Consider the following 72,089-nt stretch of genomic DNA (forward strand, 5'->3'; position numbering starts at 1 on the left):
CTCTATATTGTTCATTTAGGAAATGATGTTTAGGATATGTCTCCTAGCAAAGGCAAACCAGACAAATAGAATTATACCAAACTAAACATTTCTGCATAACAAAGGAAATAATCAAAAGTGTGAACAGAAAGCTTATAGAATGCAGGGTTTGTTTCCAAACTTATATATGAACGGGGATTAACGTTCAAAATTCTTATGGATATCAAATGAGTAAATATTAAGTAAGCAAATATTCCAATAAAAGTTTAAAAAAAACATTGGAATTGTCAATGGAAAACATGAAAACATACTCAAGTCTTGTAGAGAGAGAAAAGAGAGATACTGGTCAAAGGGAATACAATTTTACTTCTCTCATCCAAAAATAACCAGTCTCAAACCTGCTTAGCCTCTGAGGTCAGGTGAGATTGGTCACATTCAGGGTGGTATGGCTGTAGACTACAATTGTACTTCTAAGATGAACAAATTTTGTGGTGAATGTAGCAATTTTGAATTGTTTACCTAAAGTTTATTGAAAGATTTTAAGTGTTTTCATTCCCCCATAATAATAAAATCTTGAGGTGAAGCATATAATAAATAACTTAATTTTGCCATTGCACAATGCATATATATCACATATATTAATACTATGTGTTAAACACTATAAACATTATATTGTATGCCATGAATTCATATCAGATTTTACTGGTCAATAAAATAAGAATTTCTAAAAGCAAAAAGAATAAAAAGAAGTAATCTGTATTTTCTATCATTGTGATTCTCAGTACTTTTAGCAAAGTTCAGTAAATTCAATCATAGTGTAGATCCCTTTTTTGAGATGTTTGACCACAATTGAAAATGTATTAAGGTATTGTATTGACATATGCTATATAAGATAAACATATACAAGATATATGTGTATACTCATGTATGTATATGTACATGATATATTAAATAATCAAAACATTAACATATATCTTAAAATTTAGATTACTAAACATACATGAATACCAGCATATAGATAAATGTATAAGAATTTATTTTTTGAGAGTACTTCTATTTGAAAAAAGGAAAGGGAGAAAAGAAATAGAATATATCATTTATATTGTATATGAGGATCTGTTATCTGCCATTTATAGTTCCTATATATTCTCCAAATGCCTCTTGTTAAAATTTTAAATGCGTATAACTATGTTTATTCCCATAGGGCTTTTGGAGAAACTGATGTTCCTTCAGGTTATTGTTATGGTTTTGCTATATAATGTCCCCAAATTCTTTTGTGGTGAAGAGTTTCTCACTAATGAAGTGACATTCACAGATGAAGTTTTGAAAGGTGGCAGTTTGAGAAGGCTCTCACTTCTTTGGTAGGTTCATCCATTGATGAATTTATAATCTGATAGGATTCTTGAGAGATGATGCCAATTTAGGAGGTAGAATCTGGTGCACAGTGGTGGGTCATGGGGGCTTGTGCTCTGGGGCTATATCATGTTAGAGATTCTCTCTTTCTCTGTCACTGAGTGAACCATGATTTTCTGCTTCACCACAAACCTAAGAAAGACAGAGCTAAAACACCTTGAGCTAAAATCTCTGAAACTGTGAACTGAGTTGATTTTCTCAAGTATTTTGTAACAACAATGAGATGCTAATTAACACAGTCATATAAGGGGTAAATGTGGTAGGAAATTAGTCATTCTACTTTCTAAGAGAATAGTTTCTACCACAAGACCTCTAGAACACAGAGAAGAGAGTTAACCAATGATCATTTTACTGCCTCTGAGCTTCATACTCACCCCTCAACGTATATATATATATTTTTGGTACTGGGGATTGAACTCAGGTCCTTGCACCTGCGAGGCAGGCAGCGAAACCACTGAGCTAAATTCCTGGCACCCCTCAATATTTTTGCTGTCTGAGAAGAGATGAATTTTGTATACATTTCTCCTTAATTGTGCTCATGACCTCAAGCTTTCTCAGGAGAGGATGTGCACAGACATTGAAAGTAGCACTGCTTCTGCTGGAGTTTTGCCTGTGGTGCTAGAGTAAAGTTGAGGGTGTTGACATAGTGGGGTGCAAGGACATCTCCTGGGGTCTAAATCATTATTGGGTCCGGAAAGTGACAGAAGCTCATTGATTTTGAAGATTCACTCTGGCACTAATTTTTATTTATCCCTTCTATCAAGAAAGGATCACCATGAAGATCTCTCATGCAAGATCTCTGGGTAGCCTGCTGCTCATGTAGCAGCATAGTCTGTCTCCCCAGAGTCCAATAGTCTCTCTGCGCCCATCCTTCGTGGACACTCACTGTGTCCACACCTCCAGCTGATGACCACTTCATCACCACTTATGCTCCAGGTTTGATTTTGTTCTGCAGAACAAAGTTTATTTATTTGTCAATGTCTATCTTTATCAGCGTTAATGAATTATAATCCATACAGAGAATTAAGCACATTTAATGTATGAAGTTCCTTGAGTGTACACAATGCATCACCCACAAAGGCATAAATATGTTCATCATGTCCAAAAAATTCCTCATCTTCTGACTTTTTTCTAGTAATAGAAACAATTTGATAGCTACCTTTGATTTTTTTTCACCAGCTTTTAAGTGCAGAAACAGTATTCTTTTCTATTGCACAAATATTTCCAATCCATTCATTCTGTGGGTACAGTACTTCTTTTAAGATCTTCCTTTTTTGAGTATTTCCCACAGCCCTATGGTACTATATTCAGTTCCATCATCTAAGACTATATAATTCTACTTTTCTTAGTCTAAAATTTTTCTTATATTAATCTTTCCCTGATTGACGTACAATGTAGCTCATGTTCCCCGACTGGACCAAGAAAATTTCAAAGCTCTTTACTTTCAGGAATCATTTGTGTATATGTGATAATTCAGTTAGTGGTAGCATATAAAAATCACTAGTATGTCATTTGAGAACTGAAGATCCCAAGTTAAAGAAAAATGAAGAACAAGACCCATAAAATTCAAGAAAGAGTTGGGAATATAAGAGAGGTCAAATGGGGTAGAAACCCATTTTTCATAGAAACAATTTCAGAAGGTGATCTGAAGTTAAAAGTAAGGTTGAATAAAAAATGCCAACAATCAACTACCACTGATGTTATCAATTTAGGGTAGATTGAATAAAGTTTAAGAAAAATTTATTAAAAATTGTTTTGGAACAGCAAAGTAGGATTAAGATAAAAAAGTACTTTGGAATGAATAAATCAACCTAATTAACACATATTTCACTTCACATATTCATAATTTATCATGCTAAAATCATAATAAAACTCATTTTGTAATGTTGAAATGTAAAGGTAATGAATTAGCATTTAAAGAATTATAAAACATATAAAATATTTGGATTACATTACTATATTCATTATCATTGGATTACTATTAATTAATAATGCAATGTATTGGATTATTGTATTACATTATTATTAATTATATTCACCATTATGTGCAATAGAGAAATAAATATTGTTCCTTCTAATTGAAATGTTGACCCTGTGATGAAAACAATTCTCCCATTTCATATCAGAACTAACTATTGATTAATTATACTACTGGGTAGCATTCATATAAGGCACAAACAGGAGACTGGTCTGGGGGCGCTCACAAATGACGTGTTTAGGAATTGATATTATATAGACTTCGGCAAGAAAGAACTCATGAAACCAACAAATTTTTTGCCCTCTAAGTTGAGTCCTTTGGAAAAATTATTCCCTAAAACAACCCATGATAAATCTCCTTACATTACTATCAGGAATTTGATAAAAACTCCAACACCAAAGGACTTGTTTGGCCAGGGACGGGTTGGACAGCTATTGTTTCAAAGAGAATGAGAAAGTTTAATGAAGTGATTATAGTGTATCAGAACATTCAGTTGTATAATTAAAAAAAAATAATTCAATGTGATTTTGATGTAAAAATAAAGGAAAGGGAAAAAAGAAACCAAGATGTTTCTACAGTTCCTACTGTCATTGACCCTGCTGCTGTTAATGATAATAATATTAACTCTTTATAGCATTGTTTAGCAGGACCTTAAAGAAACAGAATAACAAGTAAACACATAATTTGGTAATGTGTTATGTTGTGGTCATCAGATGACATGATGGAGAATGAAATTATTGTTGCTTAAACTTCAATTCTTAGAAATACACATGTGTTTCCTTGAAGGCTTGGAAAATTCCTAGGACATCAGTAAGTAAATTATATAGTATTTCTAACAAAATGAACATGCACAGAATGATCTCATTTTAGGCACATGGTTGTAAAATGAGAGATGAGAGCCCATGTGAGCTATGGCCCATCTACTCTTGTAAGTATATAAAGGGCCTGGAAGGCTAGAGGACATTCATGCTTGAGAAGCATCCTCCTGTCCTTTGACTGAAACCTCACCTCCTGACACCATGTGTTGCAACTACTACGGAAACTCCTACTGGGGCTGTGGCTATGGCCCTGGTTGTGGCTCTGGCTGTGGATACAGCTCTGGCTGCGGTTATGGCTGTGGATACCGCTCAGGATGTGGCTATGGCCCTGACTGTGGCTCTGCCTGTGGATACCGCTCAGGATGTGGCTCTTGCTCTGGCTGTGGTTCTGGCTGTGGTTATGGCTCTGGCAGTGGCTATGGCTGTGGATACAAGTCTGGCTGCTGTAGCTACCGACCCTTTTGCTACAGAAGATGCTACTCCTCTTGCTGCTAATTACACGACAACGCAGGCTTTGTCCTTAAAGTACCACTGTGAGAGCAAGTTCAGGTGAAATCTCCCCCACCCAGTAACGTCAAAGCACAGAAAAGACTCCTGTCTGATGTGCGACTGAGTAAACATCAAACTGTTTCCACGTCCTGCAAGCTGAGTCAGTCTATCACATTACTGAAGATATATCTTATTTATAAGTTGTCTTTGCTGTAACTATCGCCAGAAGCATAGCAAGACTATGTAATTGGCATATACTAAAATGTAAGCTAATAAGTTTCTTAATAAATTATTTACTAAGAAGTCTGGTCTGTGGTGAATCATTGTTACCATTAATTTGGGGGTTTTGGTCTCATGGGTATTCTTTTTTTTTTTTTTTTGGTACCAGGGATCAAACTCAGGACCTTGTGCTTGCGAGGCAGGCGGCAGCACCACTGAGCTAAATCCCCTGCTCTCATGGGTATTCTTTTGATCACAATTTGGAATAAGTACATTTTTTAGTGTTTCAATCCATATCTTAACGGTTTTTATATATTTTATAATGCTTTAAATGCTAATTCATTACTTTTACATTTCAACATAAAAGCAACTGCTGTGCTCAGGGTCTCATGTCTTGTGTGAATAAAACAAAGTGATAGAGAGATCAAAAAGAAAGATTATCTATCCCTAAAATTAATGAATTAAGGCAGCAGTGATTGACTTGATTGTGGTTTAGAACTTCCGAATGAAGACATAAAGACATTCATTTAGAGCTAGCACTTTTTGTACTATCTGAGAAAGAAATCTGGAAGTGTGTATATGAGGCTATGTACACTTCTCAGAGAAATCATAAAGGATTATTATCTGTTATTCTTCCTGTTCCACAGTCTTACTGTTTACATTTCACACTTATGGTTTCACAGTGGTTGCAGAGAAAGACCAATGTCATTCTAATATGCCAGGCATGAAATCAGAAGGAGAACAAATGACGAAGACAATGACATCTTACCAAGAACCTTTGTCCTTATGTCTGGACAGAACTTTCCTTCCTACTGTTTAGTACTCATTGGCCATTAGATATGAAGGGACCATTCTTAGCTAAATGTAGCTAAAGAGAAAAAACCTATGGACAGGGCTTGTTTTTTCCCAGCCAGCAGTGCTTATCATATTACCTAGGTCTATGGTAACAGTGCCAAAGGATAAAACCCAAGGGATCAAAAAATCAAGTATGGTGACAAATATTTGACAATAATTCTAATTGGATCAGGTGTACTGTTGACGTTTTTACTTACTTTTCTTGCTCAAGGATGTAAGTTTCAGTTTAATATGAAGAGTTAGTGAAAAATACTGTGAATGTTTAAATAGAAATGATTTATTGCAGTAAACAACATATTGTCATTAAATCCTCTCCAAATCCTCTTTGTTGTTTGAACATACTTGTCCGATCATTCTTGAAGTGTTCCAGAAGTCTTCTTTCCTGAGCGTCTTTAGTTGGGTTGTCCTGGCTCCCTGAATGCCTGGAACTCATTCAAAATGTTAACCTGTTTGGGTCCTTTGTGGCTTTAGAGAAGCCAGGAATCACAACACTTCAAATTAGTGATTAAGATGGATGAAGATACATATTAATGTTTTCATTAGGGAAGTGCTTTGAATATTTGATCAAGGGGGATGTTCAAAAAATATGATGAAAATTTAAATTAAAAATTTATTACAAAAAAGATGCTGCCATTAATCCTGCCAAAACACTTCCTTTGGCCTCTTACACAATTATCATTTTTGACAATGTGTCTTTACTACATAGATTTTTATAAACTTAATCATTCCATGTATCTTTAATCATCCTTCATATTTTACAAAATTTCTATTTGTTTATACTGAGCTTTTTTGTTTTTAAATTTTTTCAATGTTTATTGATGTATTCTCTTATTTTTCTTTATTGTTTTTATTTTCAATTTCATTTATCAGTCACAATTATTTTATAATTCATGCTATTTTGTATGCTACCATCGCATTTCTTCCAAGTAGTGTCTCAGAAAGATGGTTATTTTATAGGTTCAGTACTCCTACTAGAAAAATCTGAAATCTGGAATCCTCCATCTGAAATTGTTTTGATTGCTTACAATTACAAAACTTTAAATTATAAAAATTTATTTCATGGATAAATATGTTGAAAAATATTTAAAATACCTTCATTTTGTTGTTTTTTTTTGGTACCAGGGATCGAACTTGGGTCCTTGCGCTTGCTCAGCAGGCAGCGAAACCACTGAGCTAAATCCCTGGCCCAATACCTTCATTTTATATATAATACATGTGTATGGATCATAGATAAATTTCATGTTTAGACCATCCCATCTCTATAATATGTCATTACTGATTTTCAAATAATGTCATAGTAACAAAATAAGCAATTTGTAATTCTGGTCTCAGAATATCAGAGATATTCAAACTTTTTAGTATATTTGAAACTATTTAAATAATAATTTATATTTTAAATTTTTTTCTGTCAGCATGATTTGTATTAAATGACCCATTAGTACTATTACTCATAAATTTAATCATTACTTCCAATGATCATGGTACAGGCATGAATGAGGAGGAAGGCCCAACCATGAAGAGAATCAGGTCTTATTACTCTGTCATTTCTAATGTCACAGGACTTTTTTCTTTTCTTTTCTTTTTTTTTGAAGCAGGGTCTTGGTATGTAGTTCAGGCTGGCCTTGAATTCACTATGTAGCCTAGGGTGGGCTCAAACTCATGATGATATTCCTGCATCAGCCTCGCAAGTGCTTGAATTACATATTTGGATGGTTAATCCTTCTTGCTGTTTCGTATTTTGGTGCTCCTTTTTCATTTTCCACCATAGTAAGCTAGTTTCCCCAGCACCAGCTACTAAGCAGCCCATCCCTTATAATTTCCTATTGTTCATTTTTTATATAGTTCCTCCATGTTATTTTATATTTATATTTGTTCATCTCGATGTCATATATATATGAATTTTGGTGTATGTAAAGACCCAATAGATATAACAAGAACATTACAAGTACCTTTGCTGGATACATAACTTCTCAAAAAATGCAGTTTGTTTGCCAGGATATATAATACATTTACCTTCCAAGCATATATTCATGTATTTACAAATACTTTGATAATATGAAATATCTTTCCAGTCACAGCATTGTGATTCTAGAAATAAATAATGGGATAATTTTCAGAGTCTTTTAAAATATGTTTAAATTAAACAATTTGGAAGACATATACCAAATTTAACAAAAAATATATTCTAGTTATGGGTACAAATAATCCAGAAAATGGAAACCCAAACTTTGCAAAAGAAAGACAACAGCAAAGATCAGAGTAGGTAAGTGAAATACAGGCTAGAAAGTAAAAGAAAGAAATCAATGAAAATAATGTGTTCTTCGGATAAAAATTAACAAAATTGACAGACTTTTATTGAAGTTAAGTTAGAGTGAACTCTGATAATATTAGACTGGAAGGAAGACATTACAAAAGATACCACAGAATAGCAGAGGGTCAGGAAAGGCAACTACCCACAATTATATAATAACAACTTGGTTATCTTAGAAGAAATGGGTAAAGTTTTAGATATATGCACCTTACTAAAACTAAATTACAGTCAACATAAATATGAATAGAGCAATAACAAATAAGATGAATAAAAGCTAAAAGTCTTCCATGAAGAAAAGTCCAAAAACTGACATATTCATGGATAAATTCTACAAAATATTAAAAGAAAAATTAACACAAACCCTTCTCATATTCTTCCAGAAAATTAAAAAAGGAACATTTCCACATTCTTTTTATGAAGTACTACTCTGATATCAAAGCAAGGCTGAACATTACAAGACAAGAAAATAACAGATCAACTTCCCTGGTGAACATAGTGCAAAACCCCACAACAAAATACTAGTAAAGAAATCCACAGCTTGTTGAAAGATACACTTCCCATGACCACATGGGATTCCATCCTTGAGGTGCAAGGATGGTTCACCACACTCAAAACAGTAAGCATGGTATACCATACTAACAGAGTGACAGTCAAAAGCAACAATCATCTCAATAGGTACAAAAAAGTCAGTTAAAATCCAGTGTCCTTTATGATTAAAAACTCTCACACAATATGGGGGAGGATACCTGAACAGGGTAAAGACCAAACATAACTGAGTGCTGAAAAGTTGAAATCTTCTCCCTTAAGGTAGGAACAAAATAAGGATAATCATTCCTTCCACTTCTATTTCACATTGTAATCTAAACTCTAGCTAGTGCAATTATACATTAAAAGGACATAAAAGTCATCCAAGTAAGAAAAGAAGAAAATTTATTTCTATTTTCAGATGGCATAATCTTATATGTGGAAAACTTTAAGCAATTCACTAAGAAGAGACATCTTAGAGATAACAAATGAATACAAAAAAATGCAGAATAAGAACAAAGGGCATAAAGTTATTTGCATTTCTATTGCATTTGCATTTCTATACTTAACACGGAGCTATTTGAAGAGAAAGAAGTGAAGAAAATAACCTCATTCCTAAAGTGCACCAAGATCTACAAAAGATTTAGGAAAAAATTTAATCAAGCACATGAAGATCTGTATAATAAAAACTATAAAACACTGGTGAATGGAAGTGAGGAAGGCACAAATAAAAAGAAAGATATACTGTGTTTGTAGTATGGAAGAATGAATATTGTTAAATTATTTGAAGTGCCTGAAGTGATTTACAGATTCAGGGCAATTCTTATAAAAATTCTAACATCATTCCTCACAGAATAGGAAAAACATACCTAAATTCATTTGAATTAGAGCCTGAATAGCCAAAGAAATATTTAAAAAAACAATAATTCCAGAGGGTCACACTAACTGTTTTCAAAATGTATCACATGGCTATCTTAATCAAAACGGTATTGTATTGACAAAAAGACCAGTTGAAGAGAATAGAAGGTCCAGAAATGAATCTCAGCCTTTAAAGTTAATGGAGTTGACAAAGATGGCAGAAAAGCACATGACAAAAATGGTCTCTTCAATAAAGAGTGCTGGGAAAATTACATATGCATACGCAGAAAATTCTAGTTAGTCCCTCTGCTCACACCATATGCAGAAGTCACTTCAAAATGGATTATTCATGAATGTAAAACATGAAACTATAAAGTTGCTAGTAGAAAACACAGGACTAATAGTTCATGATATTGTTCCAGCAAAGATTTTTAGGCTATGTCCCTAAAAGCACATGAAACAAAAATAAAAATTTTAATATTCAGGTATGTTTTCAAAATAGGTATTGGTAAAATTTCAATGGTCTTCGTGGTCACTAAGCTTCAACATAGGTTATGAAGACAAACTTTATATCATAATAATTGATCATGCATTTTTATAAAAACATCATCTTAAAACTTCAGAAAATTTTAGTAAGTTTATCATTTTGTAGTTCATTTTTTTGAGGTACTCTAACCATTTCTAAAAGTATATTAAGGATGATATATATATACAAGCTATACATGTATAGTCATATATTATACCATAGCAGCATTAAAGTACATCCTAAAACTAGTAAATCAGTATAAGTACATATAGAAAGTAGAAACTTTGTTATTTTTAGGATGCTTATATATAAATAAATTAACTGGGAAATTTGTAGGCAACATTGTCTCCATTATACATAAAGATCTGTACTCTTCCCTTTATATTTTTATGTAAATTCCATAGACTTGTTGACAAAGTTTAATTATATGTAGTTCCTTTTTTTCTCACTGGGCAGTTATGGAAAATGAAGGTCACACAGATTGAGGACATTTTTCCTGGTTATATAATTTGTAAATATCTTGGCCAGCAAATCAGTCAGTCTTCCACGGAAACCTTCTCCTGCAGAGCTTTTGGAATTTGGAAGAGACTTCATCAGCTATCAAGTTATTGTCTCTCAGCTTCAAACTCAGCCTTCAATGTCTGCCTTCTGAAAAGAACTGAGACACCTTTGTACATATCTTCTTAGATGTGCACATAAAGTTAAGCTTTCCAGGTAAAGGATCTACTTAGATGCTGCAGGAAGTCCTGTTTTCAGGCTGAGGCAGCAGAAGGAAGGACAGGATATTGACAGGGTGGTTGCGAGGGGTATGGTGAAGTCTACATCACCATCTGGCCATAACAGTGCTAGAAGTGCAATGACATTGGCGATCTGGTGTGACTCTATTATTGGTCCTTTCCACACAGAAACTACCACCTTGAAGAGTTGTCATGTGCGAGACTCTACAGTTAGACTCCTATTTACACAGACACTCTGAAGCTATCTAAGTTTGTCTTTCCCACCCTCCCTTAATTCGGTCTGTGACCAGCACCAAGGCCATGTGCATGTCCGCACCTACTGGTTATCACTTAATCGCCACCTATGGTGTACAGGGTTGATCTTGTTTTTCTCCTGGGTGTATGACAAAGTTTGTTTCTTTATGAGCTTAACTGAAATATTGGCATTAGCAATTATTAAAAATTACACATATTTAATTAATAATTTTGTGTGCATATATCCATGAATCCATCACCATAATCATGATATCAGCATATTTATCACCTCCAAATGTTTCTTCATCTTCTAAGATATTTCCTGCAATAAGAAACTTGAAGTGATAGCTAGACACTTCTGCAATTTTTAAGTACACCATGTAGTGTTGTTAACTATAGTAAAATTATTTCCCAACCTAGTCATATAGTAAGTATGGTATTTCTTCTAGGATCTTGCTTTCTTGAGCATTGTCATAGCCCAAGAGTGCCATATTAAGTTTTCTCATCTATTCCAATTTTTGTTTTTCATTGCCTAACTGTTTTTATATGGATCTTTCTCTGATTGTCTCACTGTGTGGTTGATTTGAAACAGATTCAAAGAACATTACATTTAGGAATCATTCATGTATATATGATAGTTAAATTAATGGTAGTACCTAGGATTTACTAGTGTGTAAGGTGAGATGTAAAAGATATATAGTAATGAAAATCTAAATAAAACCGAAAAGTTAGGGAAATTCAAGAAAAACTTGTGTATGAAAATGAGATCTTGCACTAGCAACCCATTTATCATAAAAACAGTGGGAAAAAGTGATGGGAAGTTAAAAATAAAATACAATGAAAAATCCTAATGAGTTTGCAACTACTGGTAAATTCAAAATTATTAGGATACACTGAATGTAGTTTAAGTAAATATCTTTATTGATATATTGTTTTGGGGCACACAGGTGTCACTACAGTCAATAAAATAATGCTGAACACTAATTGGCATGTACATCACCTTAGAGACTCATCATTTTTGTGCTAAAAATACTTAAAACCACTCACTGTGTAAAGATGAAATGTATCATACATTACTTATTATAAACATTCTGTGTAACTTGACACTAAAGTTTTTCCTTCTAATAGATGTATTGAGCCTGCAAACCAATTCTTCCCCTTTTCCATCAACTGTCCTAATCTTGAAGTATCAAATGTTGATTAATTAAACTTTAGTGAGAAGTGATGATATACCCTGTAAATCTGAGAGAATTCTGAATAATCTCCCAAACCCAGCTCAATTTTTAAAGATTGGCCTTAATTGGACTTCTACAACAAAGGGCTGATTCAACCAACAAGTTTTCACCTCTCCAAACTGAACCTCTCATAAAATTTTGTCCCTTAAGCTATCAAAGATAAGTCTCCCTACATAAATGATCAATCAAGAGTTTAACATAAATTTTTGAGTCAAAGAATGAAGATTTCATAAGTTTCTTGCAAAAGGATGGGTTATAGATTCTGTACTTTATAAAGAGAAGAAAATTTCAGAGGGAGATATAGCAGGTTGAAATACTCAATTCTTTGTTCAAATTCCAGGAAAAATAATTTCAAGTGTCTTGATGATGAAATAAAAATATGAGGGAAGAAAAGAAAGAAACCAAGATGTTCCTGATGTTACTGATATTAATAAACTCCAATTAATAGCATTATTTAACAGATGATTGGCAAGAAACAACAACAAAATGACAAGGAAATGCATATTTGTAGGTCATAAATTTTGATAGTGTGTTGTGTTAATTCATGGTCATGAAAGAAAATTATGAAAGATAAAATTATGGAAGCACAAGCTCAGGTGTTTAGAAAATGTACCATTATTTCCTTGAAGGCTTCTGAAAATGGCCAGTCAATAGTAAACAAATCATGAATTCCTAATGTAATGACTGTGCAAAGAATGACTTCATTTAGGCACATGGTTATAAAATGAGAGAAGAGAGCCCATGTGAGCTATGACCCATCCGTCCCTGTAAGTATATAAAGTCCTAGAAGACTAGATGACATTCACACTTGAGAAATACTTTTCTATCCCTGAACTGAAACCTCACCTCCTGACAGCATGTGTTGCAACTACTATGGAAACTCCTGCCGGAGCTGTGGATACAGCTCTGGCTGTGGCTATGGCTCTGGCTGTGGTTATGGCTGTGGATACCGTTCAGGATGTGGCTATGGCAGTGGTTCTGGTTGTGGCTATGGCTGTGGCTATGGGTCTGGCTGTGGCTATGGCTGTGGATACCACTCAGGATGTGGCTCTGGCTTTGGCTCTGGCTGTGGATACAAGTCTGGCTGCTGTAGCTTCCGACCCATTTACTACAGAAGATGCTACTCCTCTTGCTGCTAAGGATCATGAGATGAAATTTTTGCCCTGAAACCCTCAAAATCAAATTAAATAGAACTCCCCTCCATTTAAACCAAAGTAAATATTGATTATTGACCGCTGGACACCTGAATTAACATAAACTTCTGTCTCCGTTGTTGTAACCTGATTAACTCTACTGCATCACCAAGGACAGATGTTACTGTTGAATGTGACTCTGGGTGTGAATATTATTCCTGCTATGGCTCTGGATACACCTATAGTTGTTGTTGCTATTGAGCCTTTTGGTATAAGATATGCTGCTCTTCTTCTTGTTAGTCACCACAATATTTTATGTTTTCCCTTTAAATTACTACCCAAGAGCAAGTTCAATTGAAATCTCACTTATATTAACTTCAGATCAAAGGAAAGTTTTGTGATTATCTGCTGTGCAGCTGAATTAACATGAAAACTTCATTTTGAAATAGATTTAGACTGAGAAGATTCATCACTTCACTGGACAGATGTTATTTGTTGAATATTCAAAAATAAGTACTTGCAACCATTTCTTTGTGCTGTAGTTATTTTCAGCAGCACAGAAAGATGCCAATTATTATATATTGAAAGGAAACAAAAATAGTGTTTTAAAATAAAAGAATGTATTTACTTAGAAATCTGGTCTGCTTTATATCAGTATCATCATTGAGTTTTGGATTTTTAGTCTCCTGGAAATTTTGTTCACTATAACTCAGGATAAGTACTTTTTTTCAAATTGGATTTAACTATTACCCCATTAAAATATTTCCTAATTTCCCTTAAGTGTTAATTTCTTACTTTTATATTCAATAAAATAACAAATATATTCTAAATTTAATTTTCTGTATGAATGAAGGATAAAAATAGGGACAATCAATGGATCGGTACTCTAGTTATGAAACTAATATCTTACTAAAGTAGTGACTGGCTTGATCCTGGTTTAAAATCATGGTCCCCTCAAGGAAAAGTATTAACTTAAAGCTAACTTTCTTTTTGAAATATGTGAAACAAGAAATCTTGGGTTTAATAAAACTACAACACTTCAAAAGCATGTCACAAAAATTTGAGATCTTCTTGTTTCTCAGTCCTGCTGTGTGATACTTTTACAGTCATGGTTGAAGGTTGAATTGTAGTGGCAGAGAATTACCAATACCATTCTTGCACTCCAAACTATAAAAAAGGAGAAGAGCAAGTGATAAAGACAATTAAGTAGTACAAAGGGATTTGTCATTGTATTTGTAGAGAATCCTTTCCCTGTTGCTTAGGACTTTTTGATCGTTTTTGTAAAATGTGGCCCCTTCTAGCTGAAGGAATCTCAAAAGAAGAGTTGTGCATAGAGGTTGTGTTAGTCAGCTAGAGATGTGTGGCGACATCCCGTAGGTGTCTCCTGTCAGGTGCAAAGTAGAAAGCCTGAGAAATCAAAAACTTAAGAATGTAGATATGTGTCTTATAGAAATTGTTACTAGTGTTGATGTACAACTAATGCCTTCACTTAAATTTTGCCTTAAAAGTAGCTTATTGACCACAATATTCTCACATATTGGCATTATATTATCATTTGTTCACAAAGTGATCTTTTGTATTTTTATTGCTTAACATGTTCATTGATTTAATATCTCATATTTCTGTTTTATTCTCATATTGTTCCCACCTGTGACTCATAGATGTCATATAATTTATATTATTTTATACTCAATCATATCTCATTTCATATACTAAAGTCCCAAGAGGGATGGCCATTTTGCAGTTTATGAGCTTCTAATCAGAAAATTTGAAATTGGGAATCTTCCAGGTTTAAAAGTTTTGATTTTGTCAATTGGGATGTTATTTTTAATGTAAAACTATGCTATTTATTTCATGTAAAAAAGTATTAAAAATAATGTGTGAAATTATCTTTGGATTTTGTTTATTAGATATGATTGGAACATACATGAATTTCATATTTAGGAAAATATCTAATCTTCAAGAAAATAATTATACTTAAGCATATTTGAAAATATGAAAAATGACAATGAGATTTTGATCCAAAGTTTTAGGATAAAGATGATCAACCAGTGTTTTTTTTTTTTGTACTGGAGATTGAACTTGGGACCTTGTGCTTGTGAGGCAAGCAGAGGAATCATTGAGCTAAATCCCCGGCCCAAACTGTGTCACATATTTAAAGTCCATAAAATATTATTACAGTTCAAAACACACAAGAATGTAATTGCATTATAATATAAGGATAATTTCATCAAGGAAATATACTATTTATAGTATAAACCTGCAAATAGTAATACCTAATACATTTGGAGCCAATATGAACAAACAGAAAGAGACCAATATCTGTAGTGCAGTTATTGTAGAGGACACCCTTACATCACTGTCAAGAATAGAAATATAAAAATAAGAACCAAGATACATCATGTAAAGCTACAAATTCCCAATGATGAATGTAAACGTATTGTATACCTAAAATGTACCGATAAAGGAATTTAAGAATAAATAAAAGAAAAAAGAAGAGTAGAAATATAACCTGAACAGAAAACAAAGAAATAATCATTAGAAATGAAGTGTACAATGGAGAAAATGAAACTTACATTATAAACAGAACATTGTGACCACAGCAGCACCACACATTTTCTTCATCAGAGAACCCAGAGTATTATCTGGGATAGAGTATGCATTAGATATCACAATATGTTGGAACATATTTAAGAGCATTATGAAAATATCAAGTATCTTTTTGATCATAATGATATGGAAAAAATAAAGGGAGATTTCATAAATCTTTCCCAAGCAAACAACATGATCCTTAACAAACAGTAAGTAACTGAAGAAATTTAAAGATAGACTGAAACATTACATACCAAAAACCAAAGCAAAAAGTCAAAAGCCAAAGCAGTTTGAAGAAAGAATTTTCCCAAAATAATTACCTTCTTTGCAAAAGAAGACAGATTTTAAATAAACAAGTTTATACCACATAGACCTATACAAACATGGAAGTCTAAACCCAAAGAATATAGAAGAAAGAAAATAATAGACATCAGAGTAGAAATGAATGAAGTAGAGAAAAAAAGTAATAGAGAAAACATCAATGAGAACAATTTTTGGGATTTTTAATCTTTAGTTTCACTAAAAGTAAGACTCAAAAAATAAAATCAGGTGTGATAAAGCAGGTATCGTAGGTGTTAGTATAGAAGTACAAAAATTTAACATATGCAACTAAGTACCATTCTATTTCCCAAACACTAGATAACTGGTACAAATGGATAGATTCCTAGATAATTACAATGTAATAAAACTAATTCATGAAGAAATAACATAAACATCATAATAAATATGGAAATTCAATTAGTAATAACTTTCTCCCATCAAAAGAAAGCCCAGGAAAGGATGGATTCATAGCTAAATTCTACAAAACACTTAAAGAAAAACCAGTATTTCTTTTTGAGCTCTTCTGTAGAATTGAAAAATACTTCCACATTCATTTTTTGAAGCCAGTATTGCTCTGTCAGCAAGCAAGGCAGAACATCACAAGAAAATAAATAACTGGCCAAAATCTTTAATGAGCAGTGGTGAGGAAATTCTCAACAATACACCAGCAAGCTGAAATCCATACCTCTTTCCCAGGGTCCTTTCCTATGATCAAATGGAATTTATTGCTAAGACTAAAGGATGATTCAATGAATGTAAATCAATACATATGATATATCACATTAACAGAAGGAAGGCCAAAAAAAATGACACTCTTAGTAGATGCAGAAAAATTATTTGACAAAATTCAACATTTTTATGATAACTTTCACCTGTTTAGCTGTAGAAGGAATGGTACCTTGGTAAATATAGATCATACAGACCAAGCCCACAGTTGAGCATATATTCAATGGGGACAATCTGAAGGCTTTTCCTATAAAAATACATGCTCTCACCACTTCTATTTAGTCTAGTTCTGTAAGTTCTAGCCATGGTAATGGGGCCAGAAAAAGAAATAGAAGGTATCTAAGTTAGAAAGGAAGAGTTAAATTGTTTCTTTAGTAGATGACATAGCCATATATAGAATGTGCTGAAGATTCCACCAAAAATATTCCATAACTAAACTGAGACACTGGTGTGGAACAGACTGTAAACTGTTGGTGGAAAAACAGAAGAAACACAGAGTTCTCAGTATAATCAAAAACATGACATCATGGCCAACTATATATATAGGAGGATAAGAGAAGATCAGAGGAGATCCACTGTGAAGCACGGATACTCAGAAACAGTAGGCAAACAAAGCCAGATATTAAGAATCAACCTGAAGGAGAAATCCACCAGACAGAGTCCAATAACATGGTGTTTAGAAAGGGAAGCAGAGATGGGTCTGGACCACAGTTCCCCTTACACTCTAATTCTGGTGAACACACCATCTAAGGTGTGTAATTGTACCATGAAAAGGAAAATAAGAATTAATCATTTCATTAATCTAAATAATCACAGGCAAATCAGGATTAATCTCACCAAATTTTTCATAAAAGTTTCAAATGCAGGCTTACTATCAGCATATTAATGGGTTTCAACCTTCTAGCAACTTCCTGCAACCTCCAATTACACTTTATACTCTCTGTATTCCTTCTTCTCACACAAGTATTCTCTCAAACTTCTCTACACCAGCCCTCCATTCCAGTTTTAAAAATAATATTGACAAAGTTTGATCTCTTCTTATTCTTTTATTTGCTATCTCTTTTTTCTTTGTCTTCTTTTTGATGTACTGTCTTCCTCTTCCTTTCCACTTCCCTCATCTTCCAGATCCCATTCTTTTCATCAGTAGTAATATATCACAGTTATTGAAAAAATGGTGAATGGTTGTTTCAGTGTGCACAATTGATACGTGGCTGGCTCTGTAGATGCTGATATAACTGGTAGGGATTCTCTCCTGGTAACATGACCCTGTTATGTTGAGTAGGTTGAAGATGTGTATGAACATGAAAACATAATCAAAGTCAGGGTCACAGTGTTGAGAAGCATACACTAACTGAAGAGATCTCCATATTAGTGACAGAGTTTTTCCACTCTCATTGTTCCTCAGCATACACAAAAACATAGAAATGTGAGAAAACAAGGCAACAAGGTGCCTTCAAAAATTCTTTACCCCTGAAAAGCTGATCCAATGGGCACTGATGGGGAGAAAGTAAAAAACCAAATGACTGAAATGTATGAGAAAATAAAAGGAGAAACAATAGTAATGAAAAGATCGGTGAGACATTCAGGAGGTCAGAGATTCTTTAACCAAACAGATAAGGAACATAACTGCTAAAATGATTAGTGAGTTTAAAAAAGATATAAACAAAAATTTGGGTGAAATAATGAAGATGATGGGAACATGAATAACTAAATTAGTGAAGGGTTAGATAATATGTAATGATGTCAAACAAATCCAAGATATAAAAAATTCTATTGAAAGTATTCTGGCAGCAGAAATAGCCAGTGAGAGGAGAAGATCAAGTTGATACAGAGACTAAATCCTAAGAGATATCTTTAAAAAAAGACCATGAAATTGAATCCAACAGGTCCCAGATGATTCAAAGGAAACTGATCTAAAAATTATAGTAGTTAAAGAAAATCAGAAGACAGCACAAAAGTTACAAAAAATTATTTACTGAAATCATAGCAGAAAATTTCCATGTATAGTGAACTAATTCAACTTCCATGTACATGAAGCACATAGAACTTCAAATAGCTATGATGAGAAAAGAACTTCTCTAGGACATATCATAGTTAAAATCTCAGAATTTCAACACAAGAACAGAATTTTAAAAGCTGTTAGAAAAAAGCAACAAAAATTTTATAAGGACAAATCCATCAGAATTATAGCAAATTTCTCAACATATACTTTAAAGTCTAGGAGAACTTGGAGTGAAGTTTTTTAAAGCTTAAATTAACAGCTTTCAACCCAAATTAATTTATTCTGCAAAACTTTCTTTCAAAATTGATGGAGGAATAAGAGCTTTCCAGGACAAAGAGCACCTTAAGAAATTCATGACCACCAAACTCACACTACAAAAAATACTCAAAGAAAGCTTAGACAGAGACAATGTGGCCAACAACACCAAAGAGTTTAAATAAATGAATACTTTGAACAGGGGGTGCAGTTAAACAAAAAATAAATGAATCAGCAAGAGAAAAATCACGCAATGACAGAATCTGTCAATACCTTTCAGTAATAGCTCTCAATGTAAATGATCTTAACTTTCCAGTCAAAAGACACAGATTGGCAGATGAGATTCCACAAGAAAACACGCTTTATTATGATACAGAAGACACACACCTAATCCTTAAGGAATAAGAGAGACTAAAAATTCAAAGGATCCATAATCAAATATAATATAATTCATAATCCAAAATATCCAAAGACCATACATCAAAACCTTTCAAGTGTGGACCAAAATAAACCAATTGTCATTTAAGTTGATATTCTCAGGTACTTTATAACAACAACAGAAAGCTGATTAACACAGTCATGTAATTAGCAAATGTTTTAGACAGGAAATTAGTCCCTCTTTTTTTTTTCCAGGAAAGCTCTTTTCACTACATAGCCTCTAGAACATTGAAGGGAGATTTATGCGGTTATCAGTTTCCAGCCTCTTGGCTTCAAACCTGTTCCTCTGCATCTTCACTCCGAGAAGAAATGAGACTTCGTTTTGCATTTCTTCATAAATGAGTGCATGACCTTAACTTTTCTTGGAGGGGGTGTGCATGGACATCAAGGCAGTCCTGTTTCTCCTGAGTTTTTGCCTGAAGTGCTGGAAGGAAGGTAAATGATTGGCACAAGGGTTGCTAGGTCTTCTTAGGCCTCTGTCGCTTCTTGGTCCAGAAATTACTGGAAGCTCAATGATATTAGAGCTTCAGTTGCACTAATTCGTATTTGCCCCTCTACACAGGAACAAGTAATTTTAAGACTTTTCATCCATGGGTATCCGTAGGTACCTACTATCCACACAGAAACACAGATACTCTCTTCAGCCTGTCCTGTCCATCCTCCTGAGAGCTCCTCTGTGACCCATCCTTCCCAACCCTCCACATGTCCACATTACCAGCTGATGATCAATTAGTCACCACTTATGCTCCAGGGAACTAACAAGGATATTGTAATTGTTATTGAATGAGGTATAAGTGTATATTAAAATACTGTTTTGGAATATGCAGGGGACCACAATACTGATTTTGCCCAAAGCTGGCTGCAAGCAGTGCAGGCTGTAAAAAGTTAATTCCTCAATTGTTTTGTTTTGAGAAGTGAGTCCAGCCAGAGCCTATGTGCAAAGGTCAGAGTAACTTGCACCCAAATTTCGTTTCCATAACTAAAACCTCAAGTAGGACAATGTTGTAATTACAACCATATATTTTGTCTATTCTGTTTCTGATTTGAGAATGCTTTGTCTTGTCCTTTACGAGTCTTGCCTCCATTAGTTTCCATAGAAACTGCAGGATTGTTTGTCCTCACACATTCCCGCCCTTGCACATGGCTCACCTTTACTTCAACTGATTACTAATAAAAATCAGTGGCTTGGATGGTCCAGCATCTTTGCCAATTAAGCAGCATTGGCTACCCTAACTCCACTATTTCTTTGTCTCTTAGTTTGGTCTTACAGTTTTTTTTTTCCTTAGGCCTGTGCTGTAGCACTGCGCAGAAGATCAGAACCTACTGCAGAGGTCTCTGATAGTAAAAGATAAGTGGGAATAAATTTTAAAAATTCAGTGGAATAAACCTAAATGACATGTATACCATATCACAGATTCATCTTTTTTGCGCTAAATCAGTTAAAATACATCTTTTGTACTGTTGATTATGCAATGCATTATTTTTCATTATAATTGCCATGATGTGCAGTAGACCACTAAATATTGTTCCTTCTAATTGAAAGGTTGATGCTGGGTCCAAATCAATTTTCCCATTACCATCAACCACACCAATCTGGAAGCATTAACTATTGAGGAATGAAATTTTGTAGATAGCATTCATACTGAGCACAATCATGACAGTAGCCAGGAAGGTCTCACAAATGACTTTTATTTAGGAATAATCTTTGGTGGACTTCAACAAGAAAGACATCATGAAACCTACATATTTTCTCCTTTCTAATTTGAAACATTTAGAATTATTTTGCCAAAATCATACAGGATACTTCCCCTCGCATTAATGGTTATGAAACCTATCACAAAAACTCAAGAGCCAACGAACCTGCCTGGAAAAAATACAGGATGGACAAGTTTTCCTTCAAAGAGGAGGAGAGGGCCAGGGATTTAGCTCAGTGGTTTCACTCCCTGCCTCATCAGTGCAAGGTCCCGAGTTCCAGTTCGATCCCCTGTACCAAAAAAAAAGAAAAAAGAAAGTAAAGTGAGGAAAGAAAAGAAACTAATTAACCAGATTCTACTGCTCCTGTTGTTAATGCTACTACAAATAATAGTATTGACTCTAAATGGTATTATTTAGTAAATATTTTCTAGGACGTTAAAGGAACAGAATAACAGAAATATTTTGGTGATGTGTTATGTCGTGGTCAAGTAATGACAAAATGAGAATGAAATTATTGTTGTGCAAACTTCAATCATTAGAAAATATGTATTTATTTTCTTGAAGGCTCTGCAAGCTAGAAAAGTTTAAGCAAATTAAGAATTCCTCACAAAATGATTATATTCAGAATGATGTCACCATAGGCACATGGCTGTAAAATGACAGAACAGAGCCTGTGTGAGAGATGCCTTAGCCATCCTTGTAGTATATAAAGGACCCAGAAGACAAGGTGAAATTCACACTTCAGAGATATCTCACTTCCCTTCAACTGAAACTTCACCTCCTGACACCATGTGTTGCAGCTACTACAGAAACTCCTGCGGGGACTGTGGCTACGGCTCTGGCTGTGGCTCTAGCTGTGGACACTGCTCTGGCTCTGGCTACAGCTGTGGATACTGCTCTGGCTGCTGTAGCTACCGACCCTTCTGGTACAGAAGGTGCTCCTCTTGCTGCTAATCACTGTGACAAGTCAGGCTTTGCCCTTGAAATGACCACTCCAAGGACAAGTTCAATTTGAAAGCCCTCCTATCCATTAACTTCAGATCAAAGGAAGGTTGATTATTGTCTTCTGAACACCTGATAGAAAAACGCTACTGCTGTATGCACTTGATAAAGATGGAATAGTTCTATGACATTACTGAAAACAGATCTAATTTTGTCAAATATTTAAATGTAAATTATATATATATATATATATATATATATAAATCCCTTTGCTGTAGCTATCTTCAAAAACATGGCAGGGCTATATAATTGGCATATATTATAATGTAATGAAATAGAAGTGTCCTAATAAATAATTTATATGCTATAAAGTTTGGTCTCTTTTGTATTACTGCTAGCATTAAGTTTTGGATTTTGATGGCCTGGATAATCTTTTGATCACAGTTTGAAATACATATATTTTTATTGAGTCCAAATATGAACTCTTTTTAGGTATTTTCTAATTTGTTTTTGTTAGTTATCTTTATATTCCAACACAAAAGTCATTGCCACATTTACATTCGCATGTCTTGTGTAAATAAAAGAATGGGATAGGGATAATAATAAGACAATCTACCCAAAAAATTAATGGATTAGTGCAGAAATGATTGGCTTGATTGTAGATTAAAACCTTATAGTGAAGACAACTGTATTAATTTAAAGCTAACATAGTTTGAAATATGTGAGAAAGAAATGTATATGTAAGGTTATGAAAATGTCTCAAAGACAGCAGAAAGGACTGGAATTCTTTACTCTTCCTGTTCCATAGTCTTGCACGTGACTTTGAACCCATGCCCTGCCAATGGTCGCAGAGAATGACCAACATCAGTCTAATACTCCAGGCATGAAATGGAACCTGAAGAAATGATGACAACAATGAAATCTTACTAAGAACCTTTGTCTTTATAAGTAGAAAGAGTATTTCTTCCCTATTGCTTAGCACTCTTTGGCTATTATCTTGTGAGGGGGCAACTCTAAGCTGAAGGTGGCATAAAAGATAAAAGGTTGTGAACAAGGTTTGTTTGTTTCCAGCCAATAGTGTGTGCCAATATCCTGTAGATCTTAGGTAAGAGGACACAAGGATGAACTGCAGGAAGCAAAAACTCAAGTATGTGGACATATCTTACAGTACTTCTATTTAGTAAGGCACATAATTGAGTCTTCACTTATATTTTTCTCTCGTTTATTGGGTTTAGTTTAATATATTCTCATTTTTTCTTTTATTTCGTTCACACAGGGCTTTTTACATTTGTGTTTAACATGTTTATTGATGTCTTCTCTGGTTTTTCTTTTTTATTTCTATTTTCATTTCTGTTGTCACTCATAGCCATTTTATCATTTATATTATGAATATAATATATTTCATGTATTTTGCTTTTATAAGGAACTATTTCATTTCATTCCAGTACAGTCTCACGAGGGATGGTTATTTTATAAGTTCAGTATGCCTAGTAGAAAATCTGAAACCTATAATCCTTCATGTAAAACATTTTTGATTGCTTATAATTGGAAAATTTTACATTATGAAACTTTAATTTATGCAGAGAAGTCTTAAAAACAATGTTTAAAATTGCCATGCAGTTATATGTAGTAGGTCTATGTGAATCCTAAATGAATTTCATGTTTAAACATGGGTGTCTCTGAGATATCTCATTATGCACAGGTAAATATTGCAAAATCCATAAAATCGGCAACATATAACTCTGGCCTGTAGCATAGAATATGAGGGATATTCAAATGTAATTGTATATTTGAGGCTATGCAAATAATGCTGATCTTTAATTTTTTTCTCTCAGCATGATATGTACTAAAAGGACCATCTGTGCTATTACATGTGCACTTAGGTTATTGTTGCTAATGATCTTCTCGTGGGCATAAACAGAGAAGAGGGATTCATGATGAAGGCAGTCACCTCTTATTTTATCATTATCATGTCTCACTGCTGCATGTCCCTGTGGCACATACATAAAAATTTGTCCTTTTGTTACCTGAGTGATTCACGTATGTGTTTTGAAGCTCTACTTCAAAACAATGAAGTAAGATTTCATTGTAATGAAAAAAGTACTCTTGTGGCTTTAAGTGTTTTTCCCTATGTTATCATCCAGAAGTTTCAAAGTTTCTGTTTTTATATCTAGTACTTTGCTTCACTTTGATTTTATTTTAGTACAGGGTGAGAGGTGAGGAATCCTTTAGAATCAATGATGTGAAGACAACTTACAGAGTGGAAGAACATTTTTGATAGAATATGTCTCCAAAAGCACATGCAACAAAAGTAAAAGCAGACAAATTATACCAAACTAAAAAGTTATCAATAGCATAGGAAATAATCAGCATGCTGAATAGAAAAACTTATACAATAACAGATGATTTTTAAATCACACCCCCAATTTCAGGCTAGTATCCAAAATACACATGGAATTCAAAACATTCAATATTAAGAAAATGAATAACCCAGTTGAAAATAGACAATGGACCAGAATAAACATTTTTAAAAAAGGGACCTACAGATACATGAAAAAACACTCAACATATTTTATTATCAGGGTAAAACATATAAAAAGAACAATGAGTATCACTCTACACATTTTAGAATGGTTGTTATGAAAGAGAAAAATATATAATTTCTAGGAAGAAAATTTTTTAAAGGTATCCTTCTACACAATGTGTTAATTAGTATAGCCATGATAGAGAACAGTATGTGTGTTCCACAAAAAGGTAAAAATAGCACTAAAATATGATTCAGTGGTCCTATTTCCTGTGTTCACAATCAAATGGTGTATAATCATTAGGTTGAAGATTCGCTGGCAGCCCCTGCATGTTAATTTCATCATTGTTCACAATGTCCTTCAGTGGATGAATGAATAAAGAAAATGTGAGATATATACAGAATAAAATACTATTAAGCCTTACAAAGAAGGAAATCTTGTCATGTGTGATAATAGAGATGAATCTGGGAGAGTTTATGTTCAGTAAAACAAACTAGATACAGAAAACAGATATGGCAAGATCTTGCTTACATTTGGAATCTGTGACATGGAACCCACAGAGACAGGGTAGAGTAGTTGTTATTGGGGCAGTAGGAGAAATGGGAGGTTTTGGTCAAAGATTACAAACCTTCAGTTATAAGATGACTAAGTTCTGGAGAGCTAAGGATTAGTGTGGTGAATGTAATATCAATCCTGAATCACTGACTTGAAATTTACTCTTAGAGTAGATTTTAATGTGTTCTTCTCAGTAAAAAAATTATAAATGTGTGAGATAATGCATGCATTAAATTGCTTAATTTAGCCATTCTGCAAATCCCATATATAATATAACATCATATTGCATAAAATAAATACAGTATATAGCATTTTAAATGACCAATTAAAATATGTTTGTAGAAGTAGAGAGTAAAAAGCATTAACCTATATTTGTATCTCAGAGTGTCCTCTCAGAGTAAGAACTTCTGAATGTGGAAATCACCTTTAAAATGACAGATTACTCATTTCCACTGAAATGTTCAGTACAGTATTCATTTTACTCTAACATGACTGTCTGAAAATGCAAAAATGTATTCTCTTTCCATTTAATACAGAGGCCAGTTTTCAGCATAGATAGGTACGTTGCCTTATTAAGTACTGATAGTTTCAATGGATTTCCATAGTTACCGCGTTTCAAATTATGCTATGAAATCAAGTCCTTTGACATATTCCTTGATTCTGCAGTTTTACACTTTATGGTAAAAAATGCTTCAGCCAAATGCGGAGAACAATTATTACATTTCTGAGGGAGTTAGCTCATCTTTGAAACTTTGTTGTGAAAAGTGTCGATACTTATGCCGTATGTGTCAGCCTGTGTGTGCCCTCATATATTAGCCGCATACACACGCACATGTTGCACCTCAATCCATAGCAACAGTAAAGTGACTCTTACAATTTTAGTAAATAAATAGATCAGAATAAGTATGTAGAGAAATTTGACAAGTAGTTTTCTGGTAGGAAGCTTATACGTGAATGCGTGAGAGGGAAAAAAGAATTTTCTTTCCAAGAGCCACTAGAAGTTTTCAAGGCATGTAATTACAGTCATTTCCTCTTGAGCATTTACAGAAACCGAGGATCACCCTATTAAGGACATTTACCATAGGTATATAAAATGTAAAGTACATATTTCAGGCAGAATATTAGTCACTGTGTTTGCCAAAGAAGGCTATTTTATTACTGATTTTCTGAAACTTGGAAGGGAGACCACAAGTTGGCAACTTACTGCCTGTCAGTTTCAAACTCGTTCTTGTATGTTTGACCTGTAATGAGATTCCTTTGGATATTTCTCCTTACATGTGAGCATGACGCTAATCTTTCTCAGTAGAAGATACAGGTGGGTTTTCCTGAAGGTACATAGATCTTCCTGAGGGTTTTTATTTTTCAGTGCTAGACGGGGGGAGAGTGCTGACAGAGTGGGTTTTAGGACATCTAGGGAAGCGTACTTCAGCCTGGGGTCCGGAAAGTGGCGGATGCTTCATTCTGACAATAATAATTATTTGTTCTCCCAAAGACAGAAGCTGGCTTCCTGAATACTTCTCACATGTGGCTCTCTGTGGGGCTCCTTCCCACTCAGATGGCCAGATGCCTCCTATACCTGCTCACCTGCCTTTCAGTAGTCTTCTGGGGCACTTCTCAGCCTCTCTGAATGCCCTCATCACTGGCTGGGGATCACATAATTACCACCTGTCTCCTGATTATTGTTCCTGCTTTCCCTGTGACTGCAGAACAAAGTGTTTTTTAAATAGCTTCCATGAAATATAATTACTAGAGAGAAGACTGCCCACATTTTATGTACATAATTTCTTGAGTTTAAACATATGCTTATGCCTAGGAAGCCAACTCCACAATCGCGGTTATAGACACATCCATCACCTTTCAACATTTCCTCATATTTTATTTGTTTTTCTCCTAGGGGTAGAAATGCTACAATTTTCCCAAATTTTAAAGTGCACAATACACTCTTGTTTACTATAGCAAAATAATTTTCCAAAGCATTTATTAGGTGAGTATATTTGAAAGATTTTTTTCTGTGAAGATTCTTCCAAAGCCCTAGAACAGCATGCAGAGTTTTCTGATAAATTATTGTTATTTTTGACTATAGCTTAATATTTTTTACATTATATTTTCCCCAATTGACCTATTGTATGGTTTATGTCTCCTGTCTGGGCCCAAATCTTTGCAGATATCTTTAATTTTAGGAGTAATTTGTGTACTTTTATGTTGTGCTTGAGTCCATGGTAGAATTCAAGGTTTATTAGTGTGTAAATTGAGAAGTGCAGATGAGGGATAAGGTATCCATATAATGAAAGAAATGAAAAGGGAAAAATAAAGAAAGAAAATTTAAAGTAAAAGAGATGAGAAACCTATTTATATGAAAACAATAGGGTGAATTTATATGAAGATAAAGGAAAGGAGAAATAATATGTGTCATAGAAGAGTTAAACATTATTTATGCCATGATGGCTAGTTAGCCAAAAAAAAGTAGGATAAATGAAGATTCTTATAAAATTATTGATATTTTGGAGAACACACATTAGACTTAATTGAAGAAAATATTGTTTAAGGTGGAAGGAATCATTATTGAAGGATTACATTTTTGTGAGAAATGTGGATATATAGCACAAATAAAGTAGACTAAAGAAAACAAGAAACAGACTTACATTTATGTATTGAACTCTAACAAAGGAGTTGTTGATCCAAGACATCTACAGCACTCTAATTGGAACTTAGCAAGTTTGTCCTTTATAGTAAAATAATAAATATGCTTATAGAACTGATCCATAAGGAGTTTAATAAATTTATTTTCTTCCAAAGAAGAAAGAGAAAAGTCATAACCTATATGGAAAATGAAGGATTGGAATAGCTTTCCTTCAGATAGAAGTGTAATGTTTTCAGAAGTGGATAAAACATGTTTAAATACTCATGAAGAGTATTTAGAAAGATCATGGTGGAAACAAGAAATTACAAGGGAAGGAAAAAAGACATCAAGATAAAGAATAAGGACAAAGACAGGAGGAGGAAGAGGATGAGGAAGGGGGTGACTAGAAACAAATAGAATGACCTATATAACAGACAATTTCCAAAACCTCAAAGAACAGAATAACAAACGATCACATATTTTTAGGTCAAATATTTTCATGATGTGTTATGTCAAGTACATAAAATACAGCTATGAAAGATAAAATTATGGGGCATAAGCATAGATGTATGGCAAATGTACCTTTGTTTCCTTTCAAAGCTCATGAAAATTTCTAAGAAGACAATAAGTAAATTATGAAATGTTAACAAAATAAGTGTACACAGAATGACCTCATTTTAGGTGCATGGTTATGAAGCAAACAGAGTCCATGTGAGCTATGACCCATCAATCCCTGTTCAGTACATAAAGGGCCAGGAAGAAAAGATGACATTCACACTTGAGAAACATCCTCCTACCCCTCAACTGAAACCTCACCTCTAGACAACGTGTGTTGCAGCTATGGAAACTCCTTCAGGGGCTGTGGATATGGCTCTGGCTGTGGATATGGCTCTGGCTGTGGATACGGCTCTGGCTGTGGAAATAGCTTGGCATATGGTTCTGGCAGTGGATATGGCTCCCGCTATGGCTGTGGATACAAGTCTGGCTGCTGTAGCTACCGACCCTTCTGTTACAGAAGATGCTACTCCTCTTGCTGCTAATCACCATGACAAGTCGGGCTTTGCCCTTGAGGTGACCACTCCCTGATGAAGTCCATTTGAAACCTCTTCAATCATTAACTTTAGACCAAAATGAAGATCAATGATGTCTCCTGAGCACCTGATTTGTAATTAGAGAAACCTTGTCCATCACATCACTGATGTTATTTTGTTCATTTTTCAAATTCCTATATATTTCCTCTGACTCTGCCCATTGGTTATCTGCAGAAGCAGAGTAGGATTATATAACTGGAGTATACTGAAATGTAACAAAATAGCAGTTTCTTAATAAAAAAATTCTTAATAATAGTATTCTGTTCTTTATATCAGAGTTGTCATTGATTTTAGGGATGCAATCTCCATAAATCTGACCACAGAATACAAGAATACAAATAAGGTATTTTATTGCTTTAATCAATGAACAGTTTCTACTATTTTCTATCTATCTATCTATCTATCTATCTATCTATCTATCTATCTATCTATCTTTCTATCTATCTATCTATCATCTTTCTGATTTATCATTGAAAATAAACACAACTATAACACCCCAAATGTCATATCTTCACAAGTAAAGGATTGAAATACAAATATCAAAGAGAAATAGACACTAGTTGGGAGATTCTGCCAGCAGTTTAGGAGTTTGGACTTGATCTTGGCCTTCTGTCTTAGCAAAGAATATGCAGAAAAATTAATTTAAAATGAATAATGTTTGACATATGTAAAATAAGAAATTGTTCAATCTTAGTCCATTTTCTGTGATTGTAACATAATGCCACAGACTGAGCCATTCATATATCATAGTTCCATACATAAATCATAGGTTTTTTTACTCATAATTCGGAGACTGGGGTGTCCAAAAGAAGGCGTCATGTTATAGAGGGTTAGGGGACAGTAAACACAGGAAATTGCTGAGGAGTCCATTTATCAAGAAGTCACTCCCATGATAACTGACTCTTTTGTTACATAACAGTTAAGCTGGATTGTCTTGAGAACTAAGGATCAGTGAAACACTCTCCTGGGTGTGTCTGGCTGAGCCCAGGAGGCAGGACCTTGGGCACTCTTTGTGGTCCTTGGCCCTTCCTCTCTGGTGCTGTTCCCTGCTGTGGTTCCCTGTCACCATGAAGTGAAGCACTTTGCACCACCACACTTTTGCACCATGATGTTTCTGCCCATGGACTGATACTTCTGAAACCATAATCCAAGTTAAACTTGCCATCCTAATTGTGGATGTTGAGTATTTTGTACCAGCAATGGGAAAGCTGACCAAAACAGAAACTACACCATTATAACAGCATTAATCTATTCACCAAGACAGAGATCTCATGACCTAACACCTTGTAAAGGTATTGTTATAATGGCAATTAAATTTCAGCAAGAGTTTTAGAGGAGGCATTCAAACCACAGCATGGGGTAAGCAGATAAAGCTATTTCAAGCTGCTCAAGGAAATCAGATACAAACATGACTTCTCTCTTGCTGTTTCCTACTGTTTCTTTTTTACTTTTCCACTCATAGTTTCCAACTAGTTTGCTAACAATGATCAACATCATATTTATGCTCCAGGCAGAAAGAAAGAGGAGAGACAAATGATAAAGAGCATATATCCTTTTGGTTTGGGAAGTGAAGCTTTTCATAGAAGAGTTTTGACTACTCCTCTGTGAATATTACATGGGGCCACTTAGTGGGAACTAAAGAAAAAAGGTCTGTGGACAAAAAGTGTGCTTGTCAACAAATTGTGTGTGCCACAGACTTTGGTATCAGGGGGAAAAACCAAAGCCTGAAGAAGCAAAACAGTAAGTGAAACTGTAAAGATGTACGACTTACAGTAATTTTAGCTAGGGAGGTGCACAAATGATGTCTTCAAAATACGGTTTTTTCTGGTTCAAAGGATTGAGTTTAATACATTTCCCTGTTTATATCAGCTGATCATTTGTATACATAAACTCTGTTATAGTTTTTGTATAACATATCAATTAATTATTCTTTTCCTTTTTGTATTTTCTTTTCTACGTAATATTCACCGCCATGTTGTAATTTATGTTATTTTGCACGCACCCATCTCATTTTAAAACTTTTTATTTTTTTGTTAGTACCCATCAAATTTCATCTGGCAAAAATCTCAAGGTAGTTGGTCATTCTATTATATATTTTAAATATATATAATATTATTTTATGTATTTTAGAAACTGTCGCTCAGCATGATCTGTGTGAGCAGGTCCATCTGTACTACTCTGTGCACATTGAGATTATTAATTCTAAATTGCTGCATGGTACGGCACACAGGAAGCACATATCCTTTTGATCTTGCCCTGTCATTTTTGTCTACAGTGTAGCATAAATAATTGAAGAAAAATATTAAACGTATAGTTTGTCATTCATAATTTTAAAATCTATCTTATTTGTATGGCAAAGATATTCTACTTTTCTTTTACTAATTTTAAGGTCTAATGCTTCACATTGAAATCATGAATCCTCCTGGACTTCAACCTTAAATGTGCGGCTACAGTTTCATTTCTCAGTACGTTGATCAAGTTTCCCCAGCACCACCTACACCATCCTTTGTCACTGACTGGTGGTGCTATCTTCAATCACATTATATTATTTCAACATATGCATGAGTTCGTCTCTGAACTGTCTATCAAGTTCTTTTGAAGTTTATCTGTCTTATTAGATTTATTCCACTTTATTTCCACTGAAGTGAACAAGAGCCAATGAATGCAATTTGAAGAGAAACAGAGTTTACAACATGAACATTTCTTCCTAATAATTAGAAGAATATGAAAACAGAAGTGGCTCTTTGCAGCTGTCTCTACTGTGGCACTGTTTGAGGTCAGATGTCCTCATAGAAAAGGTTAAATAAATCTGTGTACCAAGAATATGGATTTAATAAATTTAACCACACAGTTTACTTGGATATTTGGTGATTATATACAAAAAGAATAATGGAAGGTGCATCTAGGTAACCTGAATAAGGAAATATGGGCTGGAAAGCTGGTAACAATGAGTCTCAATTTTACTGTAGACTCAGAAGGAAGAATATTTTGTTTGAGATGAGACTTGATTCATCTTAACTGCAGATAGGGTCAATATTTCTAGATTTCTGGAAATCTGTGTGGAAGATGAACTTTAGAGCAAGTTAAAGGAAGATGGATCAGTTAAGTAAATAGTGTGCCCAACTCATGGATGTGGTCATAGATTAATAAAATAATAAATAGGGTCTATTTCACTTCTTGAAGGGACACTGGGAACTACTTGCTGTGAGAAGCTGAGAGATTATGATGTGTGATGTGGTGTCATTGTCAGCTGTCTTCAGAAACAGGAATCTTAACTACACAAGGACAAGTGAAGTGATCATTTGCTGGAGAAACACTAGACCTTTGACTTACAAACTCAATTCACTTGTGAGGGCTGGTTGTAACTCAAGTTGGTAAATTGAAAGCTCATGCTCCTCTACACAGCTTTCAATGTCTCTCTCCTATATACAGGCAGCTCTCAGTGTCATTACAGAGACACTGGCCCAGGATTTCTCAATCAATCCCACACAGGAAAGCATGTTGTAATGCTCCTTCCAGAACTCTTAAAGGGTTAAATCTGTGTCTGAGACAATCTGGAAGCTAAAGGGGCAAGCATGCAGATCATAACTCAAGACTTTGTTCATAAGTTAAAACTAAAATTCCAGGTATAACCCAAGTTGTTCATATGTCAGGCTAGTTGTAGCTCGAGGATTTGCTGTATGTACAGAATGGTATAGCACTTTGCTGCTTGATAGCTTTGTTACTTTGGTTTAACAATCACTCCTAAAACTCAGCTTCCTTACATATCAAAGATGCATGAAGCATCTCCCAATATTGTGGGGAGGTTTGTATTAGTGATATTTTCAAAGGCAATTTGCCTAAAACATTGTAAAAACTTGTCTGTATGATGAATACCTTTACTTTTTTTTTGGCCAATTTTTAAAAATTAATTTTATTGGTTTATTTTAGGTATACAATATAATGAGATTCATCTTTGGAAATTTGCACCTTTACATAAACTCTCTTGGTTCTTATTTTTTTTCCCCTTCCCCTGCCCTCCCTTCAACCCCTCCATCCCTCCCTATTTACAAAGACTTTATTTCCATTTTTTCATTTTCTCATATTAATTCCATTCTCTTCTTTGCTTTCCCCTATCCCTCCCACTTCCCCTTCCCCTTTGCCCCTTTTCTTCCTGTTTCACATTATCAATTTTTAGTCCTTATTTACACTTTCAGTTTCTCACACTAGAGCAACTATTTGGTATTTACACATGTGTGTCTCATTTATTTCACTTAAGAGTATTGCCTCAATGTGCATCATTTAGTTATAGATGTCTCTAATTTCTCATTTTTTATGGCTGACTAGTACTCTATTTTATAAAAAAAACCCCACATTTTCTTTATCCAGTCTCTAGTTGATAGGAAATTGGGCTCCTTCCAAGTTTTAGTTATTGCAAATTGTGCTGCTATGAACATAAGTGCACACATGTCACTGTAGTATATTTTAAATTCTTTGGGAAAGATACTCAGCAGGGAAATAGCTGGGTCAAATGAGACTTCCAGTCCTAGTTTTTGAGGTATCTCCACACCGATTTCCAGAGTGGTTGCACCAGTCTACACTACCACCAGCAGTGGAGGAGGGTTTCTCTTTCCCCACAGCCCTGCCAGGATTTGTTATTTCTTTATTTCATGATGGCAGACATTCTTTCTGGGGTGAGGTGGAATCTCAGTGTTGTTTTCATTTACATCTCTCAAATAACAAGTGATGTTGAACATTTTTTCTTTTTTTTTTTTTTTTTTTTTGCTATTTCTACTTCTTTGTCTGAGAAACATCTGCTCATTTCAGATGCCCATTTTTAGATTGGGTCTTTAAATTTGGGAGGTCTGATTTTTTAAAGTTCTTTATAGATTCTAGATAGTAGACCTTTGTCTGAGGAACAGCAGGTGAATTTTTTTTCCACATTGTGGGCTGTCTCTTCACACTGTTGGTGGTTTCTCTTGCTGTGCAGAAGCTTTTTAATAAGAAGAGATCCCACTTGTTGATTGTTTGTGCTAGTTCACAGGCAACTGAGGTTTTGTTCATAAAGTCTTTTCCTACCCCAGTGTTTTCCAGAGTTCCACCTAACCTCTCTTCCAGCTGGTTCAGGGTTTCTGTTATTATATTTAGATCTTTAATCCATTTCGATTTTAATTTAGTGCATGGTGAGAGATATAGGTCTAGTTTTAATGTTTGGCAAGTTGAAACCCAATTTTTCTAGCACTATTTATTAAAGAGGCTCTTTCCTCCAGTGAGGGTGTTTGGCTCCTTTGTCAAAGATGAGATGGCTGAGTGTGTCTGGCATTGTTTCTGCATCTTCTAATCTGTTCCACTGGTCCTCAGGTCTGTTTCTTTGCCAGTAGCATGCTGTTTTTATCACAGCAGCTTTGTAATAGAGTTGCAGGTTGGGGATTGTGATACCCCCTGCCATGTCTCTGTTACCTAGAATTGCTTTTGCTATTCTGGATCTCTTCTTGTTCCAAATGAATATTTGGATTGTTTTCTCAAGGTCTATGAAGTATGCTGCTGGGATCTGAATTGGAATTACATTAAATCTATATAGCAGTTTTGGAAGTATGGCCATTTTCACTGTGTTGATCCTTCCTACCCAGGAGCAAGAGAGGTCTTTCCATTTTCTGTTATCCTCTTCAATCTTTCTCTTCAGAGTGCTATAGTTTTCAGAGAAGAGGTCTTTGACTTCTTCCATTAGGTTGATTCCAAGGTATTTCAGTTTTGGGGATGCTATTGTGGAAGGAATTATTTGCCCTATTTCTGTCTCAGTGAGTCTATTTATCATGTAGAGGAAAGCTATTGATTTTTGTGTGTTGATGTTGTATCCAGCTACTCTACTGAATTTGGTTATTATGTCTAGAAGACTTTTGGTGGAGTTCTTGGGGTCTTCTGTATACAGTATCATGTCATCTGCAAATAATGACAATTTGACTTCTTCATTTCCTGTCTTTATTCCTTTTATTTCTTTCTCTTGTCTAATTGCCATGGCTAATATTTCCAAAACTATATTGAACAAGTGTGGTGATAGTGGACATCCTTGTCTTTTTCCTGATGTTAGTGTGAAGGATTTCAGGTTTTGACCATTTAGTATGACATTGGCTGTTGGTTTTTCATAGATGGCTTTTATCAGATTGTCTGTTCCAATTTTTTGTGAGTTTTTTTTCATAAGTGTGTGTTGGATTTTGTCAAATGCTTTTTCTGCATCTATTGAGATGATCATATGTTTTTTGTCCTTGGGTGTATTGATATACTGTATTACATTTATTAATTTGCCTATGTTGAACTCTCCCTACATCCCTAGGAAGAATCCCACTTGGTCAAGGTGTATGATCTTCTTGATGATCTTCTGCATAAATCGTTTTACTTTAAGAGAGTATCCAAAGAGCATAATCTGAGTTTTGAGGGAGTAATTAATATATTTATGTATATTACTCTCTAAATTATAGTCTCTCTTACTAATGATAGATGTTTTATAATTCAAATTTATATTTACTTAAATCTCCAGATGTAGGATTTTGAATTTTGAGTATATTTAAATATTCACATTCTCAAAATGTAATCTTCTATAATGCTAATCCCTATAGTTATACCAAAATTTGAAATAAAATAAAACAGAGACTCCATTGTTTTCTAAATTTAAGCAGTACAATATTTTCAGGTTAACTATTTTACAGCTAGATGATTCACCCCATAATTGTTCTATTATAATTCCAAGTGCAATGAATTGCCATAGAAGTCTCAGCAAAAATTTACTATATAAAATACTTTTAATCACATTGTAGCTCATTTAACATTAGAATTATTTGGTTTTTCAGGATTTTGTTTTATTTGTTTTCTTCATTTAAATTCATTTAGTATGTATTGAGTAAATTTATGATATACATTATTATCAAACACATATTCAGTAAGTGCACCAATATGTTAAGAACATTCCTTCAGGTTTTATATATATATATATATATATATATATATATATATATATATATATATATATATATAGTTTCTAAATGATGGAATCTAAACCCTGGAGTGTAACAACCCAGGTCACATTGATTTTGAAAGATTTTTCACAGTATAAAGATTTGAAAATTAGTCTGAGGGTGAGCAATTTGATGTGGTTTTTTTGGTTTTGTTTTTTTTTTTTAGAAGAGGCAATGAGCAGTGTTCATCAAAATTGTACAGATGAGCTGCAGAAAATAGCATGGGATTCACAATGAGAAGCTGAGAGGACATTTCAGTAACTGTTTTTGTAGGTGAAGTGACTATATTTAAGAAGAACTTAGAAAGATTTTATATTAACAAAAAATACTGCACAAAACTGTAATACACTGACTCTAATATTGGATTTAATTTTTCTAGAAAATCATTGAATCCTGAAAATAGAAGAACAAGTTTAGGAAAACTTATTTTTGTAATCTTGGGATGGGGCAAGGGAGATCGATTTTGATTTTGAAATAACTGTAACTAAAGAGAAAGATAGGCTCTAAAATAGAAAAAAATGAAGTATTTTTTAAACATGAGCAATTTTCTAATTTTCTAAATGCTGACAAATGAAGATTGGAAAACAGCGCAGAAATTGCTACTTCGAAGACAGGAGAATCACACTAGTAATGAGAATGTTAAATTTACCCTAAGGCTAGGAGACATGAAATGATATTTAAAACAGTAACATGAGACCTGAAAACATCGCAAAAACAAATTTTATCACAAAAGGCTGTCACTGCAAACATGTTTTGTGGTGAGTAGATTTCTGCTCTGGAAATGTAAATATTTTCTAAGATCATTGTTATGCAGCAAAGAATACTCCCAAATCCTTGTTCAAGGTAAAAATTTTCCTAAAATGATCAGCTGTTTTCTGGAAGTTTAAATGTCCCCAGCTTCTCAAAATCCTGTTGATTGTAAATGACATAGAAACTTAAGATATTAGTTTTTATATTTGCATACATTGATTAGAAGTCAGAAAATTAATTCTCACTTGAAAAATTTTGAAACAAAGTACAAACAGATGAAAACTATTTCCAAGTGTAATGAAACAACTTTAGCTAAAAACAATAGCAAAATAGTTTATGCAAAATAATAAAACATGTTCAGTTAAAATGATGAAGCAGACACATATTGGCAATTATCATATTCACCATCAAGTGTAGAAAGAGTAGAAAATGAAGTAACAGGCACAAATATCAGAAAAATATAAGTGATCTTTTGGATGATTCTATAGCGTATAATTAAAGAAAACTCAGGATGTTAAAATAAAAATTACTAAAATTAATCAGAAAGTTTGTAAGATATGGACAGAGAAAAATATGTTAAAAGATTTTTTTGTATATTGATTTAGAAATAGATAAAATAATGTTTATAAAGTGATATAAGTAAATTCATAAAGAAATTAACCAAAAGAATCAAAGGTATTTTCAAAAATACTATACAATATTTTATTTAGGAGAAAAGATTTGTAGAGATGGAAGTACATATTTTGTCTTGATGGGATGATCTATCATAGCAATGTAAAACTTCCACATAAAAATGTAGATTAAGATGTCTTTTGGATTCATTTCATAAAATGATTCTAAATGTACACAAAATGCATTCTCAAGACTCATGAAAAATAGTGAAAAATCAAAATGTGTTATTAGTTAAAGAGTAGACAAGTAAGGGCTGGGGATTTAGCTCAGTGGCACGGTGCCTGCCTTGCAAGCTGAATTAGATCCCCAGGTCAAAAAAACAAAAACAAAAACCAAAAGAAAAAAAGAATAGAAAAGTAAAAGAAGGGAATTTAATTAAAAATTTAGAAATACATCCAAATACACTTGAGACTATAACATACCCCATATATCCATTCAGAAAACAATAAAAGTGTATCTTCAGTTATACCACCTGAAAATATTCTAGTAGGGTTAAAAATATAAACATGAAACACAAAGAAAATAAAAATAAAATGGGCCAGGGATTTAGCTCAGTGGTTTCGCTGCCTGCTGTGCAAGCGCAAGGACCCGAGTTCGATCCCAGGTACCAAAGAAAAATAAATAAATAAAATTAAAAAAAAAACACAACAGAAAGCTTCATGAAAACAAAATATAACAGCATAACAGAAAAAGGCAAGAGAGCATTAAAATTTATCAAATTGAGCATTAAAGTAGCATTTTTATTGTGGCAAATTTTATAATATTAACAAAAAAGCTATATTTTTAATATAATTACGATTATACTTCAAAAGTACTTTGGTGAAGTGATATTCACTGTAAGGTACTCTATATTATGAATTTATGCAATTAGTTTAAGAGAGATAAAAATTATTAGTTGATCTTAAATTCCAGCATCAAATTTATTGGTGAAACTATAAAAAAAATCCCTTAAATGAGGAACAAGACAATGGTATCGACTTTCACCACTTTTTACCTTCACTGATTTAATGAAATGAAATGATGTATGAAGTTAATCAAATTCATAGATGAGTTGGCTCTCAACTTAAACACCCATGTGAAACTTTTAAAAGCATTAAAAACAAATAATGGGTTTTCAAGGGAGTCAGTTGTAAATAAAGAGAAATAAATAGCAAAGGAATCTGGTAGAAAATAAACTAAGGATATGGTGAAATGAGAACTGAGGGATCATCAACTTATGCTTTACTAGTGTTTTTCAAGCTTCAGCTTGCATAATAACCAGCCTTAGTAACTGTGCTTTCTAAGACAAAGACCCCTGGCTGTGCTGTTTCCACTGACTCATTAGCTCCGCATGGGTCCTGTTGCATTTCTAACAAGTTCCTAGGCCATCTTGATGTTGCCTGTGCCAGGACTGCATTTGATAGCTGAAAACATACACACGTTTCACAAGAAGACCAAGACTTTCAGTCTTACGCCTGCTACTCTAGTGATGATCACTCCAAGGCCCTGAAGCCCACTCCTCCACTGAGAGTTTATAATTCAGTATCTGTTAGTCTCCTCTGCTCTCCTAGGATGAATCCATGTTTCTTCCAATACCTAGAGGCAGATAACAAGGGCTGAAACTCTAACATTAACTCAAATCCAGTGTCATTGGCATTGCTAAAACTTTCAAGAAGTATAACAAGGAGGTAGAGGGGGAGGATGAGAAAGAGGAGGAGGAGGAGCAGGAGGGAAAGAGGAGAGAAAATGGTCCAAAGCAGCTCAGAAAAAAAACCTGAACTACAGCCAAGCTCTGTTAGATTAAGTAGTTTTCATCTTTAAAGCTTTTCAGCATAGCACTGCCTGTGCCTAACGATCCTGTATTTATTGATTGTTTCCCTCAGATATTGCAATACCTGATCATCTCATGACCAAGTTTGTGATGACATGCAGAGACATTTGCTCTGGAGCAGTGATCCCCAGATCTGAATGCATATCAACTTTACTGGGAGAGATTTCACTAAATGTTCATGCCTTGGTCCCATCCTGGGATTTTGGTTTCTTTGGTCTTCAGCGTGAATATTAGTATTTCATTAATGTTTCCTTAGGAAACTTAACACCTTTCCATGATTAAGAAGAGGCCCCTTAGGACTTCAAAGTTTGCTAAGAGCAGTTGTACTCCTGGTCAGAGATTTGAGGTCTTTCCCAAAGGACAATAGCCTTTCTTTACTGCCACCTGGCCCTCTCCATGCGTAGGTTCTATATTCATGGATTCAAACAAATGCTGCTCCAAACATTAATACACTTACTCTGTGCCTGGCTTATTTCACTTAGTATGAGGATATCTGATAGGTCTCCCACCACCTCAGCAGCTATTACGTATAGTAGCTGCCCTCTTCCTATCATGCCTTGCCCCCTCCTCTGTGTGACGTCATGCTAAGATGGTTGCTCCCACCAAAGAATAAACCCTTCTTCCCAGCATGCCTCTGTTCCCACCTAGGAAGTAACCTAATACTCGCTCACCTCCTACCACCTAGTGACATCACTGGCTCCTCCATTTCCTAGTCACTACCTCACTCAACCCCACCTCAGTCCCTACAAACCCCACCCCAGTCTCTATAAAAGACTCTCCCTGCCCCAGCCATATTGCTTTTGTCTCTCCTTTGTTCAGAGACAGCCCGGCAGATCTATTTCCCTAATAAAGGCTTGTTGTGACCTGGTCTGGTCTTGATCTTTGGCACTTTTACCTGACAATATCCAGCTGATTGCCTCAAAGTTGAGAGTGGAACAGTGGGGACTAAAGGCTGGATAGGGTCGAGGGGGAGGGAGGGATGGGCAGAATGAAGAGCGGCAGCAGGAAGTTCTTCTGTGCTATTGTTAAGTAGAGTGACCACACAGAACAGTAAGGTACTGTACATTTCAAAAATCTAGAAGAAAGTTTCTGAAATATTTTACCATAAAGAAATGATCAAGGTTTGAAGAGATATTTTAAACTTGATTTAAACATCATAAAACATGTAATCTACTGAAAGTTGCATATTACCCTATTGATATGTACATTTTTATGTATCAGTTTTATAAATATTTGAAATAACCACATCTCTATTGAACATGTGCAGATATTTTCCAGTCATTTTTCTTTAAATAACATAGGGTACCAACTCCTTATGTAACATTTACAATGTCTTAGGCATTATAAATAATTTAGAGTTGATTTTTAGAATTGTATTTTATTATAATTATTAATGCATATTAATTATAAAAATTAATGGAATTCACTGTGATGTTACTGTATGTGCAAATGTCATGCATCAATCATGACCGTATTTCCTATTTCTATTTTTTTTCTCTCATCTCTTTTCCTCTCTCTCCTCTTCCTCTAACCCTCTTCCCAGTCCGTTGTATTCCCTCTTCTTTCAGGCCATTTTAAAAAAATTTTGAAACATGAAAGAAAACATAACATACTTATCTTTCTGTGTCAGGCTTATATCACTCAACATGATACCTTCCAGTTTCATTTTCCACCAAATGAAATGATTACATCCTTTACTATAGCTGCGTAATTCTTATACACACACATATATATTTTTTCTTTGAGTTGATTTAATGTTCATAGGAGGATGTGTGTTGATTACATGCAAATCCTGTACCATTTTATACGAGGACTTTGGAATTCATGAATTTTTGGTGTCAGAAGATGGCCCTGGAATCAGTTCTCTGTGGATACTGAGGGATCGACTATAAGGAATTTTGATTTAAGATTTAAGTTAAAGAGAACCTCTTTTGTTAAATTTATGTAGAAAATTTAAATTACCTATGATAACCACTGAGCACTCAGGCAGTTCACTGCCTGGGATGGCTGGTTTTATGTGTTAACTTAGCTACTTCATGGAGCCCTAATGTTGTGCAGTGGTATTTTTTATTTTTTATTTTTAGGTGAGATTTACATTTAAATCAACAGACTTGAGAAAGTAAATTACCTTTTATAATATGGGTGAGCCCCATTCAATCAATCGAAGACCTTAAGAGAGAACTGACTTATACAAAAGTAAGAGAGAAATCTGCCTTTAACTTGTCTCAGACTTAAACTGCAATGTCTGTCCTCCCTTCCCTGGGTGTCTGGTCTGCTCTGAATATTTCGTTCAAGCTACACAGTCATGTGAGCCAGGACCTTAAAAACCTCTCATTCTGTTTCTCTGTCTCTGTTTGTTGCTGTATGAGGTCTTAAAACTCTATATAAAATGAATAAAAAGCAAATAAATAAATTGGAATCTATATCTCTTTATATCTCCTATTGGGTCTTTTTCTCAGAACAGTCATGACTAATGTAGCATCTAACTAGGTAGAAGTAAAAATAACTGCCAAGTCTCTGAGATTCCTGGCTTCCCTTCAGATGTTTGTTCCTGGACAATTTATAGATCAATACTGAGTGTTCTGAAACCCTTAAGGCCTTATGAGCATGTAATGGTCTCTCTGAGGCCTCAGCTTCAGATTTTTCAATTTTTGTTCTTGATCTCATCCTTAGTCAGGGCCGTTAGGATGCTACTGGTCACAAAGGGTGGTTAACAGAAAATTTAAAGGTAACATTTGGTTCCTACAATATTTTCAAATCAGAAGTATTTGGAAGTTAATTGAGCTTTCAGCAACAGTCTCTGTGCTTGTTCCAATTTTCTTTTATTTTGCACTGCACAATAAGCCAATGTTGGAGAGAGGTACAAGGCTGACGTTAAAAGAAACATGGAACATTAACTTCTACTGCAAAACCTTTTAGAGTCATTTAGCAGTATTACTCAAATAGACTTTTGTTATCATCTAATCTTTTTAAGTCCAGAAAGTACATTATTAATCATCATTTGTTCTGATTTAAGCAGGTCAGAATGTTCTCAAAAATAAAAGCTTGGTAAATGAACAATTTGTGTTGGCCAGGGCTATTTTAGCTAGAAACACTACTGTAAAGAATAGATGGGAGATGTACAGCAGTGTTCTCAAACCATGGGACATATCAGATTTGTGCAGAGGGCTTGAAAGAAGATTTCTGGGCCTCACTCCTAGACTTCATGATTCCATAGGTCTTAGGTAGGGCCTAAAAATCCTCATGTTCCTAGGTGCCACTGATACTTCTCATTTATGGATTAATATTCAGAAATACTGGTTATTAAAAATACAATTAAACAAATAATTTGATGGCAAATATTGTTTCTACCTTGATTAAATATGTGATCAGCAGGGATGCATTAAAAATCAGTGCTTAGTGAGTGCTTAATATATTCCATGAGAAGTGTTGTGCAGACAGATAAGATATAGTTACTGTCAGCAAAGGACGAATCACCCTTCCTGAAAATCAAGTTTAACATGCCTCTTTGTGGTAAAGAATGAACTGTGGCGTACGCCAGCTTATGTGACACAGATGCAAAGCTTGGTAGCAGCTTGGAGAAATAAGAATTCTGCTAATCAGAGAAATTTTCCCTTGATATCAGAGATTTGAACTTGTCCTTAAAGTGCTTGGTCAGTAGATTAGAAAAGGAAGAATTCAAGGTGAGAGAAAAAAAGGAGGACAGAAGCTATGAGAATGGGTCTTAAAACAGCTGCCTAGGGAGATTGCTGGGTGTATTACATATGTCTGAATTTGATATATAATTTGGTGATTGCTATGACTCAGAGTGGTAAACAGGTTTGAAAGTGTTGGGGAGGAGGTATTTCATTAAACCTCTTGTAAGCCAGGAAGAGGGTTTACAATTAACACAGTAGGAAATTAACAATGTTAAGCAGAAGAAATCAATGATGAGAGTGATAGGTAAGAAACGTCAGTTTAGTAATAGTGTGCAGAATTAGACTGGAATGGGGAATAACAGATATTCTGAATGCCTAGAGCTAAAGTACAATGAGGGAATACAAAAGTGGGAAGACCAAAGCTACAATAAGGCTTGCTGAAGTAAGAAAGTAAAGTAATAGGCCACTTCCCTTGTGGAAAATTACTGGTTTTCATGATATAAATAAAGGTGGTGCTTTTGAACTTGGGTGTCAGGAAAAACAGTTCTATTTACAGACAGAAGTATTCTTACAAGTTAGTTTTGCCAGAAAAATATATTTTATTTTTCAATATGTAAATTTAATATTATAGCACATTAACTAAAGTGAATAGTTGAAATTTATGGATTCAGGAAAAGTATATGACATATCAGTTTGAAAGTAACTAGCATTAATTTGTTATTTAAAGCTGTAACTATACAAAAAATTTACTCACAGAATTCCTTATGCTCCATCAGAACACCTTCTACATGTCAGGCATTATTGAAAGTGTGTGAACAGGAATTTATGGGAGAATTTAGAGGATGAGGGGATAAAGTTCAGAAATATGGAGTTGGAGCTGGGACAAACATAAATGTAAAAGTGAAGAAAAATGTGAGTTATGAAAAGAGAATTAGGACGGTATTGAAAATAATTTGAAGGACCTGATAAACTATGACAACAGAGGTCAAGGAAAACAATGACACAGAAAGAGCATTAGGCTTGGAGAAAGAAAACATTAAACATACCTAGTAGGCAGGACAAGGAAGTAGAGTTGAAGAGACAGGTGAAAAAAGTCTGAAAGAAATAAAAATGGAAACAAAGTAGGATGATGCCATTCTGGTGGAGAGTTAATGATTAGAAGAAAGGTAAATAGCCCTCATCCTATGAAAGCAAAATAAATATAATTTATTTTCAATGTAATCATCTTTCAGAATTAAATGTCTTTATTTTCTAAATAAATCTATAAACATTTATTAAGTGCAATATGATCTATTATAAATTATATGCACATTTGAAAGTGCACATGCAATTAACCCTGACTTAGAACTAAAGCAATTTTCATTAGTTTTATGATAATATTGACTTTTTGTATGGACATATTGTAAAATGAGATAAATTATATTTAATAAATATTAATTATGCAGTACATGGTGCGATAATAAACTTTTCTCTTTTTTTTTTTTTTTTTTTTGCAGACAGATGAAGGTTATTTTTTAAATTTTGTTTTCTTTTTTTGAGGCAGGGTTTCCCTTTGTAGTTCAGGATGGCTCTGAATGCACTATGTAGCCCAGGCTGGCCTCAAACTCGCAGCAATCTTCCTACCTCAGCCTCCTGAGTTCTGGGATTACAGATGTGCGCCACCTCGCCTGGCTGAAGGTCATTTTTGTAGACACATCATTTCTCCTGATCTAGAGATATTTTAATGGAGGATGAAGAACATAGGACGATATAGGTTTCACAAGGAGAAACAGAGGGGATATCTCAAATTTGATGATATCTAGGTATAAAAAGATGATTCAGAAGCTGCGACCTGCCAGGTGAGAGGAGCAGCTTGAAGCTCCGCAGCTGTCCCGGGCCACGCCCACGGCACAGTGAGGTCCGCTTACCCCATCCCCCCCAACCCCCGTCCCTGCACCTCCTACATTCCGGCTTTTCTGCTACCTGGTCCCACACTACAGAGGCAAAGGAGATTATAGAGACCCTTGTCCTGAGCGCCACAAGATAGAGCAGGAGTTAGTAACAGAAAAAGGGCCTCTCAGGCTCCTCGATGAAAACTGAAGCTCAGCGGAAAAGTAAAGAGAATCTCTACAATAAAGGCACATCAGACCACTGTACTTGGTCTGCTGCTGGCTTGCTGAGACTCATTGACTCGTATATGCACAGGGATTCCTACGTTGCCTACTGTGACAGCAGAGACATACCCTGAAGGAGGCCCATAATTTCTATTGCTATTTGCAAAAAAGAAAAAAAATATTTTTTCTCTTATTTTCAATTCTTAATTTTTACTTTCTCTCTACTCTTCAAAGTTTTACTTTTCTTACTTTTCTTTTTCTTCCCTCTCTCTCACTCATTCTCTTGCTGTCCCACATTGCTCCTCATCTCCCCATTTGTTCCTTTCTGCACTGAATTCGGATTTCTCACTTACTGCTTTTTTTCTTCTCTTTTTCCTTCTCTTGATTATCATTAGGTTTAAAGGAAAGTAAATTTGGTATCTAGCCTCCCTGTTGCTGTTAGGTGATTCTATTCACATCTTTGTTCTTTCATTTTCTCTTGTCTTTAACAACTTCTTAGAGTTTATGTGATCTTTCTGTGTCTTCTGGCCTCACTACTAATCTTACCTGTTCTTTCTACCTGTTCCTCCCTCCCTAACTCCTTTTAACTCCCCACCCTGAAGTGGAAAGATGCTATAATGAAGAGTTTATTCATTATAAACTTGTGTTGGATTGGTCCTCGGTTTTAATTTAACTCACATAGTCAAAAGTGGATAGATTAATAACTACCACAAATTGTCATTTTCTAAGCTGTGCTTGATTCTATGGTATTGCCAACTATGTCATTTGGGCTAACATGTTGTGATTGATCTAATTAGTTTTCCTTCCTGGTATAAGAAAAATAAAATAGCTTCAGAGTCATTAGTCTCAAAACCCAAACACAAGCTATATCTGGAAGACACCTCTGAAAAGCAATCATTCCACAAGGGTTTTAAACACAAGCAACAAAGATACCTACATTAAGCAATTTTGGAATATCAGTGCAGGAATTCAACCAAGGACAGTACCAAAAACAAAAATGAGAAGACACTTAAGCAAGGCACAAATGCAGGCTTCCATGCTACAAAAAGGAAATTCTGGGGGAAATGAGGTGGAAAAGTCTGATAAACAACAACTTGGACACCCTGAACTGATAGCACAGGAAGTAACAAAGCAGATGCATGAGGCTCTAGAAAATTTCAAAACAGAAATAATCTCCCAGATAAATACAGACATGGTGAGCAGAGTGAAAGACATAATTAGAAGCTCTAGATCAGAGGACGTCCTGGCACCGCCTTCTTCTCCAGCCTCTACACGGCCTTTTGCAACCCCTACAGCCCTGAGGCACTGCATAAAAGACAACGCTTCTGATGATTCTGATTGATTAACACTGGAGAGTTGCTCGGAAGACACCGAATCACCCCGCTGCAGACAGGCAGGTCTGCCCACACCCTACTGAGGTCCCCAGTTGCCGCTGAATCAGCCAGCTGCACACAGGAAGGTCTGTGCACGCCCTACTGAGGTCCTGAGCCATGCAGAAGGCACCGAAACACCACACTGCAGACAGGCAGCCACCTGGTTTCACACTACAAAGACGCAGAGGACACCAGACCACCAGACCAAGGTACTGAGTCCCGCTGTTGCAGGCCCAGAGGTAGGGGCTTTTGAGCCACCGTCCCACTGCTCCTGGTCCAGAGGAAGGGTCTTTCCTGTCACCATCACTCCTGCTGCTCCCAGCCCAGAGGAAAGGGCTTTTGGGCCACCTTCTGTCCCACTGTTTCTGGCCGAGAGGAAGGGGCTTCCGGGCCACCATCCCTTCCACTGCTCCCAGACCAGAGGGAGGGGCTTCTGAGCTACCATCCCACTGCTTCTGCTCCAGAGGAAGGGGCTTTCCGGCCACCATCACTCTGGCTGCTCCCAGCCCACAGGAAAGGGCTTTTGGGTCACCATCCCTACCACTGCTCCCGGCCCCTGTCCCACCTCACCCAGCTCAGAGGAAGTAATCCTTGAAGGCACTAACAGCCCTCCACCCCAGTTGAAATGAGAAAACACATAAATAAGTCCCAAAACCAGACTTCCAGATCACCTACAGCAACCCCAAAGGGAAACAAGATGGAACACTCTGATACTCAACCACCTGGACTTACTGAACTGGCAACAAAAGAGGATCTGGAAAAAATGAAATCAGAAATAATTTCTCAGATAACAGGAGAAATTGTACCCTTAGTGCAAGACATGATTAATAAATCTACAGAGGAGCTCAGGAACATGATGGAATCCCAACATAAGAAACAAATGGAATCTATAAAACAGATGCAAATAGATTTCCAGGATATGAAAAACTCCACTGAAAGTCTACACAGAAGAATGAGCCAATGTGAGGACAGAATTTCAGATATAGAAGATAAGATTGCAATTAGTGACCAGGAAAAGAAAAATTGCTTCAAAATGATAAGGGAACATGAGAAATCAATCCAGCAGCTGCTAGATGATGCAAAGAAGAATAGCATAAGAATGATTGGGCTCAATGAAGAAACAGGAGAGAGTGCAGATGACATAAAAAGTCTCTTCACAGAAATAATGGCAGAAAACTTCCAAGCAGGGGAAAAGACCTTGACATACAGATAAGTGAGGCATATAGGACTCCAAATAGCCTTGATCAAAAAAAATCTACACATAGGCATATAATTGTTAAGATTCCAGAAACAAAACAGAAGAACAAAGTTCTCCAAGCAGTCAGAGAAAAGAAACAAATCACATACAAAGGAAAGCCCATCAGAATCACAGCAGACTTCTTAACACAAACCATCAAGGCAAGAAGAGCTTGGAGTGACATATTCCAAGCCCTAAAAAAAAACAGCCTCCAACCCAGATTGATGTACACTGCAAAACTATCTTTCAAAATTGATGGAGAAATAAGATACTTTCATGACAAAGAACACCTTAGGAACTTCGTGAATACCAAACCAGGACTCCAAAGAATTTTACACAATATCCTAGGAACAGACATTGAGGATCACAACCCCAGGAAGCAAAGCAGAATGAACCCATCTGGCATGACAAGAAATTAAATGTAAAGGGGGAGAACCCAAGGAAAAGAAAAAGTCATGGCAATGACAAGTCAACATGTTTCAGTTATAACCATCAACGTTAGTGGTCTCATTTCACCAATAAAAAGAAATAGACTGGCAGAATGGGTCAAGAAGCAAAATCCAACAATATGCTGCATACAAGAAACACACTTCATTCAAAAGGAAACTCATAGACTGAAAGGTAAAGGATGGAAAACAATACTCCATGTGACAGGAATCCCCCCAAAAGCAGGAGTAGCTATCCTCTTTGCAGATCAAGTAGATTTCAAACCAACACTGATTAAGAGAGATGAAGAAGGACACAACATCCTTGTAAAGGGAAGAATCCAAGAGGATAAGATGACAGTCTTAAATATCTATGCACAAAACACTAGTGCACCCAACTATAAAAAACAAATACTAATAGACATGAAAAGTCATATATGCACTAATACAATTGTAGTGAGGGACCTCAACACCTCACTGTCACAAATAGATAGATTAACTAGACAAAAAATACATAATGAAATACTACAACTCAATCGAACTCTTGAACAAATGAACTCAACAGATGTTTACAGAGTCTTCCACCCCACAAAATCAGAATACACATTCTTCTCAGCTGCACATGGGTCATTCTCCAAAATAGACCACATACTCACACATAGAACATGTTTAAGTAAGTGCAAAGGAATTGAAGTTATCCCCTGTGTATTATCAGACCATAGTGCAATGAAATTGGAGATCCATAGCAAAAGAAACTCAAAAAATTTCATAATCACCTGCAAATTAAACAACACATTTCTGAATAACCAATGGGTCACAGAGGAAATTCAAGAAGAAATCAGACAGTTCCTTCAATTAAATGACCATGACAATACAACATATCAGAATCTATGGGACACAATGAAAGCAGTCTTATGAGGGAAATTCATAGCAGTGACTACGCATATTAGGAAAGCAGAACGAGCTCAATTAAACAACCTGATGCTGCACCTCAAGCTTCTAGAAAAAGAAGAGCAGGACAACCCCAAAGCTCATACAAGGGAGGAAATTATAAACATCAGAGGAGAAATCAATGCAATGGAGATGAAGAGAATGATACAAAAAATCAATGAAGCCAAGAGTTGGTTCTTCAAAAGAATCAAAAAAATTGACAATCCTTTAGCCAACCTTGTCAGAAAAAGGAAAGAAAAGGCCCATATCCATGCAATTAGGAATGAAAAGGGTGAAATTACAACAGACCCAGCAGAAATCCAGAGGATCATCAAGACCTACTTCCAGAACCTATACACCAATAAGATGGAGAACACAGAAGAAATGGACAGATTCTTAGATACATATGAATTACCAAAGTTGAACGAAGAAGACCTAAAAATTCTGAACAACACAATATCAAGCAATGAAATTGAAAATGTAATTAAAAACTTATCAACTAAGAAAAGCCCGGGCCCTGATGGCTTCACTGCTGAATTCTATAAGACATTTAGAGAGGAACTGCTGCCACTACTGTTTAAACTCTTCAATGAAATTGGAAGAGAAGCAATACTCCCAAATTCATTCCTGGAAGCAAGCATCACCTTGCTCCCCAAAGCAGAGAAAGACCCAACTCAAAAAGAGAGCTATAGGCCAATCTCACTAATGAACATAGATGCAAACATCCTTAATAAGATAATGGCAAACAGAATGCCGAAGATCATCCACCCTGATCAAGTGGAATCATTCCAGGGATGCAGGGATGGTTCAATATATGCAAATCAATCAATGTAATACACTATATCAATAGAACCAAGGACAAAAACTATGTGATTATCTTCATAGACGCAGAAAAAGTATTTGACAAAATCCAACATGCATTTATGATAAAAGCCCTACAAAAAATTGGAATAGATGGTCTCTACCTCAAACTGATAGAAGCCATCTATGAAAAACCAACAGCCAATATCATACTAAATGGTCAAAAACTGATATTCTTCACACTAAAATCAGAAACATGACAAAGATGCCCATTATCACCACTCCTATTCAATATCGTTCTGGAAACATTAGCCATAGCAATTAGAAAAGAGAAAGAAATAAAAGGAATAAAGATAGGAAAGGAAGAAGTGAAACTGTCATTATTTGCTGATGATATGATACTTTACATAGAAGTCCCAAAAACCCAGTCAAATGCCTTCTAGACCTAATTGACAGATTCAGTAGAATAGCTGGATACAAGGTAAACACTCATAAAACAATAGCCTTCTTATACGCAAATAGCAGACCTGTTGAGAGAGAAATTAGGGAAATAACTCCTTTTACAATAACATCTAAAAAAATGAAATATCTAGGAATCAGCCTAACAAAGGAAGCAAGAGATCTCTACACTGAAAACTACAGCACTCTGAAGAAGGAGATCAAAGAGGATATAAGAAAATGGAGAGATATCCCTTGTTCCTGGGTAGGAAGAACCAATATAGTGAAAATGGCCATACTTCCAAAACTACTATATAGATTCAATGCAATGCCAATTGAAATTCCAACAATATACTTCACAGAACTAGAGAAAACAATCCAAAAATTCATTTGGAAACAGAAGAAACCTAGAATAGCAAAAGCAATTCTAGGCAACAGAGACATGGCTGGGGGTATCACAATCCCCAACTTGAAACTATACTACAAAGCTACTGTGATAAAACAGCAGGGTACTGGCAAAGAAACAGAAGTGAGGATCAGTGGAATAGATTAGAAGATGCAGAAACAACTCCAGACATACTCAGCCACCTCATCTTTGACAAAGGAGCCAACCAGCTTCATTGGAGGAAAGATAGCCTGTTTAATAAATGGAGTTGGAAAAACTGGATTTCAACCTGTCAGAGATTAAAACTAGACCCGTACCTATCACCGCACACTAAACTAAGATCGAAGTGGATTAAAGATCTAAATATTAAGTCAGAAACACTAAACTTGCTGGAAGATGAGTTAGGTAGAACTCTTGAAGACATTGGCATAGGAAAAGACTTTATGAACAAATCTTCAGTAGCACGGGAGCCAGCACAAAGAATCAACAACTGGGATCTTATCATATTAAAAAGCTTCTGCACTGCAAGGAAAACTACCAACAGAGCTAAGAGACAACCTACAATGTGAGAAGAAATATTTAGCAGCTGTAGCTCAGACAAAGGGCTACTATACGAATATATAAAGAACTGAAAAAAATCAGACACCCCAAATTCAAAGACCCAATTCAAAAATGGGCATCCAAAATGAACAGACATTTCTCAGACGAAGTAAAAAGAACAAATAAATATATGAAAAAATGTTCAACAACACTCGTCATTCGAGAGATACAGATGAAAACAACACTGAGATTTCACCTCACCCCACAAAGAATGGCTGCTATCAAGAAATCAACCAATAACAAATGCTGACAGGGGTATGGAAAGAAAGGAACCCTTCTCCATTGTTGGTGGGAATGTAGATTGGTGCAACCACTGTGGAAATCAGTATGGAGATACCTCAGAGAACTAGGACTAGAGGTCCCATTTGACCCAGCTATTCCCCTACTGGGAATCTTCCCCAAAGAATTAAAAGAATCATACCACAGCGATACATGTGCACCTATGTTTATAGTGGCATAGTTTGCAGTAGCTAAAGCTTGGAAACAGCCCAAGTGCCCATCAACTGGAAACTGGATAAAGAGGATGTGATTTTTTTATAAAGTGGAGTACTACTCAGCCATAAAGAATGAGAAACTAGAGAAATTTAGAGCTAAATGGATGCATATTAAGGCCATACTCTTAATTGAAATAAATAGGACACACATGTGTAAATACCAAATAGTTTTTCTAGTGTGAGAAATTGAAAGTGTAAATAAGGATGAAAATGATAAAAATGAATAATTGATAATTTGAATTAAAAGGTCCAAGGGTTTGGGGATGGTGGAAGGGAAAGGGGAAAGGGAAGAAGGGAAAGTAAAAAATTATGAGAAAAAAAATGGAATCAAATTCTGTGTAGATAGGGAAGGTTGGAGGTGGTGAAGGGTGCCCAGGTAATTGGAGGAAAAATAACTAAGATACATCGTATTCTGGTACAAACACCCAATGATAAAAGTAAATGTATTTTATACCTAAAATGTACCAATAAATATATATATATATATATAAATTAAAAAAAAGATGATTCAGGAAATTTTATTTAAAAGGTCAAACATTCATTTTGTAATAAGCAGGAAATTGCTTGGTGGAGAATATCAAACTTAATTTTATCATCATCTAACTTGGAAATGTATTGATAGTTTTATGGACAGAGCTGTTAGATCAAAGAATTGGGTATTTATTTTACAAAAGTTCAGGGGTTGAAAAGTGCTGAGTATTGTTTATAGTGACACAGAGTGTCCATGGATAATTAGCATAGACCATGGGTAGAACAGTGAAAGTGAGAATATGGGAACGATTGTAATAAATTTTGTAGTAAAATTTGTAGTAAAGTTTGCATTTAATATATGTGGTAAATTTTTATTAACTGATGATAATTATATCATCAGTGATTGGGAAGTTAAGCAGAAAGAAGTCTCCAAACCTGTGATAAATTCTAACTTGGTAAAGAAATACTTTCTGTAACAACTTAGAATTTTGGAGGTGGAAGAAAAATAGCAGCCCAATTCCTTACACCATCAAAAATCTAAAATGTGAAAGGAACAAATAATTAAGTGCATATAACTATAGAACAAAATAATTGCACAAAAGAAATACTTGTTGTAGTCCTACTACCCTTGTAGAAAAATCAATGGTTGTGAAGGTGTAGAATGCATTAGAAACACCAAGCAAAAGCAAAATAATAAAGTTCTCGCTTCATGATTGGTATAGCTGGTAATATAAGCCAACCATGTGAATAAAGAAACAAATATACTTTATGTCATATACAGGTAGAAAAGTTGGTTCAAACAAAGTTCCAAATCTTAGAAGCTCTCTTCAGACTAAAACTCATGCCTGTTTTAGGATCTGAAACAAAGCTTCTTTTCAATTCTCTTGGTCAAGTATATTTACAGTGAATTAAAACTAATTTGGTGGAAAATGATTACAATCCTGCCAAAGACCTTTAAAATTCAATTTAATTCAGGCAAACCTGCTTACCAAATGGTTATTTAAAAAGATGGGCTGTTTGACCTGATACAGTCTAGTCTCTGGTGTTGTGTAGAAATACCAGTTTTTGCTCAATGATCTGAAAGTTCGTGCATTCATAAGGCTTTCATTTTCATATATTTCCTAGTATGTTTTGAGGAACTGAAGATGTTTTATAAACTTAAAAGTTTATTATGTTAGTGAGTTTTCCATTACTATGACAAATACTTTATATAATAAGCTTATAAGTAAAAAAGGTTTATTGGCTCACAGTTTTAGAGTTTCCAACTCCTGATCAGGTGGACTCTTTACTTTTAGGCTTTTGTGCAAGGTGACTCTTAACAAAGGTGGAGATCATCTGGCGAAGCAAAACTGCTCATCTCAGGACGAGGAAGCGAAAAAACAGAAAAGGTCTGAGAAACCTCTATCCCCTTCAAAGGTACACATCTAATAATCTAAAGACATCTCAAAATGCCTCACCTCCTAAAGGCTCCATGGGTTCCCACTGACCCCTTGATAGTGACCCAATCTCTACCACTGGATCTTTTGGGGACATCTAACATGTAGACTCTGACAATTATTTTATCACACAGTCATGTCAGTTTATTGAGCAGTGTCAGATTGATTCTTTTTATGTAGTTGTAATCCTGAAGAGAGTTAAAATACTTCCACTGCAGTCTAGCTTCGAATCCTACTACAATCCCTGGGATACAGGCTCGTGGAAAACTTAAACACCAAATAGAGATTGTGAACATCCTGAAAGCAATTTTATTTAATAGTGTTTAAGAGCATATTTTTCACCTTTTCACCAGGAAACTTCCTGGAACCCATTTTAATCCTTCCTATTCCATGTTCCTGGAAACATGGAGAATAAATGGCCACAAGTCTGGTAGTCAAGGGAAGATTGTTCCTCAAGAGAGTTATTTAACAAGTAATGGTTTTGAAGAAAAAGGATATAAATAAATGCATTGGATAAAGAGTAATAATTACTGTACCTCCAAATTTCAATCGTGTTATGCCATTCATTTGCTCAAAATCTTATTCTCTGTTACCTTTAGAATGATCCTATACTTTATGCAAATCCTTACAGTTAAAGCTCTTTATTATTTGGCTCATTATATTATCTTTTTCCTGCTATTTGTCGGATAAAGATAAACAAAAAGGAACAAGTAAAAGAACTCTTCCCTCTCAAAGTGTATGTTCATCTATCTCAATTAACTTGTATTTTTTATTATTTCCACAAGACATTGTGTTATATGCAATGTTCTTAAGTTTGTTTTTTACTAAAAGGCACCAAACCTAGTGTTTTAAACACATAAGTGTCTACTAATTGATTTTAAAACCTCAATAGCATTTGTTGTCTATTCAGAAAAATAAAATGAAACACGTTCACTTTAGATGTTCTGAATAACAAGTGAGATTATAGATATGTGCTATTTAGGATGAAGTCAATGCTTAACATGTCATATTTCAGAGTAGCTGAAACCAAGACAAATTTGTATCTCAGGAAATACTTGCTATGGGTGGACAAATAAAGCAAAAGTCACCACGATCAGCAGCAAATTGAAGTTTCATTCACAGAAGTAGCTCTATACATTTCACTATAAGGAGCCAAAATATTTCAGTATGGCACTTAAAAAGAATTTAATACTTATTTTGTGAAACATAAATACTGTATGTCAAGCTTAGAGAAACACACAGTAAAATGGTTGTTGATTGGGTGGTTGGGGTAGTGAGATGTTGATTAAAGTGTGCAAACTTTTACTGTAAGATGAGTAAGTTTTAGCAAACTAAAGTGCAATTATACAATTAAAAATTACACAGTTAAAATGTACTGTGTATGTGAACTATGCTAAGAGAGGGTTTGTACTATACACATACACACAGACACATACACTCAACACAAGTAACTTCTTGAAGTGATATGTAAGTTAGTTTGATGGTGAGAATTACTGCAAAAGGTACAATTTAACAAAGAACTATGTCTTATACCTTAAATATATACAAATTTTATTCATCAATCATACTTCATTTAAGAAGGAAAAATAAAATTGTATAAGATCTAAAACACTTTCATAGATTTAGGTGTGAGCAATCTATTATTTTAAGCATCACCAGAAAGGCTAGTCATGAATGATATGTATAGGTTTTATATAGATTCAAGTGTACAATCAGTTAAAAATCACAAGCAAATGCTCCATATCACATATTTCCTAAGAATTTGGAATTGCTTATTAATTATTGTGTCTCACAAATACAACAGATACATGAGATAGACTATAAAAATAAGGGGTAGAGGTTGTAAAAGTCAGAATTTGGCCAACTTGAGGTAGAAATCAATATAGCAGAAGGAGCTGGGCATGGTGGCACACACCTGTAATCCTAACACTTGGGAGGCTGAGGGATGAAGATTGTCACAGTTTTGAGGCCAGCCTGGGGTACATATTGAATTCAAGGCCAGCCTGAACTACATAGAGAAACCCTATCTCAACAAACAAACAAACAAACAATGGCAGAGGTATCTAAATATTTAGCCAATGTGTGCTTACCGAAGAAAGGACTGAGCAAAAGTGGGTAAGGAGAGATTTTGGCTAGGAGAGTGATACTGAATCAGTGACAATATCTGAATGGCTTAGTGATTTATAAAATTATATATACAGAGATTTTTTTCTTATATGTAATGTTTGTACAGAAAACATGACTAGTTGCATGGAAAAAAACTGGTTAAAGTTAGAATTAAATTATATGTCTTCAAGTTTGGGTCAGGAAACCTTTAAATATCATGTTTAAATAGGCAGACTTGAGATTATTGTTTATTGATTTTTAAAAAATAAAATCTATAATATATTTTTTTCCATCATGAAGTTCCTGAATCTATAGGGTTCTACTAAATTGGTAAAGGAGTCCATGGATTACTTTTAACATTTATAAGGCCCTTTAGAAAATGATACATATTCCTGAATGACGATGTGGGAGAGACACTTAAACATCTTTCCGTGCTTTTCACTATGATTCAATCAGTTTATTGCACAAATACTTTATCTTATGCTGTACAAAACTCTGACTGGATTAGATATGCCTTTGATTAATAAAGGATTAAAAGAAGAAATAAGCATTACTCAATAAACTCAGTGTTCCTAGTAAGTTTTCTGTTGCCAGTAGTCTTGAATCTCCTGATTTTAAAGAGCTTTCAAAGGCTTTTGGATTTGAAAAGCCGATTGTGCGATGATGGAGGTCATGGCCCCCACTTTGGTAAATGCTGATTTGAGGGGCAGTGCCACAGTAGAGGCGCCTGTGCTTTGCTGGATTTAGACCTGTGGTCCCTCTGTCATTTTGTCATAAAACCCAGCTTGAGCTTTACTCTTGGTAAAATAAATGATGTGGATTCAACTCTGTGCAAGAACTCAGTTTTCTTAAATACAATTGAGATGCAATTTCAGAGTTGTCACTTTGCATGTAGCATATCATTTCCGGGTAAATGATAACTGCACCCTATTTGTTACCATGCGTAATGACCGCGCATCTGGGAATTATCTCTAAACAAGATCTGTGAGAGTCGGAGGGAAAATGTGGGAATTCTACACATCGCGTGCTCTTTTATTCTCCATTCTGTTGCTTATGTTCACCTTTGGACTCAGTGATCCCTAGGACATGTAACCAATAAGGAAAGAGACCTCAAATTGTGGGTACAATTGTGGGAAGCATGGTGTGTGGAACCGATTGTCAACTTTTAACCAGATGATGGAGGACCAGTGCAGCTTTGTCAGAGATAAAGAGCTTTTATTATTTTGTTTCTAGAAGGATTTTTAAAATTCCTTTTAGCTTTCATTATGATCAGAACACTTAAGATGCTATATATCCTCTTGACAAAGTTTTAAATGTCCAATACAGTATGGTTAATTAAAACTACAATGCTGAAGAGAAGATCTCTAGAACTTGCTTATCTTGAATAACTAAAATTTACATCAGCTGGATATTTAACTGTTCACTTTCCTCTTCCATCAGCCTTTACCATCCATGATTTAGCTCTCTGTGTCTGTGAGTTTGGCTATGTAGATACTTTCTATAAGTAGAGTAATGCAGTATTTGTCTTTCTGTGCCTGTCTTATTTTATTTGTCATGTAGTTGCCGACTACAGATTTCCTTCTTTTCAAAGGTACGAATAATGTGTCATTGCTTATGTATACCACATTTTTGTTTTTTCATCTATTTGTGGACATTTAGGTAATTCTTTTGATCATGTAGGCAAGAGTATGACAGCTGGATCATATAGTAATTTCCGTTTTTAATGTTTTTGAGAAGAATATTTATATTGTTTTCTACAGTGGCAGCAACATTTTTCACTTTCACCAATAATGTACAAGTGTCTGAGGAAGGAAAATTTTATAAGTTAGGTGAGGAAATAAAAACAGGAATTAGATCCCCTAACAGCAGTGCTTTTCCAGGTTTAAGTAGGCTGTTGTGACTCTGAAGACTATCTGCCCCAACACACTCCCAGCAATTCTTTCTTCCAGCTAATGCTGGGCTCATTCATTCAGGAGTGGAAGCCACACTCCTTCTGTGACTGAATTCCTATGGAGTCCTTGCTGGTGTCAGTCAAATTCTTCACCAAACCATTGCAATCAGATAGCTCTGAGAATAGAGGACTATGACATTTGCAAACAGATGGAGAAAAATTGTAAATTTCCAAGGCACTAGAAACACCATCATTAAAAAATAATGAAGAAATTGGATGACCACATCTGGTGTGGAGCAGATAAGAAAATGTGTAGAGGGAAAAGGCCGGGGATTTAGCTCAGTGGCACTGCACCTGCCTGGCAAATGTAAGGTCCTGAGTTCAATCCCCTGTACCCCCCCCAAAAAAAAGTGTAGAGGGAGAAAGAGGAGCAGTGAGGATCTTTTAAGCAATAAGAGCGAAGACTCAGAGCACTTGTAGGACATATAGTTGATAACAAAGGATGAAAACTCATGGTACCAATAATTTTAAGTATAAAAATTGTGACTTGGAAAAAATCTTAAAAACCCTTCATAATTTAAGATTTTTTGTTTTTACAGAGCAGCAGACTACGTGAAGAGTACATATGAAGATTATGTCAAACATTTACAAATATAACTCTGTAGTATAGTAAATGAGACATTCTCCTCTAAAGCGATAGAATTTGGCATGTTTTGCTGGTAACAGCAACACAAGGGCTTTTCCAGTCAGGAGAAATTATGCAATGACCATGGGTTGAGGTGTGTTGCCGAAGAAAAAGTGGAAGTCCTAACTCCCAGTTCTTGTGAATGTGACTTTATTTGGATGTAGCATCTTTGTAGATGATAACACTAGAAGAGGTCCTCAAAGTATGTCCTAAGTCACTACGATTGTGTCTTTACAAAGAAGGGCAATTTAGACCCAGAAGCAAACACTCATAGAGAGCAGACAATGAGTAGACACAGGAGGAATCAATCTATAAGTCAAAAAATGTTTGTGGGAGAAACTTGGAGTTGACTCTTCTCTAGAGCCCTCAGAAAGAACTTAGGCTGTTGAAATTTTTAATATGGACTTCTGGCTTCCAGATCCATATGACAATACATTTCTGTTATTTAAGGAAGCCACCTAATTGGTGGTATTTTATTATGGCAGCCATAGCAAACCATTACTCACTAAAGTATTTTATTACAGAACATGAAGCAGTGTCAAATGTGATACCAATTTGACAAGATAATAGTACTGTTTGGCATGATACTCTGTAAAATATAAGTGCTGTTCAAATGCTTCAAAACAAAGCTTCAGAACACAAACTAGTGTCATAAGCCAGTGGTTCCAGGATAAAAGGTGGCCTGGTTGTGGTTATTTCATTAAAAGACCTATGGGAAGATATAGAGGATTCATAATGAAATCTTTTCCTTTTTATGTATTTCTTACAATGAAATGTATAGGACATACAAAAGTGGTCTTCATTGTTAATTGTTGTAAATATAGTAACTGAATGATTTAATTCTAGAGCATGTTGGTCCAACATATGAAGAATGTTGAACTTGAAGAATGTTGCAATATGTACCAGTGATATTTCATTTTTTTAAACACAACTCATAGCCACACTCAACATTTTGATTCCAAATAATGTTTAGGGAGAGTTTTCTGTTTGGTCAATTATTTACACAGTTAATGGAACATTTGTCTACTTTAAGTGTGGTGATGGTTGCATAGAGGCTTTTATTAAATAGAATGGAGAAAGAAGAAATAACCTTTTCCTCACGTTGAATTTTTGGTTTTGTAGTGTGAATTCACTTTTTTGGGAAATTAACTCCTAGGCCACCAATTCCATATTTAAAATAGTTTGTGAAGAAATTTCTCTTTAAAAGCAAATAACAAACAATCAAACAAAATGAAACAACAAATCTTGAAAATATTGCTGACTTTTTCTGCCCCTGCCACCTGTTTGATTACTGGAGCTTGTTTGAGTTGCCTCTGACACCTGATGAGACTTATAAGAAATAAAATGCATTGTGCCCTTTTAAGGGAGTGATTGTCCTTTCTCTAGCAACAGCTGAAATATTAATGAAAATGGTGGTCTCAGAAACACATATAAAAGGAAACACTGTGGTATTTATTGGACATAAAATTAAATACCATATAAATTAATTTGAAAGGAAGAAAGGCAGCAGTTGCAGAGAGGTGAGATTAAGATTCAAAAGAATACATTTTCATGTGGCACATGTGGAGGGTAAAGAGCAAAGGGACAAGTTTCAAGGTTTAGTAGGGAAAATGTAGCCCTCTGGGGCTCAGAGGAAATATGTTCTATGTACATTACCTGGGAGATAGAGGTGAGTGGGTATGCGTTTATACATTTTAGTCTGCAGAGGTGTTAAAACAAAGCACAAGCCATGGAATCTGAAAACTACAAATGACACAAAGATTTTTTGGATTATGAGGGGAGAGAAATGAAATGAAAGCCATGTTAAGTGATGCTAAATATTGAAAATCCACTGAAGTTGAAGGATGGTTATTTGAAACAGAGGGAGAGAAGTGGTCAGAGGCGTGATTGTGTGATGATTTCATATCAAGGGTTGAAGATATGGCACTGATTATTTTCAAAGTAAGTTGGATTTAAATCAACTCTGAGTAGAAAATGAATCATGGAGAGCCAAATAGCCAACTTTTGGTTTAGAAGATATAGCAATAAATTCAACATAGCTCAAACTTCAGTACAAGATATAATTATAGATTAGTGAAGAGAAAGGCAAGGTGTTGTTTAATATCATGAAACATAGAATATATATTTGGAGTGGAACTCCTACTAATGTCAACCAATTATCGTTAATTAGAAAATGAGTGCAAATGAGTACATTTGGTATATGGATACAATGGGATACAATGGATACAAAGGAATCTCTAAATACTTATAGGGAATGTAAGAAATCAGACACAAAGAAATACACCCTGTAAAATTCTTTTTATATGAAATTCAAGACATGTAATACATCACAGGAATATATAAGAAAGGAATACCTAAGAGAAAAATGGTTACCTCCATGGTAGGGAATAGAACTTTCTGAAAAGCAGTTTGAGACACTCTTTAAAATTATGAAAATAATTTGTATTCTTATTGATATCAAAATGTGCACTTAAAATATGAGCATTTTAATGAATGTGATTGTACCTCAATAACAGTATAAAGAGTTTTAAAACCAATTCAAATACTTAAAGTTGACACCAAAATGCTAATTTTTTTGGCATTAGTATAGAAGTAATCCCCCACCTGAAATGGTCAAGGACTTTCTCTTAAAATTGGGCTCCTGTTCTGAGAAGGGAACCTAAGGGATCCAGTAGTTTGGGTTTTGGTCTTGCGGAGTTGATAATAGTTGCTCAGGGGTAGAAGAAAAGGAAAAGGGAGAGTAATGATACAGATTTCCCACCAAACATGCACCAACAAGGAAATAAAAACCAATCATTGCATATTATGAGATGAGTTAAATATTCAAGCAAATGAGTCAGTAGATTCCTTTTTGAGTTTTAGCTGCAAGGAACTGGGAAACTGGTGAAAAATCAGGGGAAATTTAGGGTCCCCATGAATTGGATTTTGGCAGAGTGAGATATAGGAGTTGCTCTTAAGAAGGTAAGGAAATAACTTTTATACAACTATTCTATTATTCTATCTGAATCACCCTTTTCTCAAATATCCTCATGGCTAGAAGCTCTGTGGATTTTCCCTGGCTTCTGGTTAATGGACCTCCTTGTCCATTATTATTTGTTAAACATCTGGCTTAAAGTGCAGCTTACTTTCCCACACCATCCCCCTGATTCATCTCTTTGCTCATCATCCTCCCCATTCTGGTTTTCCTGGTCATGTTTGTTCTTTGTTTTCTGCCCTCCTCCTACTCCAAAATTAGTTGTTTTTTCTTCACTTATATTGTGTGTATATATATATATATATATATATATATATATATATATATAAAACTGTGAACTTCATTAATGAAGTCCCTATTATTCAATTTTCTAGCCAAATTTTCAGGGTATATAACATTAAAGCCTGACAGAAATAGAAAAGTAGGTGTACATATTCATTGATTTGTTAGGTTTTAATTGATTGACATTATTAATCTAATCTTAGCTTTTATTAAAATTCTTAACTAAAACCATTCAAATCTGCAGTGGACTCTAAAATCCTAAACATTCTCTCCAGACATTAAAATGGAAAAGTGTTCAATTATTGATCTAATCACTATTAGATGACCATTTTTAATAATTCTGGGAAAATATACCATTTTTTCTAAATCCTTGACTTATTTAAATACTTAGGGCATTTATACTACTCTTTGTTATGTTGTAAGGAAAAAGGGACATAATTTATCTAAAGTCAATTACTAACTAAAATCAAGCATGTCTTTAAAGGTAGGAAAAGTTAAGCAGGGTACTTTGAGTGACTGAGGAAATTCAGGGTGGAAAATTTAGAATATCCTGACTCCACTGGTAATGGAGAAATTGCCCTATGTCACTGGTGTGTATATAGGAGTCCCAGAATCAAGGAGTATGAGAGAGGTGTATGAAGTAATTCTACATAGGAAAGAGCTGTCATACCATTTGTCTGTCTCGGGCACAGGTTTTGGAGTTACACAGGCTAGCATTAAGTCCCTGTGTTCCCATTTAATACTTGTGCATTCCTTAGAAAGCTTCTCAATCTCCATAAAACTTTTTCTTCTTTCATTAACAAAATGGTTAAAAATACCAACCTCAGAGGCCTGTCATGATAGTTATGACTAATTACATTTTATGTATAACATAGCATTCAATTTATAGTAAATATGCAATAAAGACAAATATTCTGTTTTTTGTTGGAGAAATGACTCCTTTTGTATGTTGCTTTGCAAGAGATTTAATACTCAAACTTTGCCAACTTTTGAGTAGTACCAACTTCTGATTTATTTCATCTTTTTTAATCTTTTCTGTTTCTCTGTCCCATGCTTTCAGTAGAATTCATGGAATGCAGGAAAATTGCTATAGCAACCTGAACATAAACATTTCCTTGTCCTGAGGTACACAGCCAGTTATGGAAGCATCTATAGAGTCTCAAATTTTAATATTTGAAAATTATTTGGAGTTACTTTTGTCCACAAAACAATACATGTAAATGAAAGATGGATATTCATTTTAAAGAGCAAAAACTATAGCATCATGTTGTTTTCATATATGTGATATTATCCTAACTCATGGGGATCATATAATTCTCTAATGTTCCCTAAATTCCACCTGGGAACTTCATAAGTGAGAAAGAAAAATTTTAGAATGTCAATTCAGAAGCATACTGTGACCTCCTGGATAATATTGCTATACCGTGTGATTCTTTTTTATTATTCCTGTCTTCCTTGGGTAGTTTACCATGATGTTTTAAAATTAAAATCTACATAATGGTGAAATGTCTCTAGGAAAGTGGAGGAGTCTGTGAAAATTAAGCAAATCATTACCATTTTAGTTTATATTACAATTCATGATCAGCTATAAAGTTCTTCAAGGCTTTACTCTTAACATGGAGAAAGTAGACCAGGTTCTTCTACTCCACTGTAGATGGAATCAACTTAAGGACATCATGTCACACCCGCTGCTGGTCTTTTACTTGATGCTCACATTCAGTGACAACTATTAAAGTATAACATAAATTTTTCATCAGTAGACTTCTCATTTGAAAATTAAGATATAAGCTCTTTTTTTGAAAACAAAGAGCAGGAATAATAATAACATCAATTAGGGGCCAGGGAATTGGCTCAGTGGCACTGCATCTGCCTTCCAAGAACAAGGTCCTGTTCGCTCCTTGCTACAAAAAAAACCAAACAAACCCCCAAAACCAATAATAATAACATTAATTTTAAATAGAGAATATAATACTAACCACTAGTAAATGGCTCTGTTATGCCTAATGTACCATAACTTATACAGCTGTGAAAACACTGCAATATTAATATTTATTTGTTGTTGTTATTATCAAATAAGAAATAGTATCTTTAATTGAGAAATGAGGTAAGTATCAGAAAAAGTAAAAGACCATATATTTGTAGCTCTTTCCACCTATACCATTCTCCATTAAAATTCTACAAGATTTTTTCCCAAGTATATACAAAGAATCTAAATGAAACAAGTCAATACAAAATAGAAATAGTTCTGGATGGCATATCAAGCATAAATATAAATTTCATATTTATTCATACATTAAATGTCACAACCAATTGCAACTTCCTAGTTATGAATGTTCCTCTATTTATTTTTAATTTAATTTTTATTGGTATACGTTTGCAATATATAGTGATTACATTTTTTTGGGGGATTCATATATATACATATCATATCTTAATCATTATTACTTGCACTACCTACTGTACAATTCTCTCTTCCCAAACCCTCTTTCCATTTTTACAGTCTACCTCCTGTTTCTTAATATATTTATTTCATTTTGCTTTAAAAATATTTATATTTTAGATTTTTCACAGATAAACTATGTTATATTTAATCTTCTGTGACTAATTTATTTCTTTTAGTATTGTTGTCTCAAGATCCATACGTTTTCTTTTAAATGACTCATTTTAACCTTGTTAATGGATTCTTCATATATATATATACACACACATATATACATACATATATATATGTGTGTGTATATATATATATATATATATATATATATATATATATATATATACCACATTTTCTTATTGGGAATAGTTGCCTTATTACTCACTTTGCAGTACCAGAGAGTTATAGTCTCCTCTTCAGGTTGAGGGCAGTAAAAAGTTCCAGCAAATTACAAGTGAGTCAAAATAGGACCAAGACATAGCTTTTAAGTATTCTAAATGTGAGTGAAAATCAAACAATCAAAACCAAATGGAGAATGTCAATTAATGTCAAAGCTATTTTGAAACCAGACTGAGTTCAAGGCCATTCCTGCCATTTTTCCAGAGCACTTGTTGCTTGAGATACAACCACATTAATTCCATCATTGTTATGTTTCCATAAGATTGAAGGCACTCCAAAGTAGAGGTCATCTAGCAAGCTGGTTTTTGAGAATTTGGCAGAAAAATAACTTAAAAGAGATATGACAGTGGCTTTCAGATTTTCAAAAGATGTTAACAAAATTAATTTCTTCATATACACTTTGAGAAGGCCCTAAATGTCATTCCTCAAAGTTCCTTTTTATACAAAGTCTTCTTTATAAAGTCTTCTTTATTTAAGGCAATTTCGATCTGCCAATTTCAACACCTTTTTCAAGGTTAAATGGTTGGCTAGTGATAGAATGGAAAACCATATTTTTTCACTATTAAGTGGAAGATTTTAGCTTCATAAAATTGCAATTAAATTCAGCACCAACAACATATATCGAATGTTTGTGCTAACTACTAGGGAAACAAACATATATAAGATATGTAGGTGGTCATTTAGAAAAAGGACATTACAAACAAAAATTGGAGCCTGAATCCACAACTATATTGCCATGGGGATGGTGAGGAATAACCATGATTCACATATGTCCAGAAGACTACATAGAACGTTAAAGTCATGAATTATAAAACTCCATTTGTTTGCCTGAAAAACTCCCTCTGCATTCTCCTCAGAAACTTGCAGGTCTTTCTCAAAGGGGAAAGGTATCAAGAGATGAGGGAAGGGGAAGGGAAGAATAGGGCAAGAGAATGAAACAGGAATTTGGATGTGTTAGGAACATGTACAGACTCCACACAAGAAATGTTAATGTTAGGTACAGCAAACATGTACAAAAAAAGGGAGGGGATAAAGGGATGGGTGGATGTGGGAGGAAGGTGAAAGGGGAAGACAAAAGAAATTAAGATGTGCTATGTACAGGTACCACTCCCACAAGGGATGCAAACATTATGTACTACATACATATGCTAATAAAATAAAAAATTAAAAAAGAAATTTACAGGGAAAATTGCAGGTCTAAGTTTAACTATTTTTAGTTTTCATTATATTTATTATCAATCTTTAACTCGTGATTTTCATTTTCAGTAAACTACATTATTTGATTATTTTACAGAAGTGCTAATATATGGGTTGTTATGTTCCACACTTTCTTCCTTCAGTATCTATTTATAAACAGAAAGCATATTTGTGAAAAGGATGGTGAGAGTCATGAACTCTAGTGACTTCTGTGAGAATCCAACCCAAAGGATCAAATATAAACTTCTAACTGAAAAATTCCCTCACACATCTCAGTGCAATCGAGTTAGGCTTCTTAGCAACTAAAATGCAAATGAACTATAATTTTAATATTTATTTTATGTTGAGTAAATGCCAAAATAAAATATCCAATGAACAAATGGATAATTCTACCCATTAACTCATTGAGGCTTATATCCCATCCTTATATTCTGAGAGTCACAACATAATCTGTGAATTTTAGTTAATGGTGGCCATGGAAGCCCTCCTTATTACGTAAGCCTGATCGAGTTTTGAGATCCATCAAAAATAAATGAAACACAATTCCTTGCCACATATCTATTTTTTGATGCTGCACAATACTCTTCTTGCCTGGGATGTTGTGGAATGTTGGTGTGAAACAAAGCTTCTTCTGGTGAGCCATAGTGGTGACAGTCACTGATACAGGATGTCTGTGTGGTCCGAACCATGTTGCTGCGTGAATCTGGCTTTGTTAGGAAGATCTCCATAATTCTTTGGGGAGGCTCAGCTAGATGACACCATGGGTGCCAGATGATAGCCTTGATCTGGTGCTTTTCAGGAGGGACCTCTTTGTTCATCTGTCACTGTCTACCTTCTTACTCTTGGGCCACATCTGAGTCCAGGTTCCTGAACCCTACCTTGTGAAATATTCTACTAAAAAAGTAAATGGAGGTAGCACACAACCGAATGAAAGTGTTGTTTTTGACAAGGGTTTATTCTCTTTTTCCATGTAAAGAAATCCTCTAATCACTCAGGACCTAATTCCCTTTCTTGGTATGAATTTCCTTTATTTTTCCTTCTCTACTTTCACCATGCCTTGTTTGTAAGTTTTCTACACTCCCCTTCATTTCATCTTCCTTTCTTTTTCTTTGCTTCCCTTCCCTTCCTTCCTCTTTTTGGAGTGTTCCGTGCCTATTTTCTCTCCAAAATGATATATTCCTTATGGAGACAGGACCAAGAGCATGATAATTTGTGATTCTATTTGTTAAATGAATATCACTGAATTAATGAATGAAAGGATGAATGGGGAAAATAAACAACCTTGACTTTATTATTGAACTGTATTGTCTGTCTTTGGTTGAGGTATTCATTGAAACCCAAACCTTTACTATTTTAATCTGAGAAGACAGTTCATCAATATAACAGCATGACTTGTAACTTTATTCATCCTTCCTTATGTCTTCTTTATCTACTTGAAGCTCCTGATCCAAAAAATAAAAGGATTGGAACATGATAGCACTAATGTCCCCTCTCTCATTTTTTGTCATCAGATCTTTCAGCTCAGTAGGACTGTGAGGATCTACCTAGAGAAAACTGCCTAAAAAATTCATATAAAACAAAAATTACGTAGATAAAAATTTATAATGGTACCTAGGAAAGAGCAGAATGAAAGAGCAAAGGGAATCGCAATGAGCTCACGGAAAAATGTGATTCATTGAAGTTGAGATAAAGACATAAGTCAATTTTAAAAAAATAACAAAGATAACCAAGAATAAGGCAAAAGGCTGATCAGGTTTCAAAAATCATGTCAAAATGCATCGGTACGTTTTAAAACTAATTTTTTTCATTTTAAATGAAATTATCATGTATGAAAATAACTAACATTTCTAACAAAGATTCTGGACTTTTTAAAGTTTGGGTGAGTAGAAGGATAATTTGGTTCACCCAAAATATCTATGGCAGTGTTAATTTTTAAAATCTAAGTTGTGGTTAACCATGGCTTCAGAAAATGTTTGAAAATATCATAATTAATACTTTCATGCAAAGTTAAGAAGATGGAATCCCTTAACAGATGAAGAGAAGGTTCTGTGTGCTTCATCATCATTATTTTCAAATAATATTAATTAGGCCACCTCCTGTCCTGGTGGAATTTAGTGGTCCACAGTAAAAATGGAACAGATGTCATCCTTGACCTTAGGAATCACAGGAATAAAACATATGGCATTGTTTCATATATTTCCAGAATAAAAAGCAACTAAAAATGCAATGTGATATTTATAAATCTATAATTATTCAGCAGAAAATATCTATTATTAACAGTCATTTATTATACAAACAATGGAGTGATATATTTCCTTCTACATATTATTTATTGTCTTTATATCTTCAGGATAGAACTTTTCAGCTTTCTCTTCAAAAGTTTTATAGTTTTCACATCCTTTCAGCAGTGTATGAAAATGCTGGTGATGGGAATCCTTGTCAAGCACTGAGTATTATAAATCTATCTTGAGATTTACCAATTTGATGGATCAAAAGAAGAGAGCTGGAAAATACTATGGTATTTCAGTATTTTTCAATATTTGGCAGCCTTTGAAAATAATGTTATATCGATATGGTGAAAATATCCATGTCATGTAAAACAAATGATGGCCAGCTTAAAAAAAAGCACATTAACTGTTTTGGTGTGGGTGTTTGTCAATTCTTTGTGACTGTGACAAAATACTTGAGATGAACAATTTAAAAGCAGGAAATGTTTATTTTGGTTTGTGATTTCAGAGGTTTCAATCCTCAGTTGATTTGGTTCTGTAGTTTTGGGCCTGAGATGATGCAGAATAGCATGGTTAGAGTGTATGGTGCAACTGAACTGCTCCTATCAAGGTGGTCAAGAAGTGAGACAAGAAGGGCTGAGGTCCCAGTACTTCTTTCAAGACCACACACCAATGACCCAATTCCTCCCACTAGGCCCCACCTCCAAATTTGCACTACTTCCCAATAGTATGACAGGCTCTTGATCAAACCTTGAGCAAATGACCGTAGGAGACATGTACGATCCAAACAATAACAGTATGTAATGTTTATGAATCTTAAACTCATAAGGCTAGCATAAAAAAATAATACTCCAAGAATCACAACTGAAATGGCCAAGTAAAACATAAAGAAAAAAAAAAAGACTTTAGCAGTGTTTCCCCCCCAAAATGTCAAAGAACTGAGTTCTTAACCTTTAGCAACAGTCCCTAATAAGGAAGATATTGCCATTGTCAACATCTATTCTGCTTCTTCTTTTTCTTTATTTTAGCTTCTGTCTAAATTATTTGACAACCCTTTTTTAAAGTCCTTCCTCCCTGCCTGGAATCTCACTATTTTAGCAATCTTTTCTCATATTCTGATTCAACTTCACAGACTTTTCCCTGGAGGTCCCTAGTAAAAGAGAAACTGATCAAAGATGGCTTTTTATATCAAAAAATGCTAATTTTTGAGATTATCATATAGTATTTTTAAAGTAAATAATAGTAAATAATAGTAAAGAAAGTAACATATGCAACTGTAAATTTGTGTAAATACTGAAATGATAAAGAGGTGGATACAGAAGTTTTGCCATTGATTACTTAGAGTAAGAGAAAATAATGAGGAGATTAACTTGACAGTAATCTTAAGAACATGTGACTGTTTACACTGTACAACTTTTGTAATGGATAGACATATAAAGTACAAGAAAATCATGTATATGGAGCACTAATTTGTTACCCAGATCAGGGACTCATAGGTTTTGTGTCTGGTGACAACTTGGCTCCTGACACATGGAAAGCTGCCTTGTCTCTGCCCTCACAGGGCAAGAGGAGTGAAAGAAAGTGCTCTTTTATAAGAGCACTAATGTCATTCATGAGGACTTCTTTCCAAATGGCTCATTTCCTATAACCTCACATTGAGGATAAGGATGTCAACATATAAAAACTCTGAGATGCTCCAAGAACCTCTCCCTGGATGTACATTCTCTCTTCATGCAACAAGCTAGTAGGCCTCATGTTGGCTTGTGACATCTACCTTTTGAACACTGCTATTTATCAATTAAGAGTATATAAATAATGTCTACAGTCATAAAGACAATAAGAAAGGACAACCCAATAAACAGTAGGCAAATTATGTGAACAGCAATTTAGAGGTGTGGAATATGCAAATATTTGCAAAATTAAAAAATATGCTCAACTTAACCAATTATGAGAACACTACAAATTAAAACATTAGTGAAGCATTTTCAACAACATATTCGTCAAAATTGAATATTTTTCTTTTATCAAACTGGACTGTAAGTGAATGACTCTTCCAGATTGTACTAACAGATATATATAATCTCTATATATAGAGATTCAAAGAACACCATTTTTAGTATGTATTTTTTAAATGCACATTTTCTATATCTCAAAAATACACTCTAAATATGTATATTCCACACAGCACTAGGACTATACTCTGAGGCATATACAAAGTCACACATTTGTAGCACAAAAGTAGTGGTGCTTATAGTGTTGAGAAATCACAAATAACATATAGTAATATAAGGGAGGATAACTTTAATATATTCTCTCTATGCGGTTTTATGCAGTATTTTTGTCAGTTTTGTAAAAGAGAGGTACAGCTGAGAAGATTTGCAAATATATTTTAAGAGAAAAACATTGTTAAAGAGTTTTACAAAATATGTGATTTGGGATTAATGTATGTCACATCTTAATCTGTTTTCTACAGCTATTATGTGTGTAACATATGTGTAGAAAAAGAAAAAATACAGTTTGTAATGTTTTGTAGTAGGTAAATTGTTTTGGAGTGGAATAAGGAGTATTGATATGTAGTAGCTCTCAAAGTGGTCTTTGGCTTTTCTGCAATGATTTGTTTCAAATTATATGCTTAGGTATTTCTTACAAAGTCAAAAATATGAAGTTCATTATAAAGAGAAGAGGGAAAAGGTAAGGAGAAATACAAGGAGAAGAGAAATTTGGTCTTCAGATGGGAAACATTTGAACATAGTGAATGTAGGAAATGCTGAGGCACAATCAGTAGTGATTGGGAGGTAAGGAGAAAAGTGATAGAATTTTTTCCATCTGTTTGAGGTAGCTTTAATTATTACTGTGGGTTATGTAGGTTGTTGTGGTTTCTTTTTAAATTAAAAAATGAAACTCAAAGTAGTTTTGTAAAATTCTGAGGAAAGTTAAAATGTAGAACCTCCCACAAAAGGATACTTTCTATTCCTGTATATAGGGTTTTAGTAGTGTAAGAAATCGGTTTTAAATAATGAAAACTAGCCTGACCACTGTATATACCTATAGTCTTGGCCTGGCCATAGTATATGCCTATAGTCCTAGCTATTTAGGAGACTGAGGCAGGAGGGTCACTTAAACCTGGAGTTTGAGACTACCTGAACAGCACGGTGAGACTTCATCTCAAAAAATATCATAAAAGTAAAGAAACCATTTTTCATATTCAAGTTTGTGGGTCACAATTTCTACCCTTTACATATTTATTCAAACTATGACCTCAATTGAGATTGTTTTTAAATTTTAAGGTATTGATTATCCATTTTCATTGAAGAAGATGTGGCTGTCAATAGATTTTCAAATTTAATTATGGCCGTCCCTTTAACCTCAGTTCAGTGAAGTAATGAAGGACATATTTTATATTTATCCTTATATACTCTAGACAAAGATAAGTTTCTGTACTTTTTTCTTTGAAGTACCATTCTCAAATATTTTTAAGTACATTTTTCTTAGCAGAGAATGTCCTGCAGACACCATGCTGAAGAAAGATTATGTCATTGGTCAGGACAAACTCACAAATGAAAACAGGTGCCAGAGGTCATGCATAACATGACACAATTAAGTCCAATGTGTTTGTATTTTTTGTGTAAAGAGATACATATTCACCAATCTGGAGACATGTTGGATTTGGCTTGAATATCATATCTTTTTCAGAATAAATTTTCTCAATTTATTTACTTTAGAATGAGTCAAGGTAACCTCTATGTCTTTCCTGAACATTTTTATATAATATGGCTTTGTTCCTCATTAGCACTTTATGAATGTTCGCATTAAGAGTGTGAGATCTACATGACTTTAAAAAAGAAAGAAAAAGTCAAACAGTATTACTGTTAAAATAACTTGGAGGTTAAGATCAAGTTAAAGTTCTTCAAAGAAACAGACAAAGATCAACATGCTATATAATGATACAGATAAATATACATACAGATTTCCTTTACTCATGTGATTCTGGGAATTAGAAGGGCTAAAAATTATAGGGCTGGAAACAGTCTAGAAGTTTTAGCAGATGTTAATGTTGGAGTTTTGGGTTAGAATCTTTGAGCAGAATTTCTTCTTTTTTGTGGGACCCCAGCCTTTTAAGTCCTTTAGCAGGTTGGATGAGACTCCCCTAAGCAATGGAGGGTAATTGGATTTATTCTGTTTACCAATTTAAATATTTATTATATCTAACCATTTCTTCACAGCAAAATCAAGACTAACCACGCAAGTGAGCATTATAACCTAACCAAATCGATATATA

At 34.6% G+C, this 72,089-nt stretch overlaps 2 protein-coding genes across 2 annotated transcripts; both read left to right on the forward strand.

Moving 5' to 3' along the window:
- The first annotated feature begins 4,389 nt into the window (after nt 1-4,389).
- Nucleotides 4,390-4,683, forward strand: LOC147830342 (keratin-associated protein 21-1-like). The gene has a single exon (XM_087209932.1). It carries the CDS (start codon nt 4,390-4,392, stop codon nt 4,681-4,683), a length of 294 nt encoding a protein of 97 aa, XP_087066058.1.
- Nucleotides 4,684-26,048: 21,365 nt separating this feature from the next.
- On the forward strand, nt 26,049-29,229 carry LOC110348701 (uncharacterized). Its single transcript, XM_087207355.1, has 2 exons — nt 26,049-26,142; nt 28,804-29,229. Exons 1-2 carry the CDS (start codon nt 26,049-26,051, stop codon nt 29,019-29,021), a joined length of 312 nt encoding a protein of 103 aa, XP_087063481.1. The 3' UTR covers nt 29,022-29,229.
- Nucleotides 29,230-72,089: the final 42,860 nt, after the last annotated feature.

This window comes from Heterocephalus glaber, unplaced genomic scaffold (genome assembly GCF_053883595.1).
Source record: "Heterocephalus glaber isolate CG9 unplaced genomic scaffold, H.glaber_assembly_v1.0 deba00000122, whole genome shotgun sequence".
Classification (NCBI taxonomy): Eukaryota; Metazoa; Chordata; class Mammalia; order Rodentia; family Bathyergidae; genus Heterocephalus; species Heterocephalus glaber.

Coding starts and splice junctions, on each gene's coding strand:
- LOC147830342 (XM_087209932.1), top strand. CDS start 4,390: ATGTGTTGCAACTACTACGGAAACTCCTACTGGGGCTGTGGCTATGGC.
- LOC110348701 (XM_087207355.1), top strand. CDS start 26,049: ATGCTTCAGCCAAATGCGGAGAACAATTATTACATTTCTGAGGGAGTT. Junction 26,143..28,803: donor AAAGTGTCGATACTTATGCC/GTATGTGTCAGC, acceptor CCTCACCTCTAG/ACAACGTGTGTTGCAGCTAT.